Source organism: Saccopteryx bilineata, chromosome 6, assembly GCF_036850765.1.
Source record: "Saccopteryx bilineata isolate mSacBil1 chromosome 6, mSacBil1_pri_phased_curated, whole genome shotgun sequence".
NCBI classification, from domain to species: Eukaryota; Metazoa; Chordata; class Mammalia; order Chiroptera; family Emballonuridae; genus Saccopteryx; species Saccopteryx bilineata.
The window spans coordinates 83,398,087-83,470,175 of NC_089495.1; the positions used below are offsets into that span (position 1 = coordinate 83,398,087).

Below are 72,089 nucleotides of genomic sequence, written 5' to 3' on the forward strand. Positions count from 1 at the left end.
AACTCATTTTTTTACTGAATTGCTCTTTCCAGAAGGTGTGTGACCGCATGAACACTTTCTCCCATCAAGTCCCCAAGAAAAGTAATTGCTGTTTACTTTTCCTAAGCATTAAAATGCAGCCCCCTACAAACTTCTCCCTAATTCCACACTTAACTCTTGGTTATTTTTACTTTCTTAGAATGTTTTGGCAAGTGTTTTTTTTTAATCAAAACTTTTTCCATCATTTCCACTTCCAGTTTGCTCAATCAACTTTGGTTTGCTTTCTGCTAAGCAATTTTCTAGATCATCCAAAATTAGCACTTATGTAACAATCTGTGTTTGTATTCATCATGTAGAGGCAATAGTAGTCTTTGGCAAGAGTCTCTACATTTAGAGAATAACAACTGCTCTTTCTACTATCACTGACTTTTATGACCCAGACTAGTAGCTATTATTATCTATGGTTTGATACATTCACAGAATAACTAAATATAGGTTTGTTTTGCAATCATATGTAAATTAAACACATATGTTTTTAAAGCTTTGTTATTCTATGATGTTGACTATTTTAATAACTTTATAAGACTGATCTTATTTGTAATGTTCTTAATAAAGGAGAGTCACAAAGGGAGAATGGCGAAGTTTGTTATTTAGAGACTAAAGTCATGGCTACTAACTGATTTTCTATAAAAACTGTCTATGAATTTTTTTAAAAAAAGCCATTTGCAGAACTCTGTCCTTCAGAGTCTGGGCTTTACTTCCAGGAGAGCAAATAAGCATGCCAATTTCTGCTTACTGACCTTTCTCAGTAAATCATTTCTTGGTAAAACTAAAAATCATGGTGAGAAACAAACAAGATGAATCATAGTCTAATCATTATACTTTAACTTTGTCTAAAAGTCAAAAGCAGGCTTTGCTAAAAGGTTTTGTGATAAAGCTTAAAACATTAAGAGACGTAGTTGTATGTTCTTAGCCTAGATATACAAATTGTTCTAAAATCTAATTGCAAAGAATTAAAACTATATGATTGCCTTTATTATTTTTAACTTTTAAAAAATTTTATTAATGAATTTTAGAGAGGTAGGAAGGGGGAGAGAGAGGGAGAGAGAAACATCAACGCATCACTCCACCCATTCGTGCATTCACCGGTTGATTCTTGCACATGCCCCGACGGCTACCATGGCACATCCACATGAAGCTCCAAAGAGCCCAGTTAACTGGCCAGCGCTGACTACCTTTATTTTTATTGATCACTGTAACCTCATGTAATTAAGTCTTCATCTCCAGCCTCAAATTATTCATGGATTTTTTTTACAACTATATCAAACAGACATAGACTTACATGTCCAATCATTCCACAGAAATTCTTGTCAATCAGTATTTCTTTCGGAAATTTTCTCTTCTACCTCTGTGCAAAATGCTAATGCAGAGAATAATGCTACCATTCACATAAGATGATCTGTCACAGAAATCCAGATGTGATTATGAATTCTTCTTTCTCACAATGATACTGAACAACGTCTTAAAATCAATATTCCAAACAGATTTTTAATACATTTATTTTTTTTCATCAAGTTGGCCACCATATTTATTCAGTTCCTCATCATCTCTGCTTTGAATTTTTCCATATTTTCATAACTTGCCTTGCTCTCTCCATTCTTCCTACCAGATGAATCTTTCTTGCCTCTAAAGTGATTTTCTACATATTACGCTAGCCCTTTAATACACTACTGTAGAAACTTTCAGGAGTTTCTATGTTACAGCTGGTGTGCTGACATGTGTTGCAGAATTGGGCACCTGTAACCTGTATATTTATGTTATTCAGTATCCTCTTAATAAGTTGAATTTTAAGAAAAGAGAAGTCAAAATTGAGAACAATCATGTAAAGATCTGTATCTAATATCTTGTCTCATGCAATCATAGCATATATGAGCATTTTAAATGGGTCTCTAAAATTCATTAGTAAAACAATCTATAATATGAAACATGATTTCACAAACATTTTGACCAAGATTTTGTGGAATCAATAAATATACTTTGTGGAAATTGTATTCACAAATCATATTTTAAAAGTGTCATCATATAAAAATATGTTTAATATTGTAAAGAAATTCAATTCTGTATGTTTACCCTTAAATAAACATTAATAAAACCACCAGTTGAGTACCATGTTAAAATTTTTTATTACTAAATATATAACTTACATGTGAGAAAAGAGTAAGAGACTTGGGGATCTCAGTTGACTACTGTATATATAACCCAGAAATATGTATATATGAAAAATAAACTATTAGTAGGTCTATGTATGTATGCCAATGAAAGTATAAAAACAAAACAAAACAAAACAACAAAGTTATTCATTAATTTAGAAACCTTGATAGAATATCTGTGTGTGCCAGGCTCAGAAATACAAGAATGAATAAGTTAAATATGGTTCTTAGGGAACTACAGTATATTATGATACATATACTATACCTTATTTATATTATATGTTACATTATATCATATATATATACACACACACACTTAAAAATAAATTTTTACCATGAGATATGCAGATGTTGTTATTTTTACATGATTTGGTATGTAATCAGCCCATGCTTGCTCAGTATCAATTGGCCTTCTGATTCTAAATACTTAATATGTGACCAGAAGCTGACCTGTGTTTTGGTTATAAGGTATAGATGATTTACTTTAGATGAAATTTTGCAGTCAAAATTAATAAAGTATAACCCCTAATTTTAGTTTAACATTATAAGCTAAAATACTCCTTATGTGAGTCAAGGGAACAAAAAATACCCCACCTTTGTGAATGCTGAGAAGTTACATTCTCTCTAGCATCCTTACCTTATGGAGGAAGCTACACAGAAAAGCTCTGAAGGAAAAGTATCTGGCTCAATTTTGCCAGGTGGAGGTTTCACACCTTTGTTCTCCAAGACACTTATTCTTTTCTGCCAGAGGCAGGAATGTCCTTTGGGAATTCTGAAAATCAGTCTAAGAGCATCAGATTTTCTTTCTCAACTAAAATACTTATATGAGATATTACTATTTTTTAAATTGAATTTATTGTGGTGACATTGGTTAACATACAGGTTTCAGATGCTCAATTCTACTGCACATCTCGGTACACTATTTAGTGTGTTCATCTCTCCAAGTCAAGTCTTTGTCCATCACCATTTATCTCACCTACACCTTCCCCCCTCCCAGCAATCACCACACTGTTGTCCATGCCCATTAGTTTTTTCTTTTTTTAAAAAAATGTATTGCAAGATCAAATCAATACAAGCCTGTGATGATGTTTAAAGGTATTTCTCTAGTTTAAGAATCTTCTTATAAGAATTACTATAGCAACTCTCTATTAAAAATATTTTCCACATATAAACAAATCCCCAGTTAGCTAAGTATCCTTGATTCCTGTTGTTCAGATTTTGGTTCCTCAGATAATCCTGACATTTAATTTCGCATTTTGTTACTGTCAAGTCTACTTTTTGTACTCAAGTTAAAAAACTTACTATCTCGGATACAGTATCTGTCCTTGCTTGATTATGAGTTGGGAAATTTACTACTGGTGAACTCTTGAGATAGTGTCACTTACAAAGATGTCTGAGCCATGGTCACTTAAGACCATGGAGTGTTTAATAATGAAAGTTATAATACTAAAAGAGGAAGGAGATCTGGGATGTGCTAAAGGTAGCTCTGTGATAACTGCAACTTGTCATAGACACCAAATGTAGGACACTCACAGAAGGTCCAGCCCAGGAGAGCTTCTCACTCATCTACAGATAACAGTTATCACTACTAGGAAAAGCACACTACTTCTCCAAATAATGATCAATGCTTTCGGGATTAGTCTTCCTAAGAAGAAAATACCTTTTCCTCTATGTACTGGAATGGCAAAAGGTAGTATTCAGAAAACTAGCCAGGAAGACAAATGATAAAAAGAAGGATCACCTATTCTTGGAGGCTTATATCTCTTTCACAAATATGAAACAATTCATATGTAGATGTTGGTTAAACAACATTACAACAATACATGTAATGTTGGTTAATCCACATTACATGGCAATATGGAAAACATCTGTGAAAGTGTGGAAACAGCAGTAGCTAAAGCTGCCTAAGTTACAGAGCCTCATAGAGGAGTTTGCACTTGATTGTTAAGAATGCTTTAAAAAAATCAGGCAGAGATATCTAAGTATTATTTTAGGGAGTGGAAATATGTGTCCAAGTATTATATGAAAAAAACACTGTATGAACAGAGAACAATAGGAATATAGGATGGAATAGTTTAAGCTGAGATTTGAAGGAATGATGGGTTCTAGCTTATAAAATAATTGATCAACTGTGCTATGGAGTTTAAAAGTAATCTTGTGTTAGGAGCCAATGAAAGCCTTTTAGTAGAGGTGGTGATGGAAAGGTCATGAACTAGAGATGAAAAAGATGCAGTCAATAAGGCAAGTTAAGAAGCTATTACAATTGTCTCAAAGAAAAATTATAAAAACATCATACCAAGAGTTTAAAAGGGGAGGGCACCAATTGTAGAAAAGAACTGTAAGTATCTGCTATTATACTTTAAAGTATACATTTTGTGTAAATAAATCACAGAGAGCCAATACATATTTATCCTACTATAACCTGTTCTATTTCATCGGTTCATTTTATTTACTTATGTCTAGCAACCTACTTATTCTGAGCTTCAGTTTTCTTATAAGCACAATTATATATTTTAAACTTTGTGATTTTGACTTTTTTTATTAAATCAAATTTGTTTTCTCCCAATCTATTCAACAGATAAAACAGTGAAATATTTTGGCTGAGATGAGAGAATAAAACCCAGAAATTGGTCTAGTTTTCCCAAGGGAGTCTCATTGTAGCATTTCTGATAAAAACTAATTCTCACAGATGCAATTAGAAAACTGCTGGATTAGATGATTACTAAGATCCTTCCAACTCTACTGTGCTATTATTCTCTGCGGATATGATTATTCCAGTGGTTGATTGCTATTTTCACACAAGGTGAAATTCCCAAGAATAATGTCACTTACCATGAAGTATGATGACTTACATAAGTGGATGAAAATAGCAATACATAATGATTTTCTTTCTAAGTTTCTGATTACATTCTATTGCAATCGGTCAGTAAAAACACTCCAAGTTAAAACTGCAATCAAGTTATTTTACTGTTATAGAATAAGCCAGTTCAATCAAGGATTGGTGACCACTATGTATTCTAATAAGCAAAATTCTGTATAAAAGAGGAAACAAAAATATAGTTATAGAGCCATTCTTTCAGATAATTATTATGTATCAAGGCTTATTATTTATTAAAGTCTTTTCTAATTTAGTCCAAACAAAGCTGTATCATTATCAAAGACCAATTCTAACTCAGCCACCTCTCCTTGCATAGCCAGTTTACTTATTTTTTAAAGGCTATTTCTCCTACTTTTAAAAAAATGTTTATTTTATTGATTTTAGAGAGAGGGAGAGGAAGAGAGAGAAAGAAAGACAGGAACAGCAATCTGTTCCTGTTTGTTCTCTGAACAGGGATAGAACTGTCAACCTCCGTGCTTTGGGATGATGCTTTAACCAACTAAGCTACTTTGCCAGTGCACTAGCTCATTTATAAACCATTGACTTGCTTTAGATACATTAGTTCAAAGGAAGACTCTAGTTCCAACTTCCAGGGGACATAAAAATGCACCCCTTAGATCCCTATTAAAGAAAAGATATTGTCCCAGTTGCCCATATACAATTTCCAGCTGCTTCATAATTCAAGGTTTGCTTCAACTTCATAGGACCATTTTTACAACAGGAGTGCACATCCCTTGGTAAAACTGATATCTTGTATTAATCAAAGGTATAAAGATGCAAGCATTTTGAGCCACTACAGGACAACTCTGATAGGCCGTATTGTTAAAGTTTCTGGTGGAGTTGACTGAGGCTTTGCAGGAAGAACCTGAATCACAGGATAACTTTTACCTAGAACTGCTTCACTTCCTTTTCTTTACCACAGACGTTATACTTAATAAATGAATGTCCTGAACACTGAAACCATCACAACATCTTCAGCCAGAAAACAAACTTGAAACATTCTATGTGGTAGTGTTACATTCATTTTGGATTTTAGCGTTTGTCATCCTGAGCATATAGCAAAAACTGGTACTGAAATGTTTCATATTACCATTGTGTGTGCACATACACACACATACATACACACATATTACTCAAATGTTCAAAAGATCTGTGCACACATTCCTTAGAACATAAGTAAACATCCCTTTAAGCCCCAAATTTCTGTGACTGCTGAGTTTTTGTACCTTGTATTCAGTCTTATGTGACCCTAAATATTTTGTCTTTTAATTGACTATTTAATATTTTATTTTTTTCTAGTAGCCTGATGATGTTATTTGCTTATAGTATTTGCTCAATAAAATATTTTGAATAAATGACTAAATGTCAAATAAGCTATTATACAGGCAGTCCCTGGGTTACAAATGAAATAGGTCCTGTAGATTTGTTCATAAGCTGAATTTGTATATAAGTTGGAACAGATACATTTACCTATTAAATGCAACTTAAACAGATATTTGTTTTAACATAGTATTTATTTTTTACCTCTCTGTGACTACGAATGCTTAAACATTATTAAACATTCAGAACCTATCTCATTCTTAACCCAGGGAATGCCTGTATACCTCACTAATATTATTTTATCTAAAAGCTCAACAGCCTGACCAGTGGTGGCATAGTGGATAGAACGTCAATCTGGGACCCTAAGGTCCCAGTATCAAAACTCTGAGATCGTCGGCTTGAGTGAGGTTCACTGACTTGAGCAAGGGGTTACTGGCTCGACTTGAGCCTTACCCTATTTCCACCCCCATCAAAACACTTTTGAGAAACAATCAACAAACAACTAAAGTGCTGCAACTATGAGTTGATGCTTCTCATTTCTTTTCCTTTTATCTGTGTCTCTCTCACTAAAAATAAATAAATAAATACATAAATAAAAACTCAACAGATTATGACTATGAACATAAACAGAACTTGTATGATACAATAATAATATAACTATATGGATATGTAATTTCATTAATATAGATATATAGCAGTACATTTTCATTAACAAAATTTTTCATTTGAATATTTAAAATTACCTAGATTTATTTATGCCTATATCTTGATAGATATTATATATTTTTAAAATAATATAATAATTATTCCATTCATTAATATTCAATATTTTTTCCTAAAATTTTCTAACATTTAACTTAGTTGTGTTTTATGGTCAGGAGAGCATGTACAACAAATTATCACCATATTCATTAGGGTAGGCTAATAGAAAAAGCTCAAAAGTTTAATGGCTTAAACACAAAGTAGTGTATTTCTTGTTCATGTAACCATTCATGGTTTGTATTTGTTTGTTCGTTTGTTTGTTTGTTTGTGTTAAGACTTGCAGGTGACTCTTAGTCATTTGTTGAATCAAACACCAAATTTTCTTTTGGAGGCTCTAACAACCTCCTAAGGTTTTGCTACAGAGAGTGCATTATGGACACTGGCTAACAACACTTAGATTTTAGCAAGTAAAAATAAAAGAGAATATTTAGATGGGGGAACTTTTTCTCATTAAGATCCTGGAGCAGTGAACACAGGGAAGACCATTTTTCCTCATATTTTATTGTCAGGTATTAAACCATATGGTCATGCCTAAATTGTATGAGGAAAGTGCAGCCAATAGCTGAACTAGAAAAAGTGTAAGAACAGATATCTCTCCCATCAACATCCTTAGTGCTTTAAATAAAGTCTACTTTGGAATACATTAAGCATTTATAAAAGTAACGGGTATAGTATAACAAACTCCAATGTATATAGCTTGAGTACTTGGGTAAATCTTATTTAATTTAGTATCTGCCTACTTTTTATTTATTTATTTACTTATTTATTATTTAATTTATTGTGTTTACATAGATTCTAGTGTTACCCCAATTGCATCCACCCTCCCCGTATTCCCCTCAACATCTCCCTTGTTCCCCTTCCAACAGCTCCCTCCCCCCTTCTTTTCAGATTTAATTCCATTCCTCATTTCATATTATTCCTTGGATTCTTCAAATGAGTGAGGTCATATGATATTTTTCTTTCTCTGCCTAACTTATTTCACTTAACATATAGTTTCCAGGTCCATGCATGTTGTTGCAAAAGGTAACATTTTATTCTTTTTCATGGTCCCATAGTATTCCATTGTATATATGTACCAAAGCTTTTTAATTCACCCATACACGGATGGACACTTAGGCTGTTTCCAGATCTTCGCTGTTGTGAACAATGCTGCCATAAACATGGGGGTGCTTTTTTTTTTGAGTCAGTAATATGGTATTCTTGGAATATATTCTTAAAAGTGGGTTGCCTGGGTAAAAAGACAGTATCATTTTTAATTTTTTGAGGAATTTCCATATTGTTTCACACACTGGCTGCACCAGTCTGCATTCCCACCAGCAGTGCAGGAGGGTTCCCCTTTCTCCAAATCCTCGTCAGTATCTATCGTTTGTTGTTTTATTAATGAGCGTCATTCTGACTGGTGTGAGGTGGTATCTAATTTTGGTTTTAATTTGCATTTCTCTAATGATTAGTGATGTTGAACAGTTTTTCATCTGTCTATTGGCCATCTGTATGTCCTCTTTGAAGAAGTGTCTATTAATTTTTTTGCTCATTTTTTGATTGGATTGTTTGTCTTTCTGGAGTTGAAATTTACAAGTTCTTTATAAATTTTGGTTATTAACCCCTTATCAGTCATATTGTCAGATATGTTCTCCCATTGTGTGGTTTGTCTTTTTATTCTGTTCATATTGTCTTTAGCTGTACAGCAGCTTTTTACTTTGATATGGTTCCATTTGTTTATCCTGTCCTTTATTTCACTTACCTGTGGAGATAAATCAGCAAATATTATATATTGCTGCTAGAGATGTCGGAGAACTTACTGCCTATGTTTTCTTCTAAGATGCTTATGGTTTCACGACTTACATTTAAGTATTTTATCCATTTTGAGTTTATTTCTGTGACTGGTGTAAATTGGTGGTCTAGTTTCATTTTTTTTTGCATGTAGCTCTCTAATTTTCCCAACACCATTTGTTAAAGAGACTGTCTTTACTCCATTGTATGCTCTTACCTCCTTTGTCAAATATTAATTGTCTATAAAGGTGTGTGTTTAATTTTGGGTTCTCTGTTCTCTTCCATTGATCTGTATGCCTGTTCTTATGCCAGTACCAAGCTGTTTTGAGTACAATGGCCTTGTAGTATAACTTGATATCAGGAAGTGTAATAACTCTCACTTTATTCTTCTTTTTCAAGATTGCTGAGGCTATTTGTGGTTTGTTTTTTTGGTTCCATATAAATTTTTGAAATATGTGTTCTATATCTTTGAAGTATGTCATTGGTGTTTTAATTGGTATTGCATATGGTTAATTTAGTATCTACCTACTTTTTAAACATACATTTAACATCTGTTTTCCCCCATAATACTTCTAAATCTATCTCTTATTTCTTCAACACCTTTTTGAATACATCATCACATTAAATTATCTCTTAACAAAATTAATAGTAATTTATTACCAACTAATAACAAATGCTATTTAAATTTATCTGATTTGGAAGAGTAAATGTTGAAGGAAAAGTAACAGCCTCTATCACTCTCACAGTTTTGGCTATAGACTATAAACTGATTATTTCAGAAACCAACTTGTGATTGAGAAAGATATAAAAGGCCAATTTGTGGTCAGTTTTAGAAGCTTAGATTTATTTTTGTATCTTGTATTCTTGCAAAGACAGACTTGCAGTGTTCAGTAAAATGTTAAGATTCTCACAGGGAACCTGTAAAAAAAATAAGCAGGTCCCCAGATTCTAATTCTAGATATTTGTTTCTGTAAGTCTGAGCTGAGGTCTGTGAATCGCTACTTTTAGCAAGTGTTCAGGTTTTCCTTAATTGAATTTAGTTAAAAACAATATGGATAATAAGAGAGTAGTAGGCAGAACTCTAAGATAGCAACCCAACTTGTATACACACAATTTCTCCCTTATGCAGCTAAATACTAGAAAATTTGGGGAAGGGATTTTGAAGAACAATTAAGATTCCGTATTAGTCTACCTTAAGATATGGAGTTAATTCTGGTGGGCCTGACCTAATCACATGAACCCTTACATTCAAAGTTTTCTCTAACTGGATAGTTTGCTCCATGTGGTCTGAAAACAAAACAAAACAAAAAACTGAAACAAAACAAAACAAAAATTCCATAATGTGAACTGCTATAAGTGTCATAAGGAAAGGAAATATGAATAGTTTTCAGGAGCTGAGTGCTCTACCACCAAAGCCATCAGAATACTGGTGATGCCATATATACCACTGTAAGGATACAAATTCTGCCAACAATCTGTAATTGCTATAACAAATAACCAAGAACTAGGTGGCTTAAAACAATAGACATTCTCTCATAGTTCTGAAAGTCAGAAGACAAAATCAGTATCACTGCATTGCCCTCTACCTTTCCTTTGATCAATAGAGACCACCTGTATAATTTCAAAATAATCATTTTAACAAAACTTTGCTAGATAGGGTGACATTTTCAGGTTCCAATAAGAAGGGAGTAACTGTTCATGGCCATTTTCAATTTGGCATAATCAGTGAGCTTAGAAGGACATCCGAAGGCCCAATGGAAACTACAGTTTCAGGCAACATTGGTTTCAACCTAATGAGACCTGAGCCAAGAATCCAGTTGTACTACACCTGAATTTTTAACTTCCATAACTGTGAGCTAATAAGTAAATGTTTTAACTTTGTTAAGTTGAAGATTATTGTTAAACAGTAATAAAAACCAATACAGAGATTGTGGGATTTTTCCTGAAGTGTAGGCTATGATCCTCCTCTTCTGAAAATGTCTTTTATGTTACCCAGTTCAATAAAAAGCGGCTTTGTTCACTCAGAAGTAAATTGTATTTTCTTAATCTTCAAATCTCAACACTTCCCTTCATCACTGCTTCCTTACATAATTTAGAGGGTAGGAAAAATCTAAGCTTTTTATGATGAATGTGTACAATTTGCATGTGTTTTTAAAGTGAAATGGGGAAATTTTGTTTCTAGTTATGAAAACACCTTGTATTGAGCCTGTGAGCCATTAGCCCCTGCAGTGGAATGTGCTCTTATGGAAAAATGGAAGAGTCTTTTGTGAGCCTGTTCTAAAAGTACTCTTAGTCATTACTCTTCCTCAACCTGTCCATGGACTCACCGGGCTAACGGTCAGGACTTGCACGCTCAAGTCACAAATAACTTTCTATAGAATCTTTCTATTCTACCTACAGGCTGCAACAGTCACTTCTTCTTTGCCATTATAGTTACTCTATCTTCCTCAGTAAATATTTACTTACCTAAGGTTCATGTGATGGTTTCATTCCCTATCTGTACTTGTCTAACATAGAGCTTGGCATGGATTTGTTTCTCAGTGTAATGCTGGTGGCCGAGGCCAGGCAGGTCCTCACTGGATTCAGGAAAATGGTAGAAAAAACTGAGGAACTGGAAAGGGTTAGGACTGTTAGGCCATTTTGTCATGGTCCAGCCACAATGAGTCTATTACAGGATCTTTGAATGGAAAAAGATATGTAATTAAATAAATTATATACAGGGACTTAAAGATATATGTATTTAGAAAGAAAACACTATATATTAAACAAAGCAGCAGAAAATAAAGACTATTAACACCCACAGAGATCTTTGAGAGATGAATAAAAATCCAAATATTCAGGCAAGGTATAGTAAGTGGCCCTCGTGTCCACAAGAAATGAGTACAGTTTACCTGCTACTTGGAAGAAATATGCTAGGCTTGTCCACAGTGACATGAGATGGGGCTGATGGCCCTGGGCACCTTTAGCCTTCAGTGGCAAGTCTCAGCAGGCTGGGCAAGGTTAGGTTACAGGTGGGTGGAACAGGGCTGGAAGAGACTGACCTCCCTTAGAGGAGTATAGGGGCAGCTTACCTTCCAGTGTCCCTTTTTTCCCACAGCAAAGGTATGTCCCTGGTAGGGGAAGAGAAGCCTGGCAGGCTTTAGCTCAATGTCCTTCTTTTCCACTCTTGAAGCAGTGCCCTTATAAATCCTATTAGCCCCTCTGGGGCATTTGAACCTTAAGATGTATGCCAAGACCTAGTATTTTTCCTGATTTCTTTTGGGCTTTGTCTGCTTTTTCTTTTTCTCTTGGTCATTACAGACCTTAAAAGCCATGCTCAGAAGACATCACTGAGAGTTTTGAGGGTCCACATTTGCCTATATAAACTTTTTGTTTATATCTGGAACTATTTAGAAAAAGACAAACAGTGTTACTAGCTGGATCAAATAAAAGAGAGTAGAAGTTTGCAGAAGGAAGAGGTTTGGTGTCTCCTGTACATCAGCATTCAGAAGAAATTCTTCAATGTAAATATATCTGCAGGAGTTCCAGGACATGACTCCCCCCCCTTTTATTTACAATTGACCCTTAAGCATTTGCTGAGACAACTCCACAACATCTTGACATCAAAAACTGCAAGAAACCTCCCTCTCAATGCCAACCTCTAACAAAATACAGCAAATTTACTTTCAAGCAACATTCCCACTCCTGTCAAAATACTTCTACCCAATCAATCAACAGGCAATTCAAAGAATAAAAAAAAAAAAACTTACACCTTTGTTAAGCAAATCCACCCTACTTTAAGCTTTGCAGCTGCAGTAACTTTATCTTGGAGCAGTTTGGCTAAATTAGAAAGTCTTTAGGATCTACATTTCATTTTATCTAAATTTCAATGAGCATGCTTTACTTGTTCCAATAAAAATTTTTAAATTTGTAGGGATGATATTTTATTTTTACAATATTAGAGCCAGCATTTCCAATTTTTGCATGCATAAACTTAATTTGGAGGCCTTGAAGACAGACACATTTAGACATTAAACAAAGACTTCACATACAATTATACAAATCAAGAGTGAAACCTGGTATTTTAGAGATTAGATTGTGGCCTGCTTCATCTTATTTTAATAGGAACATGATAACAATAAATACTAAACAGATATCTTTCTTGAAAAATCTCAAGTTGGCCATATGAGATTTTTGTTGAGGCATATCCAAACAGGCTCCCCCTTTGCCCTCTTTCCAGGCATAGAATAAGAAAAAAATAAAATGATAGTTTAGGGAAAGTTAGAGAATAATGGGGGAAAGCTGTAATTTTCCCTAACTTTTACATCTTTTTATTTACTAAAGTTCAAATTCTAATAGCTGCTGCAACTGTCAGCCTAGACTAATTATGCAAGTCGTGGGCCGCTGAAAGCCTTCATCTCAATCCCAGCCTAGTGAAAGACTTAGTTTACCAGGGTGGGGAAGGCTTCCCTGTTCACCTCCCTGCTTTACCTTCCCTTTGGCTGCAGCCTCTGCCAGTCTGAGCCCAACCCAGCCGCCACATTGGAAACAAGATTCACAGGCAGAAGTATTGCCTGACCTTTCTTTTGTTTGTCCTGCCTTTTATCAAAAATTATTGGAATCTTCACCTTAAGGTCTGTGGCAAAAGGAAGACCTTGCATATATGAAGTCTCAACATCAGCATATATTCTGATATAAACTTCTTTTTCTATTACTATTCTTTTAGCTGCCCAACTAGCTCAGTCGGTAGAGCATGAGACCCTTAATCTCAGGGTTGTGGGTTCGAGCCCCACGTTGGGTGCCAATTGTCACGGTCCAGCTACGATGAGTCTATTATAGGGTCTTTGAATGGGAAAAGGCATGGAATTAAATAAATGATAGACAAGGACTTGTCTATCAAGTATATATGTCTATCATATATATATATATATATATATATATATATATATATATATATATATTCTTGAAACCGGTAACCCCATGAGCAAGCCTAACACAGATGCCCCCACACTCAGTAAGTATTACAAAGTAAAGTGCATAAATAACCCATGAATATATGTTTTGTATGTTTGTCATTGTTTAGCTGGTTTTTAAAGAATATTTATTTTATGAAGTCTCAATCCTTTTGCTCTCATATATTTTTTTCATATTTTTTTGTTTTTCCAAAGTTACAGACAGACTCCGGTATGCACTTAACTGGGATCCACTCGGCATGCCCACCACGGGGCAATGCTCTGCCCATCTAGGGTGTTGCTCTACTGCAGCTGGCGCCATTCTAGTCCCTGAGACAAAGGCCATTGAGCCATCCTCAGTGCTCGGGCCAACTTTGTTCCAGTGGAGTCCTGGATGCGAGAGGGTTAGAGAGAAAGAGAGAGGAAGGAGAGGGGGATAGATGAAGAAGCAGATAGGAACTTCTTCTGTGTTCCTTGACCAGGGATAAAACCTGGGATTTCCACACACTAGGCAAATGCTCTACACTGAGTCAACTGGCCAGGGCCTCATTATTTTTATGTCTGCCTTTTTGTTGGATTTATCACACTGTAGTTAATGGTACATTATTGGTCAGACTGCTATAACTGATATACTAACAGGATAGTATTTCCTTTGGTCACACAGCCCCACCATCTAGAAGAATGTCCTGTGCATATTAAGTATTTAACTCAAATTTCTTCTTCAGAAATGTGTATTAAAAGGGAGTAATTTAGAAAATGTCCAAAGTAAGGAATAAAATAAGGATAGGGGACAAATGAGTGATTTGGAGGAAATTTGAGCTTAAAGGAAAAATGCATATGATGAGGTTGGAAGTTAAAAAAGTGAACTATTTTATGTTGTTTTTTACTTGTTCATTTCCATTTTCTATTAAAATATATGTTTATAGGAGAAAAAGGACTCATTGGCGGGTAAGAAATTGAAAATAAAATAAAGAAACTTACAACTGAGAAATCAAGTTTGCCAAAAAGATGCAAGGAGGTAAAATCAACTGTACAAAAAGGGACACACTTTCTTTCAGACAAGCTTAAAGGTAGAAAAGAAATTTTAAAAAAGAAGAATGTTTCAATGGATGGCCTCTGTTTTTTCTGAAAAAAGAAGCAATATTATCAGCTAAGAGGAGAAAATAGTGGTGGGATTCCTTGCTTAAGAAAATTTTTAGGAAAGAAATAAAGTAGTTTCTTTGGACAAAATAAAAGCAAAATGTGGTGATTAAAAACACAATAATAGAGCCTGAGTTTCAGACACTATATCAAAAATTATACAGAGCAAATTTCTACATTAGCCCTAAATCTCTGCAGTTAGTCTCTGACAAATCCTTTCTGCTCATGTTTGCCAGATTAAGCACAATAAAATATATTTTTCCTCATATTGTTTCTTAAGATATAGACTGTGCATTGCTGATATTGCTATAAAATTTACAAGATAGTTACTTAATAAATATTCTAAAATAAATAATAAAAACACAGAAAACATTTAATTTAGCTTACTAGTTTGGTTTATGTACAACCAAAAGATTATTGTGTTACACATACACACCCACACAGACACACATTTCCATTTTTATGTTATGAAATATCAATAAATATTGCTAATTAAGATATATTTAATGTAAAGCTAAATACAATAGAGACTATTAGAAAAGTGAACATGAAAACAGTTCTTATCAGTTAAGAACTGTACATATTTTCAAAGCTGGAGCCCAAATGTATCATATTATAAGCTTTATTGTATTCTCACAACCCAACTTTGTAAAAAGGCTTTTGGAGAGTACAGGATGCCATTGATCAAGGTACTGAAGGAAGAGAAAAATATTGGAGAATGAGATTTGGCAAACTGAGAGACTGATATTTAAAGTCATGGAATAGCTACACCAATGGGCGTCAATGCTGTTTCACCATACACCATACACATCTAGATATAAAAAGCCTTTGAGCACAATATGCTGATTAAATAGCAAATTATATTAGAATATAAGAGTTATTGGGATTATATAAACTCATTTTATGTATATGCAATCATATTTCAACATTTTATTCAAATTTGCATTTTATTTCTGTGCATTTGAGTGTTGTGGAGTATTTTAATGCCTACTCTACAGTGATAATTATTCCCATCACAAAGAGCAACACTTTATCAAGAACTTTGCAACAGACTTAGTGCTACAATTTCTTCATTAAAACTGCTAAGTGAAATTGTCAATACTTCCTTTATTAACAAGTGCTGTAAAGTCATTATTTTTCACTTAGGAAAAGTTTCTTGTTGTGAAAAATCAACACTTTCTTAGAAGTTAATAATATGTATATATTAATAAATTAAAATGATGATGTTATAATTATAATCCAAAATACTGTCCCATAGAGATTCTAGAAAGGTAGGATTTAGCAAACCTGTCTTAAAGGACTGACTTTTTCATTTAGGTAATTTAAATCATATTATTAAGCTGAAGTGCTCCAAAACTGTAGAACTAAATAACACTCAAATCAGCAAATAAATGGCTCATACTTAAGAGAAAGCACATAGGAAGTAAAGATTTGATGGAAAGATTTTATGTAAAAGAAGTGTTTAAAAGGCTATATATTATTTTTCAAAGTATTTATATAGTCAGTACCATAAATGACAAGATGTTTATTATTTATTTTCAACAAATATTAGACCACTATGCTACTAGTTGTTGGAAAAACAGCAATGAAAAAAAAAAGACTCTGCCTTTGATGCCAACAATTGCACTTCTATGGTGAGATTGTGATATTTCAGAAATCACCAACAATTCAACATTGCTATAACATAAAGACATAAGATTGTGGCAGAAGTTGGGACTGGGTAGATGAGCAAGAACTTTACAATGAAAGGCCCCATATAACATGGAAAGATCTTTATAAAGAGCTTATTACATCTATGGTTAAGGTACAATTGATCATAAGAAGAAATATGTCAAAATTAAGAGATATTTATTAAAAGAATTAAAGACATATGAAGTTTGAATGCATCCTCAGCATAGCAGAAATTAATACGATTAATGCAATAATGATGTATACATTATTATAAGTAAAATATATTTATACATATATATTATATAATATACATAATTATAAGAAAATCAGGATGATAAAACCAAAAGTTGAATAGAAATGGCAGGCTTATTTAAATATGAATGATGGTATGTAGAAATATATACTACCAAAGTTGTCAAAATGAGAACTGGATTAGAGAGAATGTTTACTGAATAATTTTTAATGAAATAAAATCCAGTAATAACATCAACTTAATATAAAGGACAAACAGTAAAATTAAAATATGGAAGTAAAGAGAGACTTAGAAAATAACTAGAAAAAGCTGCCTCTGAAGTCAACTTTTTTGTTTACAACTTATGTGTTATTTTACCAAAAAATATATTTTTATAAATCTAAGGAACTGAAGAAACAATTAGAAATAAGGTTCTGTTTCAGTTACTATAAAAAGGAGTAAAAAATGAATAATATTGCATCAATTCACAATATAAACAAGATATCAAGAAGAAATTCATCAATAAAGAGAGATAGAAAGAATTCCAGAGTTTAACTGTAAAACTAAAGGACTGATTAAATCAAATGTTTATATTATTGCAAAACAAAACTGAGCAGAGGAGTTACAACAAAGAATATTCAGTAGAGAGGAGTTATTTTTTAAAAGATTGTCTAGATTTGCAAGATTTAAAGGATTAAAAATAATAGAATCAACATAATAATAGTAAAAATTCTAGAAAATACTGGGGCACATGAAATGTCATATATAAGGTCTACTGGAAAGTTCTGTCTGTTTTTGAAATAAACAAAATAATAAATTTTTCTTACTGTCAATAAACTTTATTAAATAATATAATTGCCATTGTTATTAATGATTTCTTGCCAGCGTTAGGGCAATTTGTATATCCCATTTTTGAAAAATGTTTTATCTTTTGATGCGAGAAATTGAACCAGTGCTTGTTTGATATTTTCTTCATTTTTGAATTTTTTGCCCTTCAAAAAAAAATTTTTTTTTTTTTTTCTAAAGCTGGAAACAGGGAGAGACAGTCAGACAGATTCCCGCATGCGCCCGACCGGGATCCACCCAGCATGCCCACCAGGGGCGACGCTCTGCCCACCAGGGGGCGATGCTCTGCCCCTCTGGGGCGTCGCTCTGCCGCGACCAGAGCCACTCTAGCGCCTGGGGCAGAGGCCAAGGAGCCATCCCCAGCGCCCAGGCCATCTTTGCTCCAATGGAGCTTTGGCTGTGGGAGGGGAAGAGAGAGACAGAGAGGAAGGAGAGGGGTGTGGAGAAGCAAATGGGCTCTTCTCCTATGTGCCCTGGCCGGGAATCGAACCCGGGTCCCCCATACGCCAGGCCGACGCTCTACCGCTGAGCTAACCGGCCAGGGCCCAAAAAATTTTGTAAGGACAAAAACAAGTGATAGTCGGAGGCTGCTAAGTCCAGGGAATATGGTAGATGCGACAGACATGCTTCTGTAGCATTTCTTCCTTGTTGAAATTCATAAAAATTACAGTGGTGTAAATGAACTTTATCAGTAGCCATTGGTACACTATCGCTTCACACATAAGACTAACATGAATCAACTTTGTTTTAGTTAATTTGCTACATCAGTATGTATATATTAAGTGATAAAAACAGAGAGGCACACATGCGCCAAATAAACATGTGCTTATGTGTCGAAACTTGTGATAGAAACGAACAGAACTTTCCGGTAAACCATAAACATTGCCTTCTATAGCAACCACTGTTAGCTCAAACACAGCATTCTGTTGCAGAAGAAATAGCAGATGCCCCAGAGAATTCTGGGAATGACAGTGTGGGAATAACAGTATGGAAATAGAGCACAGTGAAAGAATGCAGGAGAGAGATAGAGATGAACAGTTGTCCTGTTTACAGAATCAGAATCAATTGACTTAGTTGACATAATTCTTTTCTATCATTCCCCAGTTTTAGGTATGTTAACTTTAAAATAATAAAGTCACTCTTCCTTCATGATAAGCACTTCTCTCTTGTTAAAACATCATAATGAAAACCACTAAGCAAGTTCAATAATAAGATATTCATATAAGATTATAAATATCCCTTGATGTTCTAATTTTCTACTTCCAAATATGTTTTAGCTTTTTCCAAAGGGAGGGTATCTACAAAGGCATAATTCAAATTTACTAGAGAAGGAAAGGGCTATATATTTTTAGTGCAGATTATCATGCCTTGAAACAGTTTAATGTCCTTAACTTTTACTTATTGACCTCTGATCAGTATCCTGTTGTGCTCAATATAGATACTTCTTGTGTAGGTTTTCAGCTTTATAGTTTTTAGAAAAACACATCTTAATTAACTTAATTACTATTCAGTTCACATATATAAGTAGAAGAATTTTTAAATTGGCATTTGTTGAGGCAAACAGAAATGAAGAAGCATGAAATTGGTGTTAAGAAACAAATTTAGTTTAAACACTATCTGTAACCAAGTGTTTAATCTTAGTTGAGGTACTTGTCTTCTCCAGGGTTAGTTGAGAGGCATGATACTATAAGGGTTAAGAGCAAAGAGTCTCAAGCTAGACTTTGCAAGTTCGTGTATTTTTCCATAATTAAATAATCATGTAAATTTAGAAAAATTACTCTGTTTGAGCTTCAGTTTCTTTATATATAATACTGAACTAACAGTACTAATAGCTGTTTTAACAGAGTTAGATAGCTAGAATACCTCCATATTTGTTATGAAAGGCAGATCAATTTTTTCATATAAATTGTTCTTAAAGGTGTATTCCCACAAGCATCTGTTCAATGTTAACTGTTTCTATAAGTGTGATAAAAAAAGAGAGTCTTATAACTATTCATAGTTATAAACAATATTTTATGTGTAATGCAACATAAGGAAAACATCCACACATTCTAACACATTTTCAGAAGGCTATGTGTTTTAGTTATTGCTGGATAAGAAACGTCCCTAAAGCAGTGGTATAAAAAAATTTTGTAATGTTCATGGATTCTTTGGAGTAGAAATTCTGACAGGGCACAGCAAGTTTAACCTGTGTTTGTACCATGATGCCCAGGCCTCATCTGGGAAGATCTGACAGATAGGAGTCATTAACAGAGGCTGCTCTGGTTGCCATTACTATGTAACACAGGGTTCCTAATCTTGTTGTGTAAGGCAGCACACTTTTTTATTCAACCCGCAGGTTTTGTGTACCAGGAATTCAAACAGGAAATTGAAACTAGAAAGACTCAAATGGCTGAGGGGTAGAAAAATTAGGCTAGAGGGTTTATTTCTAAGATGTCTTTGTCACTCAGCCCGAGCTATAATAGCTGTAGGGTGAGCTCAGCTGACACTGGGAACCAGAGAGCCAACATAAGTTTTCTTCATTGGCTTATGCTTCTCACATTGTGGTGACTGTATTTTAGAGGGACATAAGAGGCAGATTATGGAGAGCAAGCATTCTGAAAGAACCAGGTGGCCTTGGCAGTCACACAGTGTCACTTCTGCTGTACTCTGTTGGTCAAAGCAGTTGCGAAACAGCTGAGATGCAAAGAGATAGTCATATACTCCACTTCTCAATGAGTGGATGCAAAAAATTTCAAGGACAATTATGCGAAAAATTTCAAGGACAATTGTTTTAAAATTGCCATACAAATTTATATACATTATAAAGAACCACTTTTTTTCTTCCTATTTCTAAGAGTTTATGCATAATTTCTTTTTAAGTATGTAGTAGTAAGTTTTGAACATTCAAATTTATAAATTAGTTTGATCACCATCTAGAATTCTTTTCAGCCTCTACTCCTGCATAAATTGAAAAGTAAACTCATCAATATTTAAAAAAAAACAACTTATCTTTTTGACCACCTTTAAAGAAAGCATCATAATTTTTATCCTATTTATGTAATTAGCTACCTCCATATTTATAGCACCATTAAATATTTTCAAATCTTCTTTCCTAAGTTCTCTTACAAATGCCTTTTTTCATTCCATTCCCATTGACAATGGTTCCAATCTGTATTATATTTTCTAGAGATTATTAAATAATTTCCTTCCTGGTCATCCAGTTTTTGATCATTCCCCTCAATAAACTGACCCTCTACTTAAGCAAAATTATTTCTCTTAAGACAATGTGATGTAAATATTAAGCATTGATTAAACAGGTTTAATTTATTCCAAAGCTTACAGAATGGATTTGGAATCCCTTTTTCTCAGAACACTATTGTTGGAAACTTTCTGTCTAACTTTGCAAGTTCTGTTATTAATATATGATGTGAATGATTATTTGAATGGGCATTTGGGAACAGATACAGACACAGAACCAGAGAAAATACAAGCAATAGCCCTAGGCTCCTGCAGAATCAAATTCACTTCTGTTGATGTTTTAAGACTATATTGATGCTGACCTTGAGTTAAAAGAGAAGCTCATCTCAGAACTGAAAAATCATAGCCTGCTGGAACCAAGTTGACAACAATTTTAAAATCCATGTTTTTAAACTTGTTCAGATTAAACTTCTACCTGTTCCAGTCAAGCCAAGATTTTTTGCACATTGTTATTTTACAACAAAACCTATTCAGAATCTTTATTATTTTTCTCACATTTTCAACATACATGAAGTCTCTCCTTTCTCTTTTTCTTTTGGCAAGACAAGTGGCCACATTTGTATAAACAGCAGGTATTTCTTAATATTTAAAAGTTTTTTAAAATGTATATTTTTTTTAATACCAGACCTTTTAATTCAGATATGAGACCAGGGCTAAAACTCTGTATTTTATCAGCTGAAAATCTGAGTTTTTTATCTACCTCAGAAATTTCTAATGGGGCTGATCGATGACAGAAAGCTATTATGAGAAAATGTTCTTAAGGTAACTTAGTAGGTTTTTATTCAAAATGAAGTGTAAATATCAATTTTGTAAGAATCTATTTTCATCTTATGAAAGATGAAATTGAATACTCCATTATCCAACCTTTAAAATTCTTTCTAAGATAGACATTATATTAAAGAGCCAGTGGTCTAGGGAGAAATCAGAAAACTTTACTTTTACTTGCAACTTGGTATAAACATGGGGAGATAAATTCCTTTCTGAGCATTCATTTTTTAAAAATCTGAAATATAAGAATGATGATATGTACCTATTTATTCCCTAAATAACATAAGTCAATAGACTTATACATTTGAAAAATACCAGAAAGAAATGAAAACTTTTCAATCTAAACATATATTTACACATATTTAGAAAACGCTACTTATGCTTTTACTATTTAAATTTTGTTCTTATGTATTTGTTTGCTTATTTTGATTTTGTTTTTGGTTAATTTGTTGCCGTTCATCTTCTCACAATAGATTATAAATTCCTTAAGGGTAGAGATAGAGATTCTTTGTCTTTAAGAAATTTTCCTTTTTCAGCATGTTCTATCTGTATGAGTTTTTAAGATGACTACAATGCCAAGATTTGACAAAACTAGGCCAGTGTCCATGGAATTCTTTAGATCATAGAAGAATGTATGGTCACACTTCTTATTTCATTGAGAATGTGATGTTTTTCTTTCTTTTTAGTTTTTGGTCTTTAATAGTATCTTTGTTATGAGATTTTCTTATGAATTCAGAAGTAATATACATAATTTAACAATGCAAATAATACAGAGAAATACAAATAAAAATGTAATAACCTTCCAACAATTCTATTCTAATTATATCCCTTTGGGGTGTTAAGTCTGTTGTATTTCATCTTCAATCCTTCTCTAGGTTTAATATATATATTATCCATGTATAATCTGCACACACGTAAAATTAAGGTGGAATTCAAAGTGGTATAATACTGCACATTGGGAAGCACAGAATCAAATATCTACCTAACCAAGGAGGTAACATATAAAATGTGAAGTGGCTCTGAAATAAGCTATCGAAGTGTTCTCACAGCCAAATTTTTCTCTGTCTGAAGGAGGGAGTCTCCATGTGGGAATGCAGACCTTGGATAGCCAGAGCTTTCAGCTTTATAAAAGACAAAAATATGTTGAACCAAACAATTCAGCTGGGTCTTTCCTTCAGGATTTACTGAATCTACTATATCAATAGATTCTGGATCACCTTACTTCTCTACTAAATGAAAAGATTTAGGTATCTGAATGCAGAATGATTTGAGGCTCTGTTCATTGAAACAGACTCATGCCATTAAAATAAAAATTATTCCCCGACAGAAATTTCAAAACTGATACAGACTTTCTTATTGAAAACTTGGGTTATTGGAAATGGAATTAAGTTGCATTACAGGTACAATATTGACATAATATTTTCCTTTTGTGCAAAGTGCAGCTACATATGCTTTTGGGTTTATTATTACTTTACCACAATTTTTGAATTAAAATTATTTTGATCAATTCCTTATACAGCTAATACTGATTGAAATTTAGCATATTTAAAAAATTAGTACATTTTAAATTTGAAATAAATTAGCAATTAACCTTCCCTAAAAAAATGACCTCATAAGAGTTAATATTTTAGTGACCTAATAATAAAGCGCATTACTATTTATATACTCTGATATAAAATTTGTTAATATAAAATAGTGCATTTTTATGACTTATTTAGTGATATCAGATAGGTAAAATTCCTTTTTGCAATAAGCACCTATTTCATTCGCTTCCTTTCCTTTAGACTTTAAAAGAATAATTGCAGAATAAATTTAGAGAACTTTCTTCAAGATCGCTTTGAAAAGAAAAAAGAAAAAAAAAAACAATTCAAAACTTCTGAAAATGGTTTTCTCCCAATTGCCTCTGTAATTCTATTCTTCTTTATTCTTTGCTGATTTTCTCTTTTCAAAGATCTCCTTTAGGCTACCTTGCAGCATGCTTTATGGATCAGTGATTCAGCTGATTGTTTTTTCTCACCTAGGTTGTTAGTGGTTCCCTTCTATCTCGGTCTTCAATTTTCACACAGACTTTCATCTGTCTTACAATCCTTAAACTAATAACTGTGTATTTCCCGGGATCTTCAACTGGAGAGCCTGGATAGTTGGGGTTCGTTGACTTTTTATACTTAATTTACTGTCCTGTTGCTTATGTTAGCTCTCCATCAGAGTGAAACATAGCTAATATTGCTGAACATCTATTATGTTCCAGGAACTATAAAAAATATTTTATAATTCTTATTTCATTTAATTACTCCAATAACCCAAAGTGGAGGGATTACAATGATCTGATCTTTATAAATAGAAAAATTAAATATGATTCTTTTCAAAGTCACAAATCAATAATCATCAGAAATGAGATTTGAGCAAGAGTTTGATTTCGTTTTTTAAAATTTTACATTGATTTGAGAGAGAAAAGAAGGGAGAGAAAGAAATAGAGAGAAGCATCAACTTTGTTGGTTCACTTAGTTGTTCCATTTAGTTGTGTACTCATTGATTGCTTCTTCTGCGTGCCCTGACTAGGGGTCAAAACTGTAACCTCTGGCACCTGAAGTTGATGCTTTATCCACTAAACCAGGGCCAGTAGTCTGATTTTTTTTTACCTTAATACCCTAGCCATGCTTCTTTACTGCATTACTTTGTTATGTTAGATCTTATACATAAAAAAAAACATACAATTAAGTGTTTAAAAACAATTTAATCTATTGATGTGTTTATCAATAGTTTTTAAAAGGTAAACAAACTACATGATTCTTGAGTAAGAATTCCTAAATTCAAATTTGTGAAAAGATTTGATAAAACAGGTAATGAAAAAAAAAAAAGAAAATTAAAACAATTGGACTCAACAAATACTCTATATCCATAAAATAAGAATAAATTATGTTTAATTTATTTGATTAAATCATAGTTGATTTCTAGCACATTATAAAGAATTATTTAAAAATATTCTCCAAAATTCTCATCACTCCCTTATAATTTACCTTTCTTTTCCTCTTTATGGCAAAGGAGGAAATAAAAGGTATAATTCATTTGTATATTGAACAGTCATTTATTTTATATACTCTATGTGTGATTGCAAAGTTACAAGGAGAGGTATTATCCTTTTGTAGGGACAAATTGCATGAAGTGGATTCTAAACATAGAAAGAAAAATATTCACATTAGTAGGTAAAGAGATGCTTCTCTTTTCACCTTGTTTCAGGTTTGTGGATGGAACAAAGTCTATGGCATGCAGTATTTAGTCTGATAGAGAAGATGTGGAACTATTGAGCTCACCATGGAAGCCATAAAAGGCTTCCCAGGAAATATTGACACTAATGATTAATCAGGAGGATGATGGATAAGTATGACAATCAAGAAAACAGAATGATTTGCTTTTGAGAGCACACTTTGTGCAAAGTCATAGGATGAAAGAGCATGCAGTTTGATTTGCTTGGTTGTTGATTCTAAGAACTTTGGTTGGTCAGAGTCAGCTCATGGAACACTGTATTCTTTCAACACCTTTTATTGTTTATTTATTTAATTTAAATTTTTAATTATAATTTACATTCAATATTATTTTGTACTAGCTTCAGATGTATAGATTAGTGGTTAGAAAATCATATACTTTACAAAGTATTTCTTCTGATATTTCCAGTAATCACCTGGCACCACACATAGTTATTTCAATATTCCTGACTATATTTTTATGTTGTACTTTATGTACATATGACTATTTTATAACTACCAATCTCTACTTCTCAATCCCTTTACTTTTCTCACCCAGTCCCCCAACCTCCCCTTTATTTGACAACTATCATTCTGTTTTCTGTACCTATCAGTCAACACCTTTTAGAGTTTACCCTATTGTAACAAGAAACAACATTATGATCAGCTTGGCATCTGCTACCTTGTATCCAGAAGAAGAGTTTTTAAATAGTGCTATAAGAGCTACCATTGTGGCCAGACCAGGTGGTGGGGCAGTGGATAGAGTTTTGGACCCAGAGGATCCAGGTTTGAAACCCTGAGATTGCCAGCGTGAGCACCCAAGGTTGCTGACCCCCTGGTAAAGACACATATGAGAAAGCATTCAGTGAACAACTAAGGTACTTCAACAAAGAAAATAGTTGATACTTCTTATTGATACTTCTCATCTCTCTCACTTCCTGTCTGTCTGTCCCTGTCTCCTTCTGTCTGTCACACACACACACACGTTAGCATTGCTTTGCCACATGTTGCTTTCTGGTTTAATATACTTAGTGATATCTTTTTGGTTTCAGACACTATTGTATTGGTCAGCTTTGTCAATGTAATTCAAAATATTTTAGACCCTTAAAATATCATATAAAAACTATTTTGCGTATGCATGTAATATTAGACTTCCTACTAAGGTTCTAATTCTTCTGAGCATCATTGCCCTCGCAGGTTCAAAAATTTTTGAATGGTTGGCTGGATTCTTCTCTAAATTTTCTTTTTGAAAATTTGATGAGCCAGGGATTTTTAAAAGTAATATATTTAAGTAATTTATTTTCTCAAATATATTGCTGCACTTTGAATTAAATCTATAAACTTAATAATATATTAATGCTATTTTAATGCAACTCTAATATTGCTTAAATTTCATAAAAAATAAGAATAAAGTCAAAAGACAAAAGGCCTGGTGCCAAAAATTAAAAATAAAAGTGTGCTTGTGTGTGCATATACATATTATAGGAGTGGATGTGTTTTTGCATGTTTGTTTATTGTAAAAGTATTGCATCAGTAAACAAAGAAATTAGGGAAAATAACGTACTGTTGTAAGAGTGCAGTAAAACTCAAGCATAAAAGCCACCTACATATATCCAGATCAAAAGTTTACACGGAGAGTAACAAGTTTCCATGTAATTTGGCCTAGTAATTATATCTCCCGGTTGTAATCTACTCTGGAGGTCCATTTTTCTTGTTCCCAATCAGCGTCTATTTGAATTTAAGTTTAGAGTCAAAGATAAGCAGAGTATTGCCTGACCTCTTCTCCAAAGCCAACCCATATTGATCTCGTAGCCAATATTTTGGACTTGTACCTTTCATTCTTAAGTGGTTAGTGCTGGTAATATTTTATTGTTTCTGAAGAGTCCTTAACCATGCATAAAGCTATAGACCGCTCAATATATTAACTTTTTTTATTTTTGCCTGAAGCGAATACATCTGTAGTAAGAAACATTGCACTTATCAATGTACTTATCAAGGTACCTACTGGCAAGCACTGTTCTAGGCACTGGTAGTAAAATGATAAATAACGCATGATCCCTGCTTTCCAGCCTCTTACACTCAAAGTAAGGTTCTGAAAAGATCTATAGAACTGAAGTCTGAGAATCATTTGAAAAAGGATGTAAATTGTAGCAATTTGAACAAAAGGATTTACAGTTATTACCACATTGCTAATTTTTTTTTTCATGGTGTTCACAGATTCTTTTAAAGTACAAGGCCAAAGTAAACCACTATAGGTGATTATATTTCCATATGATGGACATATAGACGATACAAATGGGGGTTCTGAAGTGCAATAAACTAAAATCCGGTAAGTCATCCAAAACGTGTGCCTAGTTTAGAAGGTTTTATGTAATAGAGTATAAAAGTCCTGAAGCTCACATTTCATTTATGTGATAACAAATCTACCACTACTCATGCTGGAGAACTCATTCTGAATTCTCACAAAAATAATGATTCCAAGACCCTGATGTATAAAGTTAAAGTTGACTTTTGAATTCTGATTTTGTGGCATAGTTTTGAAAGTTGTATGGTGAAACATAATCCCAGGACCAGCATATTCCTGCTCTCTAAATTTAGATAAATTACTTTTTAAACTTTAATTTCTCTATCTAAGAAATTAGAATAAAACTGTGGTAAAAAAAATAAAAAAAATAATTTAAATGCTTTATATTGGTACACAAGATAGGAAATCAGTATATTACTTTTCTATTTGAGCCATTTATTTCAGGTTTATGGCGCATCTTTTACACACAAGCACACACACACATGCACACACAGTTAACTTGCCATAGTACTACTCTTCAGTGTAGACTATGTGAATTGAAGAATTTTTATTTTTACAGTTTCGTAGTAGCTTTAATATGCAAAATAGCAATATGATCTGTAGACATTTTCTCTTAAAATCTTATTTATCTTTTAAGAAATTGCCCTGGCCGGTTGGCTCAGCGGTAGAGCATTTGCTTCTCCACCCTCAACCCCTCCTTCTTCCTCTCTGTCTCTCTCTTCCCCTCCCGCAGCCAAGGCTCCATTGGAGCAAAGATGGCCCGGGCGCTGGGGATGGCTCCTTGGCCTCTGCCCCAGGCCCTAGAGTGGCTCTGGTCGCGGCAGAGCGACCCCCCGGAGGGGCAGAGCATCGCCCCCTGGTGGGCAGAGCGTCGCCCCTGGTGGGCGTGCCGGGTGGATCCCGGTTGGGCACATGCGGGAGTCTGTCTGACTGTCTCTCCCCGTTTCCAGCTTCAGAGAAAATACCAAAAATAAGCACATAAATATAAAAGCACCAAGAAGGAAATACTACTGTAGTTTGTTTTTATACCACTATCTGTTTACATATCACGGGCTATGCAAACTGTATACTGCTGAAATAAACATTGTTTTTTACAATCTTTAATGAAACTTCACCCAATTCATTGATTTTGTTCAATAAGTACGTAGAAAAGAATGTTTAATAAATTTTAAATTTACATTTATATTTACTCTATAGCTTCTTTGTGAACTAAAGTAACTAAATAAAAAGGCAAGCAATATGGGAGATTATTTTGTATTTAAAAAATAGTATTTTAAGATACTATTTTTTAATGTTTATTTTAGAAAAAATAAAAGTCTTTAAAATAATAAATGGACATTTTAGTTTGTTTTTATTCTTATGGAATGAAAAGTTAATAAAGGTAATGACCGAGATACTATATTTGCTGAATTTATATGCAAAGTTTAATTAATGCATCATTTTGAGCATTTAATATAAATGTAATCTTTCATTAATGCAATGTGAAGGTTTCTTATTGGAGCACACACATGCACACATCAGTGAACATAAAGAGCAGATGATATTTTTTCAAACAACTTTACATTTTATATAATTGCCCAAATGAAATTAGCAGCATGTATGAACCTATTGTGGGCAATAATAAAGATATAAACAAGCTAATTTCCTTGTCCTTGAATATTGTATAACTTATTTGTAGAAAAGAATGCATGTATAGAGAAAAGACTTATCAAGCAAAGCATAATTCAATATGCCAAGGAAAGGACTTTTCATAAAGCTCCAGCTATACCTAGAATACCTTTAGAAAGAAAATAATAGATGGAAGTTTACTTCAAGATTTCTGTCTCACCATATTTTTTTTTCCTTCTCATAGGGAATTCAGACATATACAGAAATAAACTGATTTGAGCCATAACACATTCTTCTTTATTCCCTCATATCCTTTATTCTGAAAATAACAAGAATAATAAGATAGAACATGTAGGGTCATATCCTGGCTCTGACACTTATTTATAATTATCTTGAGGAAATCAAGTAACTTGAAGGTCCTTACATTAACATTACTTAATGGGTAAATAAAAATTATCAAAACAAAGAGATAAAAAACCAATAACTAGATAGATAGAATCATGTAGATGATAGATGATAGATAGATAAGATAGATAGATAGATAGATGATAGATAGATAGATAATTGTTATATTATAAGTTAATGACTCATGTAGTTATTGATAAGTCTCACAATCTGTCATCGGCTTGGAAACTCAGGACATCTAGAGGTGTAGTTTTAAAGTCCTGAGAGTCAAGAGAGCTGATGGTGTTGGCTTCATTCTGAGGCTGAAGTTCTGAGAAATAGAAGCACTGAAGTTGAGCAAATATATGTTACAGCTCAGGCACTCAGGCTGAGAAAGAGTAAAATTTTCTTTCTCCACCTTTTGGTTCTATATAGGCCTTCAATGAGTTGAATGATGCCCACTCATATTAAGGAGGGCGATGGTATTTACTGGTCTATGAATTTAAATGCTTATCTCTTCTAGTTACACTCCTGCAGACACATCAAAATTAATGTTCGGTCAGATATCTGGGCCTGACCTGTGGTGGCACAGTGGATAAAGTATTGACCTAGAATGCTGAGATCATAGGTTCAAAACCCTAGGCTTGCCTGGTCAAAGCACATATGAGAGAGTTGATACTTCACACTCGTCACTCCTGCCCTCATCTCCACCCCCTTCTCTCTCTCTCTCTCTCTCAAAATATCAATAATAAAATATTTTTAAAAAGACATCTGAGTATCCTCAGATCCAACCATACTTATACACACAAACACACACACACACAAAATAAGGAGGAATACGCATGACAATCATAGTCCTCATAGACCTGTAGCTGGTTATGTTGTAACTAATAATTGTTAACTACTTTCTTTCATTATTCATCCTGTATTTCCTTTGTCTTAAGCAAGCACATTAGCTCGTTCTGGTTCTTTACCTGGTGGGATGGCCCACACTTTATTCTTTAAGGATCTCACTAGTAGTCCTGCGCAGATTGGGTTGTAATTTTTAACTAACCATAATATCATCAGGTCATGGTAACACTGAGAGACACACTAAGGTATCTCCTGTATTCCAGACATAATCTTTCTTAACTCTGCTGTGAAGTTGCCGTCCAGATTCTCCACTGATAGACAAGACCAATCACCCCAACCAGCACAGTAACTCTACTGTGATGCAAATTACTTTTCAGAAGCAATGCTATATATTATAAAAATATTCAATAAATATCCAGATTATAATAGTGGAAAGAAATTCGATTTTAAGAAAGCAAATAAAAATTACAAAATAATTGCAATTATGTGAAAAATTACTGACTACTCTAATATATGAGGAACGTGATATTAGAGATTGCTTCAAGAAAATTGTGCAATAGTTGTTCAAGCAGAGGCAAAGATGCCTATAATGAGAATAGCCCATATTGTTGAGCCCATTTGTATTGGAATTCTTGTCACAATTCTCATTTTGTTGAGGAGCTCATTAATCTTAATATGATTAACTTCTCTAAAAGATTTTTAAGAACCTGTTTTGAAATTTGAATTTTTTGATGAACATATAAACTCCATAACTAGCCATAAGTTCTGAATAATTTTCATTTATTTATTTAGAAATTAAATTTAATGAACTGACATTGATCAATAAGAATACACAGGTTTCAGGTAAACAACTCTATAGCATTTGATTTATTGATTGTATGGTGTGTCCATTTTCCAAAGTTAAATCATTTTCTGTTACCATATATTTGTTCCTTTTACTCCTCCCTTAACTTTTCTCCCTCTGGTAACCACTTAATTTTTGTCTATTTTGACTATTTAAACAGGACTATTTATTTTTTCTTCTTAAAACAACTTTGATATAAGCCATTTATTTTTGCTATAGATAAGTTCCCTAACATCTGGCTGGATAATTAGCCACTGCTCCGGAATTAGTTTATATATTACCTTATTTTAGCTCTCATTCCAGATAGTAGGAATAATAAATCTTTTTTTTTTTTTTTTGTATTTTTCTGAAGCTAGAAACCGGGAGAGACAGTCAGACAGACTCCCGCATGTGCCCAACCGGGATCCACCCGGCATGCCCACCAGGGGCGACGCTCTGCCCACCAGGGGGCGATGCTCTGCCCCTCCGGGGGGTCGCTCTGCCGCGACCAGAGCCACTCTAGGGCCTGGGGCAGAGGCCAAGGAGCCATCCCCAGCGCCCGGGCCATCTTTGCTCCAATGGAGCCTTGGCTGCGGGAGGGGAAGAGAGAGACAGAAAGGAAGGAGGGGGGGTGGGGGTGGAGAAGCAAATGGGCGCTTCTCCTATGTGCCCTGGCCAGGAATCGAACCCGGATCCCCCGCACGCCAGGCCGACGCTCTACCGCTGAGCCAACCGGCCAGGGCCAATAAATCATTTTTTAAGACATACATTTCCAAAAATAAGATGCACTAGAATAATTTGATGAAACCTCCCACTGAAAATAATAAAAATATAAATAAAGAATTTGGAAGTCTTATTAAAAACATAAGAATTTTATAAAAGGTAAATGAATCATGAGGTTAAAATTAAGAGGAAGCTAGATTACAGAGACTCAATGGAAAGACAGAAAACCACCTTTTTGTGAGAACATTTGCTAGTATTAAAGAATTCTGTGACAGTTTTCATGGCCTGCTAGAATAAGGAGTTTAGAAATCATAATTTGGAGACTATTAAATTGAGTAGCATAAAGGAGATCTTTCCCATATTAAGTTTGTACTCCTTAAAAGATGCATTCTCTTGGAACAATTAGACTAGTTGTAATAACCTTCCCATCGCACTTAGACTCTTTGTTGCTGTGTTAAGACAGGATTAAGAAAAACTTTTTAATTTATTCTTTCAATGATTTTATTTGATTTTAGAGAGAGTAATGGGCGCTGAGGAAGAATGGGAAGCATCAACTCATAGTAGTTGTTTCTCATATGTCCCTTGCTTGACCAGGGAAGCCCAGAGTTTTGAACCTGTGATCTTAGCATTCCAGGTTGATGCTTTATCCATTGTCCCACAACATGTCAGATAAGAAAACTTTTTGAGAAGAACCAAATACCTTTGGCATTTACATTGATTTAAAGTGCAAACTTGCTTTGCTAAGGTCTCATAAACTTTAAGATATTAACTATACAGTAAATTTATATTAATTTGAATCTGCCAGATGCATATCCAAAAATTCTCTTGAAGACAGTATGCAGTCCTCAATGGTATCACGTTAAGTAATACTTCAAAAATAATATGTAAATATAATAAATAATATCTTAACAGAGATATGTATAAAACATAATTGGACAGAAGTATTAAAAGGAAGAGACAGCAACAAAAGAAACATACTGCATTGCACTAAAACATTAGTACATAATGTACTTGAATATTGTAACTATTAGACACAAGTATAAAAAAACTACATTTACTAATTTTGAAAAAAAATACTATAAAATTAAGGATATGGATAGAATCCAGTGACATTTTGGAAGTAAAACAATAAAAAAAATAACAACACAGGACAGATTTAATAACCCACTTCACACTGTTAAGGAATGAAAAAACAGATTAGAATAATTATCCAGATACAGGAACAATAATGGTAAATGTAAAAAAGATTAAAAGACATGGTGTAATATATGAGATCATAATGGAAATCAGTAGTTTCATGAAACATGTAATAATACTGAAAAGAAACTATAAGTGACCTATAAGTTTGTAGTTAGCAAAAATATCACTCACGACTAAATAATTAATTCATATAAATAAAAAGTTTGAAAATAGCAAACACTCACTAAAATTAATTAAGACAGAGAACTAGATAGAGGGTGACGGAGGACAATCTGACTTTGGGCGAGGGGTATGCAGCATAATTTAATGACAAAATAACCTAGACATGCTTTCTTTGAATATATGTACCCTGATTTATTAATGTCATCCCATTACCATTAATAAAAATTTATTAAAAAAAAAGACAAAAATACATTATCAAACTAATACCAAATAGAATAAGTAAGAAAGAATTAATGCAATATGATATATACATAGGTAATTATAAATTATTGTCAATTATATGAAGCAGAAATTATAATGTTTAATGGTGCTAAAAAGAGTAAGTTTATAGATGAAGCAATATTATTATGTAAGAATAGATATAGTTAGCCTGTTCTATTTGAAAGAAAAATAGAAGTATTAACTTTGTACTTTAATAAGCTAACAATGCAGGGTGTAAGTTCTTGAAGTATTATGAAAGAAATAAAAAAATTAATTGCTTTTTTTACATAGGTCATGGTAAGAAATGGAATGATTAAAATTTCTTTAAAAATATAGAAATGAGTGGTTAAGGAAAGAAAAATAAAGCAGATCAAATAGAAAAGTTAAAAACATAGATGTTACAATAGTTTTAACCTATAGAAGAGTCAGCATATTAACTAACTTGATGAGGTTAAAAAAAATTATCTAACCAGATAAAAAATAAAATGCATTTTTTTCCAAGGAAACATGACAGATACAGAAGGATATCTAAGTTTGGCAAAAATGGAAAGTACAGTATGTATAATAAAAAACAGATGTAATAAAAATTATGTGTTTTAAATATATTTATATGTGGAGAGAGAAAGAAAAGGAGGGAGACAGGAATTGGAGAAAGACAACAGTAGAATAAGACACATCCCCAATTATATTGGGAGATTTAATTCATCATCAATAGTAATTGATAGAGACAAAAATAAATAGGTATAAAAATTACAAAAGAAAAATTATGTTAACTTAATATACATACATAAAAACTGCATCTAGTAATGATATAGTAGCATGGTTTTTATGAACACATAAACTATTTACAAAATTGATCAAATATAGAACAATATAGAAAGACCAAACTTCAAGTAATTCAGCATCCTACTCACTACTTAAAAAGCCTTTCTAAAGAATAATAATACTGCCCTGCCCGATTGGCTCAGCAGTAGAGCATCTATCCATGTGTGGAAGTCCTGAGTTCGATTCCTGGTCAGGGCAACACAAGAGAAGTGACCAACTGCTTCTCCACCCCTCTCACTTCTCTCTCTCTCCCTTTTTTCCACTCTTGCAGCCATGGCTTGAATGGTTAGAGCTGAGGATGTCTCCCTGACCTAGGCCTCAGGTGCTAAAATAACCCAGTTGCCAAGCAACAGAGTAACGGCCTTAGATGGGCAGAGTATCACTTGGTAGGGGGCTTGTGGGGTGGATCCCCATCAAGGCGCATGTAGGAATCTGTTTCTCAGCCTCCCCGCCTCTCACTTAACTAAAAAAAAAAATGAATAATATTAAAAAGTGTACAAGCATGAAAACAAGAGTGAATGTACGAATAAGCAATAATAGCAATGAGAAAGAACTATCACAACAAATGTTCAAGATACAAAATATCAGTGATGAGATATGCAACCAAATTAGTTAAAAATTAAGTGAACAAATACCTAGAAAAATAAATTTACACAACTGACTCATAAATAAATGAAAATGAATACTTCTATAATCTTTAGATAATTATAATCACTAATCAATCTTTTTACAAATAACATATAAAGTTAGATAGCTTAAATCTGAGGTTTCTACAAGGCATTTATGAAAACAATAATTCTAAAATTAACAAATTTTTCTGATAAAACATAAATATTTAAGATAGACTTTATTGCAATAACACATAGACCTGAAAACTGTATTATAAAAATAACAATATTTAAACCTTTCTAATCTTATATACCTGTTCTACTGATAAGTAAAGTAACTACCATAAATTTATTGGCAACTTAAAATAATGCCCAAGAAGAAAATGTTGGAAGACTAACATAACCTAACTTTATGTTACCTATAAGACTAAAGTAATTAAGATATTGTGGTATTAAAATGTAAAGCATAGCCAATTGATCTTTGGTAACAAAGTAAAACAATTAATTCAATGGAAAAAATATTCTTTTTAACAAATAGTTTTGGAAAAAAATGGACATCCACATGCAAGAAAAAGAATCTAGACATAGCAGTCTATGCCTTACAAGATTCATAAACATTTACTCAAAATGGAACATAGTTCTAAATGTAAAATACAAAACTATAAAACTTCTGGAAAATAACTGTAGAGAAAATGTAAGTGACCACCTATTTGATAAACTTTTAGATAAAACCTTAAGGCACAATCCATTGGAAGTAAAAATTGGTGCTTTGAGTATCATTAAAATTAAACAGTTCTGATGTGTGAAAATTACTGTTAAGAGAATAAAAACACATGCGATAGCCTGGGAGGAAAAAATTTAAAAACATAAAAGCAATTGTAGCCAAATAAAAAAAGTATTCTTTAAACTCAACAAAAAAACGACCAAATGCTGGGAAAACTGGAAAGCCACATGCAAAAGAATGAAACTGGACTACAGTCTCTCCCCCTGTACAAAAATTAACTCAAAATGGATCAAAGATCTAAACATAAGACCTGAAACAATTAAGTACATAGAAGAAGACATAGGTACTCAACTCATGGACCTGGGTTTTAAAGAGCATTTTATGAATTTGACTCCAATGGCAAGAGAAGTGAAGGCAAAAATTAATGAATGGGACTACATCAGACTAAGAAGTTTTTGCTCAGCAAGGGAAACTGATAACAAAATAAACAGAAAGCCAACTAAATGGGAAATGATATTTTCAAACAACAGCTCAGATAAGGGCCTAATATCCAAAATATACAAAGAACTCATAAAACTCAACAACAAACAAACAAACAATCCAATAAAAAAATGGGAAGAGGATATGAATAGACACTTCTCCCAGGAAGAAATACAAATGGCCAACAGATATATGAAAAGATGCTCATCTTCTTTAGCTATTAGAGAAATGCAAATCAAAACGGCAATGAGATACCACCTCACACCTGTTCGATTAGCTGTTATTAGCAAGTCAGGTAATAGCAAATGTTGGAGAGGCTGTGGAGAAAAAGGAACCCTCATACACTGTTGGTGGGAATGTAAAGTAGTACAACCATTATGGAAGAAAGTATGGTGGTTCCTCAAAAAACTGAAAATAGAACTACCTTATGACCCAGCAATCCCTCTACTGGGTATATATCCCCAAAACTCAGAAACATTGATACGTAAAGACACATGCAGCCCCATGTTTATTGCAGCATTGTTCACAGTGGCCAGGACATGGAAACAACCAAAAAGCCCATCAATAGATGACTGGATAAAGAAGATGTGGCACATATACACTATGGAATACTACTCAGCCATAAGAAATGATGACATCGGAACATTTACAGCAAAATGGTGGGATCTTGATAACATGATACGAAGCGAAATAAGTAAATCAGAAAAAAACAGGAACTGTATTATTCCATACGTAGGTGGGACATAATAGTGAAACTAAGAGACATTGATAAGAGTGTGGTGGTTACGGGGGGGAGGGGGGAATGGGAGAGGGATAGGGGGTGGGGAGGGGCACAAAGAAAACAAGATAGAAGGTGACAGAGGACAATCTGACTTTGGGTGGTGGGTATGCAACACAATTGAACGACAAGATAACCTGGACTTGTTATCTTTGAATATATGTATCCTGATTTATTGATGTCACCCCATTAAAAAAATAAAATTATAAAAAAAAAAAAAAAAAAAAAAAAAAAAAAACGACCAAAAGAATAAAAAGGGGGGGGGATAAAAATCCATACAAACATCAAAGAAGATATACAGATTTCAAATAAACATATGTAATGATAGCCAATATAATAGGTAATTAGATAATTGCATGTGCAACAACAAGCTCTTCTACATATTTATTCAACTGATGAATAGCTAAAACACAAATAGCACCCAATGCTGGCCAAGATGTGGGGCAATATGAACACTCATTTAATGATGGCGAAAATGTGAAATGGTACAGCTACTTCCTAAGATGAATTGACAGTTTTTTACAATGCTAAACATCATTTACAATCAGATCAAATAATCATATTCCTAGCTATTTGCCCAAATAAGTTGAAAATTTATGTTCACACCAAAAACCCATATATAAATGTTTACAGAAATTATATTTATAATAGTCCAAAATTAGAAGCAACCAAGATGTCATTCAATAGGTGAACAGATAAACAAACTCTAATGAATCTGGAGAATAGAATATCATTCAATGCTAAAAAGATATTAGTTGTCAGGCTGCCAAAAGATATAGATAAAACTTAAAAAAATTTATTGTTAATTGAAAGAAGTCAGTTTGAAAAGGCTATATATTATGATTTTAAATAATGACATTTTGGAAAAGGCAAACTATGGAGACATTAAAGAGATCAATGGTTGCTAGGTATTTAGGGGAGAGAGGGAGAGATGATTAGGTAGAATAGGGGATTTTTAAAGTAGTGAGGCTTTAAAATGTATGATACTATAATGGAGGATACATGACATTATGCATTTGTCAAAGTCTATAGAACACAAAGAGTAAACCCTAATGTAAACTATGAACTTTGGTTAATAATAGAATACCAATATTGGTTCATTAGTTATAAAAACAGTACCACACCAATACAACACATTAGTAGGAGAACATGTGTTCAGGATGAACTTTCAATGTATTCTGTCTAATGTTTCTGTCTACCTAAAACTGCTCTACAATATGAAGTTCATATTTTTTTTTTCTTATTTTCCAAGTGAGAGGAAGGGTGATAGAAAGACAGACTCCCACATGTGCCCAATTGGGATCCATTGCTCAAACCCTCTCTGGGGCCGATGCTCTACCCATCTGGAGCCATTCTTACAACTGAGCTATTTTTAGTGCCTGAGGTAGAGGCTCTATGTAGTAGTGGAGCCAATGCACTCGCATCAATCAAGCCATGGCTGTGGGAAGGGAAGAAAGAGAAGGGGAAGGGCAAGGGAAGAAGAAGCAGATGGTCGCTTCTTTTGTGAGTCCTGATAAGTAATCAAACCCAGGACTTCCACCTGCCATGCTGATGCTCTACCACTGAGCCAAACAGCCAGGGCTCAGTTTTTTAAAAAGTATACTTAGTTACCTGTACAAAAAGGCAAAAAATACTAAATTAAAAACCAACACAAACTGTGTTAAGTTAGAACTGAGGTTCTATATGGCTGGGTTCTCTGCTTAGGGTCTCACCAGACAGTCTGTGTTCTCATCTGGAGCTTGGGGTACTTTTCTAAGGTTATTCAGGTGGTAGGCCAAATCTAATTCTTTGTGACTGTAGAACTAGGATCCCCATTGCCTGGTTGGTTCACCTAAAATAATATCACTATCTGAAAGCCTACTGTGTTTGGAAACAAATTATATTTATAAAATATCATTTGTCACAGAATGCTATAAAAACCTGAAAATTATATCTCATATTTGTAAATTCTTTCTACATTCAACATTAGAAAGTTATATAAGTGAGATGGTCATTGGTGGTGGTGGGGTGTCATATTAGATTTCTACACACATTACACATCACACATATAAGAATCAAGATCAAGGATTTATGTCCGCAGTGGTTCTGTCCAACCCCCAGAGGCCTTTAGAAACACAGAGTCACAGAGTCTCTGCCATCTTCAACATACGGTCCCCCAGGTTGCCCTGGGCATCACTATCCTAGCCAAACTGAGCAGAGAAAGAATATGAGGAATAACACATTGGGGAGAATTACAGCTTAGGCATTGAAGTGGTACACACATTTCTATGTTCATTTTATTGGAGAGATGTCAGTGATACTGCCATTCCTAAAAGTTAAAAAACTTGTTTATGCCATCAAGCTCTGTGCCCAGAATGAAATGGAAATATATTCAGATGGTTACTGGTTTGTCCATTTGGGCTACTATTTAAAAACACCAGAAGCTGGGTAGCTTATAAACATCAGAAATTTATTTCTCACTGTTCTGGAGGCTGGAAGGCAGAGTGTGTTTAGTATGCCAGCATGGTGAAAGAGGGCCCTTTCTAGGTCACAGACTTCACACTGTATCCTCACATGGCTGAAGGGGCTAAGGAGCTCTGTAGAGCCTCTTTTATAAAAGCACTAACCCCATTCATGAAGCTTCCAACCTCATGAGTTAAGTCCCTCCTAAAGACCCTATGTCCCAATACAAGAACCTTTGGGGGATAGAATTTCAACATATGAAATTGGAGAGGGACACTAACATTCAGAACAGAGCAGTTACCTTTTAGTCTCTCATAAAAGAAACTTCTTTTGAAGTCCTGTTTTCCAGAGATGGCCACAACCCTAAGTCTATTTCTGTATACTATTCTGATATGTGACATTGTCCTTTCATCAAGAAATTCCACTTATTTCTCAGTCACGTGAATATGAGCAAACCCTGGGGCTGCTGCAACAGATTAGAAAAAAAATGGCATCTTGTCAACTCTGGGGATAGATTTCAATCAAGCTTGCAGCTTCACATATTTTTGGAATGCTACTTTTGAGTTGCTCCCAATTGGAACAAAGGTGCCATCCTATTTGAAGCCCAGCACACTAAGAGGCCATGTGTGAGGTCTCTAGTTGAAAGCTCCAGCTGAGCTGCTGACTGACAGACACATCAAATGCCATGGTCAGTGAGCCTTCTTGGTGACTCTTATCCCACTTGCCAACTGACTGATATGGATGAGAGATCTAAGCAAGGCTACTCCACTAGGCTGGGACAAGTCACAAAAATACAAAGGATAATAATAAATAATTGTTGCAACCTCCTAAATTTTGAGATGCATGGTAAAAATAAAAAAAGAAGACAAAAATCATGACTATAGAAAAAATATACAACTTTAACATAGACAATGAAGGTATAGAAATTGTTAAAGATATTGCTTACCTTGGTTCTGTCATCAATTCAGATGGAGACTTCAGCCATGAAATCAAGAGAAGGCTGACACTTGGAAGGAGTGCAATAGAAGACTTAAGATAGAACACAAAGTGCAAATATGTGTCATTAAAGACTAAAGCTATGATTATCCACACCTTCACATTCCCAATTACTGTGTACATATGCAAAAGCTAGATAGCAAAGAAGGTTTATAGGCAAAAAATATTCATTTGAAATATGGTGTTGGAGAAAAACTCTACAGATACATTGGACCATAAGAAAAACAAATAAATGGGTCCTAGATCAAATTAAGGCTGAAAAATGGCTGAAGATAAAAATGCAAAACTGCAGCTGTCCTACTTTGGACACATGGCATGAAAGCAGGATTCTCTGGAAAGAAGAATAATTCTGGGGAAAAGGGCAGTGGCAAAAGAGGGATACAAAATATGAGCTGCATTGAATCCATAGGAAGCCATATATAGGCATGAATCTATAATAGCTGAGCAGAACTGTTGGGACAGGATATTATAGACATCTCATTTATAGTATCACCAGCAGTTAGAGATGACTCAGCAGCATGTAACACAAACAATGTGAGTATGTTTCCAGGTAAGACTAACATTCGTATCACTGGACTCAGGAAATTGTCCTCTCAGATGTGGGTGGGCATTGTCAAATCTATTGGGAGTCTGAATAGAACAAGAAAGGAAAAGGAAGGAAGAATTTGCCCTTTTGCTCCCTGCCTGCCTGTGTAAACCGGGACATCCAACTTCTTCTCCTCTTGAATGTGGATTTACAGCATAGGCTACCCTGGTTCTCAGGCCTTTGGTCTGGGACAGTAATTGCATTATTGGTTTTCTTGGAACTCCCATTTGCAGAATATGTTTCTTCTCATCCTTGTAATCACATGAGCCAATACCTCAGAATAAATCTATCTATCATCTATCTATCTATGGTTATCTCCCTTTACCTGAATTTTCAGTTACTCATTGTCAACCATGATTCAAAATTATTAAATGAAAAATACAAGGAATAAACAGTTCATAAGTTTTAAATTGCTCATGTTCTGAGTAGCATACCGTAATCTCACATCATCCTGCTCCATCCTGTCTGAATGTGAATCAACCCTTTGTCCAGCATAGCTACACTATTATGTACCCTACCTGCTCATTACTTATTCATTGCCATTTCTGTCATCATATCGACCATCACAGTTTTTCAGTGATTGTGTTTATTAAATATATTTTACTTAAAATAAGAATTATTTTAGTTGACTCCAAAGTAAAAGAATAGTGATGTTTGAAACTCAAATATGTCAAAGAAAAGATGTAAGGTGCTTTCTTTAAGGGAAAAGGTATATATATATTAGAAAAATCATAGTATGTATGGGAATTGGTACTATTCACACTTTCAAGCATGTACGGGTAGTCTTGATACATATCCCCATAGATAAGAGGTGACTACTGTATTTAGCTACCAATCCTATTGGTTCTGCTTCTCTATAAAACCTTTATTAATTCTCCCATATTATGTAGTAATGGAATATTAACAAAATGATTGCTGGTAATAACATGGAAATTAGAAAATATGATTCACAAACTGGAGTCTCTAAAAAGATGTCAAAACAGTCGCTACCATCTCACATGCTGTTCTGAAACGTGAATTTGCCAGTACCTTATCAAAATATGGGTTTCATTTCTCAAGCCTCTTGAATCTATACAAGTTTGCTTTACAAGTGCTATAGTGACAATGGTAGAAGTAGTGTGTAGTGGCTCTGGAAGGAGCCGGTGATTTGTCAGTAGCTTTAGATTTCCGCTTTTTGAAGCTGTTGTTCTTAGACTATTTCCTCTCAGAACACATAATCTGTATTTTGAGAACCCAGACACATGAGAGGCCATGTCCTGAGTTCCAGCAAACAGTCACATCTGATGGTAAATCAATTACCAATCCTTTCAGCAAATCACCTGGATTGTCCAGACTAACAGAGAATTAAGGGAACATCAGACCTAGATGCATATTGTTTATAAGATTATAAGAAATCCAAACAATTACCATCAGCTGTGCCAAGTTAACTCCAGAATCTTAAGTAATAATAATTAATTGTCACTTAAAACATTAAGTTTTGATATAGTTTGTTCTGCAAAAAGCGGGGTTATCACTGCTCCTAGGGGTGCAGGGGACAGAACATAAAGATACAGAAAATTATTCTGAGGGATAAAGCCTAATGGAAATGCCCTGTTTGGTTGTGAACTGACTTTAGAGTGATGTTCTTTTTATTCCTTTAATTTTTTTTTGTTTTGAATGGCAATGCCTACTCTATGCTTGTTCCACCATTGTATTTTGAATGTGAATAACTTGTTTTCTAGTTTAATAGACCTACAGATAGAATTTTTTTTCCAGGATAGATTATACCCAGAGTCTCACCCATAAATGAATTAGATTTTGAAATTTGGAATAGACTTGATGATATTTAAATAAAATTTTGGATTCAAAGTTTGCCATGATGGGTTAAAACATTGGGGGAGGTTGAGATAAAGTGAATGTATTTTGCATGTAAATTATAGGGACCAAGAGGGCAGATTATAGTGGATTGAATAGTGTTCTACAAAAATTCATGCCTATCTATAACCTTAGAATCTGACCTTATTTGAAAATAAGATATTTTCAAATGTAATAGGTTAAGATGAGATCATGCTGGATTAGAGTGGGCCTTAAATCTAATGATTGAAATCTTTACACAAAGAGGAGAAAATTATGTAAAGCTAGAGTCAGAGAGTGGAAAGTAGCCACAAGAATGCCATGCTTGCCAGGAGCCACCAGAAGCTAGGAGAAGAAAACCCTTCAGAGGGAGCATGACCATGTCAACTCCTTAATTGCAGACCTTTATTCCCCAGAATTATGCAAGAATAAATTACTGTTGTATTAAGCTATGTAGTTTATAGTCTTTTGTTATAGCAACCCTGTGAATATAATACAAAACTTTATAAAATTAGAGAAAAGTTATTGATCATGTTATTTGCACCAATTTCAAGACCAAAAAATGAGGGTGATGCTAAAAATAAAAGACTAGATTTTTGCCTGCTGAATATTGAGAAAGGCGACAGGGCTGAGTTGTCAGGTACCAGAAACTGTGTCCTTTCTCATGCAGTCAGGAGGGAAGAACACTTACAACAGAGGCTTTTCGCAGGTGCTATCTCTTTGCCGTCAACAGACTGTATGCTCTGTTCTTTCACTGCGTCCCGGAAATATGGCCATTTGATTATTTATACTTATGGGGTTCAAAGGCAGTAGTTTTGAATTTGAATTTTGGGGACTGACTCAGCAAACAAGTGATCAATTTTTATAATAATCCATAGCTAAATTCCAATCTCATTTTAAACAATTTAAATGGAATTTTTGTGTCTACATTCAAAATGACATAATCAAATTTATCAAATATGTATTTAAGCTATACATTTTACAGTTAATTTAAGAAATGTTTTCTGTACCAACAAATAAAGCTTCCCTATAAAGTCACTGTGTTAACTACTTTTATTAGTAAGTTAACTTTTAGTTAGTAAGTTAACTTTGAAGTAAGTTCACTGTTGCCACAATAATGGTTATTAACAATCCCCCTGAAGCTTCACTGATATGCAACATTAAGCATTGAGCATTATCTTTATCTTCCCTTACTTTTTTTTTTCCATAGCTCTTCAATTCAGCTAATGTGCTTTACCTTCAAGTCACAAATCTGTAGGTTAGCTGAAATTTTCACAAACTCAGCTGACTTTGGATCTAGTCTTCAGGAATAGTGGTTGTCTGGAGTATTTCTTTCAAGTTGCAATAGCAAATATGCAGTAGAAGCACAGAAATACTCAATCCAAACAACTAATTTATTTCACACATATGCTTTAATCTTATTGGATAACACAAATTATATGGCCTAGATGAAATAATGTTTTGGGAAAATGGAAGTATACTCCACTCACAATGAAACCACTGCAAGTATATTACTTATTGTACTACCAGTGGAAAGAGAAGATTTGGGAATATAACCCAATCCATCAGTGTTATTTGTAAGAGGGGCCCAGGCCACCAAAAGGATTTTTTTTTAAGTATTTTAATTTTTATTTTATTCATTTTAGAGAGGAGAGAGAGAGGGAAAGAGAGAGAGAGAGACAGGGGGGAGGAGCAGGAAGTATCAACTCCCATATGTGCCTTGACCAGGCAAGCCCAGGGTTTCGAACCAGCGACCTCAGCATTTCCAGGTCGACGCTTTATCCACTGCGCCACCACAGGTCAGGCCACCAAAAGGATTTATTCTCAGACACCCCCTCCCAGTTAAAAATCTAAATGCCACACATTTTTAATATACTATCAGTGCAGTGCTGTTGGCACTGTAGATGTTTAAGCACATTCTACAAAATTGTAGAGAGTTGACATATCTCTGATACAAAGTGAAAAAGAGCTATAGCTACCTCAGAGAAGTTAAAATATATTGTGCCTGGTTGTGTTGTGGTTTTGTGCTTTCTTAACTTAGCTAAGATAGACCTACTGCTCACAAAAATTAGAGGATCAGGGAACGTGCAGATACTCCAGTACTTTCAGCCTTTTGGATAGTGTATTTTCACCAATAAAATCAAAGTTGGTTTTACATCCTATTTGGATAATCAAACAACTTTCTTTGACTTGTCACTTGCTTTTCTGATGTTCTTGTTTAATAAAAAATAATCAAATGCTTCTCTTTTTTATTGCTTTGTATTCATTTTGAAATATTCCCTGATTTTTGTGAGCAATATATATTTCCTAGAATTCTTTTATGTGAATACTTCCTGAATTGGGCTTACAATATGGACGAATACTTCTGAATTGGATTTACAATATAAACAAATTAAGCAAGATTTGTGGGAAAAAGTAAAGCAGTAGTTATTTTTCTGCTCTGAAGATCAGAGAAATGTATTCATCTTTGTGTCAGGTCACCCGTTGCTTGCTTACCTCCTCAAAGATGGCACCACCCAGCTTACACCTCCAGCTCCTAGGGCTTTTCTTCTTCAGATTTTCTGAGTCCTAGGTGAGGCAGCAGTGCTGCTCTGTAGTGCAGAGTACAACATGAGTCAGTTATATCCTGGAGTTTGGAAGTGGTCAGAGGTAGATGCAGTATTGTACTGATAAATATTTAGAAATTGGCTTTCCAGAAAATCAAATCTCTAATTAGAAAAATTTGCCAGTTTATATAGTAAAAAAATTCTATCATGGCCTATTTCAATCTACTGCTGTGATGTCAACTCTCTCTACAAATAATTTAAAATTTAACAGTTGGCACTCATGAGCTAATATGAGACAGCCTCATAATTCTACCAGACAAATATAAGTTAAACATTTTTATGTGATGTCCTGTTTTGTCTTTGAACTTTCCATACTATTCTGGGCTCTAGTTTTTCCTGTAGGTTTTGGTTTTCCATGCTCTGAATAGACAGTGGTGACTTAAACTCCAATATGGTATGCAGAGCCAACAACCTCTTAGAGACTTCACAAGCTCCCACAATTGAATAGGGCTTAATTTCTAAAAGAAACCCCTTATTTCAATATAACTGACTTAACATCTTCTTAATTCCTCCTCCTACTATTATATATATATATATATATATATATATATAATTAAGTAGTTAGAAGTGCTCCTTGGTATCCCCTGAATAATTTTTATAATACTTATAAATTGACAGTTGGTGATCTTTTTTCACCATCTCTTCTTCTCCAGATATTGATCATATGTTTTGCTAGACAAAGGGAAAATTTTTTCTAGATCTTTCTCTACTCCTTCCATCCAGCATCTATATTTTGTTAGTTTTAAGACAACCTTTGTCTGATTGCTCACTAATGAACCAATATGTCCATATATTACATTTTGATACAAGGATCATCTCTGGCCTCCTAAACATTTTTCTATTATCATACACAGTGTCAAACTACAGTCATGTTTCCAGACAAAGTTGTCAGCAAAACCCCAGTTTGGATTTTATCAAAACAACATACTCATATGACACGTTGAAGGTGGAAAAGACAAAATCATTATTCTCTGGCTTGAGGAGTAGACGTGAGGACTGATGACAGCACAGAGGTCGGTAAATATTCCCAGTGGAGTGCGTACATGTCAGCAGGTCTGCTGCTTAATGCAGAAGGCAGTTCGATCATTGATGACAATTTAGTGCGCTTCTGCTATTTTCTGATTTATCAAAAGCAAGATTCCTCAAACTAGAAGGTTGTGCTCATGAAAATGTTTTTCTGATGATAAATTTGAAGGTCTTTATATAATCAACCATGAAAGTGAAGATGAGAGAGTTCTGGTTTGTTTGTATCAGAGACTGTCCTGAGGGTCAGAAAATCTTGACTCTTTTGGAAATATAAATAAATAGCAGAAGACTCCTCAGTTTTTTTTCTCTTTTGCCAACACCAAATACTTGCTAATAGCTTTTTTAGTTATTTCTTGATGGTCTTCTGATTTTGCTTTCAAAATATAATGCATCTCTACTTCTTAGGATTTGAGGTGAGGTTTAGATCAAAACCTACTTTTCCTTCAAGAAACAGTTAATATTCATGACTTCATTACATAACCTATGTTGGGGGGTGGTAGTAGGGGGGGGAGACAGTAGCCATTTTACCTTGTAAACTTCTCTTTGGTTCTTTCTGAGCGTATGTACTTGAACTTGGCTGGTCTTTTTTCTCTTTTCTCCTCCTCTTTCTTCACTTTCTTTAGAAGGAACTATTTTAACACACATTTTTCTTTGTATATTAGTGCTACTCAGTATGGGCTTAATAATATTACACGTTTTTGTTCCCTAGGTCTCTCACATAAAATTCACAGAGGGAAATACAGAATGGGTCCTTCGTGAATTATTAAAATGACTGATATTTTCACTAAATAGAGACTTCAAGCATCTATTAAGATTTTAATGCATTTTTATGGTCTCATAATTCTTGGTTGTTTAGTGAATAAAATTATTGTTATGTATGTTCAATAAAGTAAGCTGTATTTCTTTTTTTAACAAGAAATGAATGACTAAATCTTATTTTAGTTTTGTTGTTCAAGCATTTGGATGTTTTATAAAATCATCTATGTGAGAATTTGGCAAATTTTACAACAAATTCACTTCTTAATAATCAAGACCATAACTCAAGTTTAAACTGTTTAATCTCAATGAATAAGCAGTTTCCATAAGTTTATCAAACAACTACATATAAGTAGTTTGTTTAGGACTGTCAGAGGTACCAGCAGATCTGTATCATCAGAATTGATCAAGGATCTGGGGGCATAATTTCTATTCCTTCAATGTGGCCCTAGTGGCACATCTGCCTGTAGACTCACATAAGGACTGGAAGGCTAGTCACTGCTAAAGCTCTGGCAGTGCAGGCTTCCTTAGCACGAAGTCAAGGAACTCCAGGTGAAGTTAATATTTCAAATATCAAAGTAATATTAGTATTCAGTTATGATTACCAGATTATATAATTATGTGTTTTTTGTTTGTGTGGACACAGAAAAGAGATTGAGAATGAGAGAGAGGATTGGAGATCAAATCAATTGTTTTGAATGAGATGAGAAGTTAAAAGAGTTTGATCATCACAATTGGACAGAAATTTAGGTTTTAAAATATTTTAAACATAAAACCTTGTTTATATTTAAGTAACATCATTACTAACAATAATACAAAACAATTATTTAGAGTTGAACTTTGTTTTTATTTGAGATAATTTGCCATTTGATGGTGCTCATGGAGTATATAACATATTAAGCAATATCAATCATTCATATCACAGAATAAATTGCTCTAATTGGAATCATATATGTATATATATAATCATTGTTTAACTTTGTACATATATTTTATTCTCTTCATTCAGTCTGTGTCATAAGACTGCTTTTTTAAAATATGTTTTTATTTTATTGTTATTTTAATTTTAACTGTTAATTCATTATGTTAATATATTTATTGCTTATGGTTTTTATACATTTTAAAGAACTCCTAGTGGAGTTGGTCTCCATCATATTGCAAAAATACGTGTCAGTACCTGTATATATCTATCTGCCTGGTTCCTGTAATTTAGCTGGCAGGTTACCTCAACTTTAATATACAGTTTATATTCACTATGGAAGAATATTTACAGAAATAATTGGTGCTGAAATATTCTTCCCATTTGTCTTAATTACCTTTTATATTATTTTAAAAGTTTTCCTCTTCTATTGACTTAAATGTTTTAAATACTGGTAAAAAATAATCATAAAATACTATTAATGTTTTCTATATTTCCTGGATTTGTTTTGTTTTAAGATATTTAATTTCCCAAGGAAAGTAGTTTTTCTTTGTCCTATAGAGACTTCTATTAAGTAGTAATCATGTCTATTTGAAGTAGACCTTGAAATGGTCATTCACATTTTTATTTCGGGAATAGATTACTGCAATCCTCTACTGGTTTCTGGCCAAAGAGAAATGTGCATAAACTCCAACTGGTGCAGGATATTCCTGCTGCATTCTTGCAAAGGACATCAGTCCGAATATATTTTCATACTCTTTTTTTTATTTTTATTCAAATTACAGGTTAAACAATATATTGATTATAAAATGACCTCTTTTCCTTGAAAACTTTTAGTGACATTAGATCACTATTAGCAAGTCTTTTTTTTTTTTTTTAAAGCACTGTTAAGCAACCTTTCTGCTAATTTCAAGGGTGGCTAGTAATCATCACATAATGAAGTCTTGTAAAATTGTTCTGCCTCTTGTATTTATAGAAAACCTTCAATAAATGTGAGTTTTGGAGTCTCAAATATGTGTGTGTTACATATATATATATACATATTTCTGATCAAAGTTCTATCTTAAACTTTTTTAAATATGAAAAATAACTTTAAATTATGTCTCAAGGTTAATGTTTTTGCATTTCCATCACTTTCTAAGTAGTCAGAAGATATGTTACATAAAAATATGACTACAATACTATTACACAGTGCTATATATTTTCTATTTTAAAACGTTAGATTTTGGGGAGAAGACAAGATGGCAGTGGAGTAGGCGGACGTACCAACTTCCAACTCCCAGAACCAAAGTGGATTACAAACTAATTTGAAGAACCATCATCTGGAAAAACTAACTTTGTACTAAACTAAGAGGACTCTTCAACCAAGGAACACTGAAGAAGCCACACTGAGACTGGTATGAAAAGCAGAAACGCAGAGAGGGCTTCCCAGCTCCCTGGAGTGAACGGCGACCAGGAGAGACTCACGTGGTGGGAACTGGGTTTAGCCAAGAGGGGAGGGTCCTGAGTCCCAGGAACAAAGCCCCAGCCTAGAGCCCCAGAGCCGAGAAGGGGCATATGAACAGTATTTAGCTGGAAACAAGACAGGATACTGTTTGTGAGAAAAATACTGATTTATCAGACCCAGGATTCTTCTTAAAGGGACTGCACAGAAAACCTCTTTCATAACCACTCACCTGGGGCTCTGGGTGATGGGGAGAGAGGATAGACAAAACTAGCAGGAAGAGAGTTATCTAGGAGGCACAGGACAAAACACTTTGAGGGACAGCCAATCTAACCCCTGGGCTGAGTCACTCCCCAAATCTGAATTGAAAATTTCCCCTGGAAACAGCAATACCAGCAAAGGGAAGCAGGACATCAGCCAAACAAGCTCTCCTGCAGCACTCAGAGCAGAGTCGCTTAGAAGGAGGGAGCTTTTGGGATTACAGTAGTGAGTATTAGGGTCTGAGCTGTGTCGCCCCCAACCACACAGCTGAGGGAGCGCCCAAGGGCGGGGGGGGTGGGACACAGAAAAGCAGTTCTGTCGGCAAGGGCAGAAGACGGTTGGCCACCACTGAGGCCCAGGTGTGAGCTCAGTCTTGCACGGTTGGGGAGGAGGGAACATACAAAAGTGGTCAAGCCCAGTTGCAGGCCGTCTGCAATCCAGCCTTCGGGGGAAGGGCAGGAGCCCCAGAAGGGGCAGAGACCCGCCCTTGAGCAATGGCTCAGGAACACAGCCTTGCCCCACCTGCAGAACCCAGGCTTGTGCCCTGACTTGGGAGCTGGCTCCTCCCATGTGGGTGAAGCCAAAAGTCCAAAACAGGCAGAGTCCTGTTACTGAGCATGGGCACACAGTCCCGCCCAGCCTGTGGAGCCAAGGATTGCAGCCATCCAATGAGCAGGCTTCTATGGCAGAGGCGGGGTGAAAGCCCGGAATCAGGCGAAGACCTGCAGCTGAGCAAAGGTGCTCACCCCTGCCCTCTGGGGCGAGCATAATGCCACCCACAGGGGTGATGCAATGGCCAAGGCCACCAAGTCCTGTGCAACCAAGCATGTGATCACAGCCACTCCCGTGAAGGAGAGGCAGAAACCACAGCAATAGCCCCAGGAGGTAGGCACTGGAAATGCTCATACCTGAATGCCCTAGGCAGCAACAGCAGAGAAGGTGATGGGCCTGCAGACAGACCACACCTAAGGAACACAGAGGCCAAATCCAGTGGACTCCAGTGGCCAAAACCTTCTATTACACAGACAAAATGAGAAGGCAGGAAAATGAAACAAAAATGAATCAAGAGAAATCCCCAGAAAAGGACCTGAATGAGTCAGATATATCCAAATTACCAGATGCAGAGTTTAAAATAACGATTGTTAGGATGCTCAAAGATATTAGAACAACAATAGATGGTTATGAACATCTAAATAAAGAGATAGCAAATATAAAAAAGGACATTGAAATAATAAAAAAGAATCAGTCAGAAATGACAAATACAATATCAGAAATGAGGAACACAATAGAAGAAATTAACAGCAGGATGGATGAAGCTGAGAATCAAATCAGTGAGTTAGAGGACAAGATAAATGAAAGCACAGAAGTAGAGTAGAAAAAAGAAAAGAGACTCAAAAAGTCTGAGTAAACTCTAAGAGAGTTCTTTGACAACATGAAGAGAAATAACATCCACATCATAGGGGTTCCTGAAGAAGAAGAGAAAAAACAAGGGGTAAAGACTTTGTTCAAACATATCATAGCTGAAAACTTCCCTTAATTAAGGCAGGAAAACATCTCACAAGTTCAAGAAACACAGAGAACTCCATTGAAGAGAAACCCAAAGAAATCTACACCAAGACACATCATAATTAAAATACCAAATCTAAGTGATAAGAGAAAATATTAAAAGCTGCTAGAGAAAATAGGTTATCACCTACAAAGGAGCCCCCATAAGGATGACTTCCAACTTCTAAACAGAAACACTTGAGGTCAGAAGGGAATGGCAAGAAATATTCAAATTAATGCAGAACAAGAACCTACAATGAAGACTACTTTATCCAGCAAGTTTATCATTTAAAATTGAAGAAGAAATAAAAAGCTTTTCAGACCAACAACAACAAAAAAAAAACTCAAGGAATTCACTACAACCAAACCAAGGTTGCAAGAAATGCTAAAGGGCCTGCTGTAAACAGATCAAAGGAGAAAAAAATACAGCAAAAGAAGGAATACAGTTTAAAGAATAAAATGGCAATAAACAATTACTTATCAATAATAACCTTTACTGTAAATGGATTAAATAATCTGATCAAAAGACATAGGGTAGCTGTGTGGATAAGAAAACAGGACTCATACATATGCTGCCTACAAGAGACACACCTTAAAACAGAAGATGCACCTAGACTGAAGGAAAAAGGTTGGAAAAAATATTTCATGCAAATGGAAATGAAAAAAAAGCTGGGGTAGCAATACCTATATCAGACAAAATGGACTTTAAAACAAAGGCTATAGTAAGAGATAAAGAAGGTCACTACATAATGATAAAGGGAGCAATCCAACAGGAAGAGATCAAGGAAGATATAACTGTTATAAATATCTACGCACCTAATACAGAAGCACCTAAATATATAAAGCAGACTTTGATGGATTTAAAAGGAGAGATCAACAGCAATGCTATAATACTAGGAGATTTAAATACCCCACTAACATCATTAGATAGATCCTCAAGAAAGAAAATTAACAAAGAAACAACAGACTTAAAGGATACTAGATCAACTCAATTTAACAGATATCTTCAGAACATTTTACCATAAAGCAGCAGAATATACATTCTTTTCAAGTGCTCATGGTACATTCTCTAGGATAGACCACATGTTAGGGAACAAAAGTGATCTCAACAAGTTTAAGACAATTGAAATCATATCGAGCACTTTCTCTGATTACAACGACATTAAACTAAAAATCAACCACAACAGAAAAACTGAAAAATACTCAAATACCTAGAAACTAAATAGCATGTTATTAAATAACAAATGCATTAACAATGAGATCAAAGAAGAAATAAAAAAAAATTCCTAGAAAAAAACGATAATGAGCATACATCAACTCAAAATTTATGGGACACAGCAAAAGCAGTCCTGAAAGGGAAGTTCATAGCATTACACGCATACCTTAAGAAGCTAGAAAAATCTCAAATAAACAATTTGACCCTGCATCTAAAAGAACTATAAAAAGAACAGCAAGTAAAGTCCAAAGGTAGTAGAAGGAAGGAAATAATAAAGATCAGAGTGGAAATAAATGAAATAGAGGCTAAATAAACAATAGAGAAGATCAATGAAACCAAGAGCTGATTCTTTGAAAAGGTAAATAAGATTGATAAACCTTTAACCAGACTCACCAAGAAAAAAAGAGAGAGGACTCAAATAAATAAAATTAGAAATGAGAGTGGAGAAATAACAACTGACACAACAGAAATACAAAATATTGGAAGAAAATACTATGAAGAAGTATAAGCCAAAAAACTTGACAACCTAGATGAAATGGACAAATTCCTTGAAACATATAATCTTTCAAAAATCAATCTGCAAGAATCAGAAAACCTAAACAGATCAATTACAATAAATGAGATTGAAACAATTATCAAAAAACTCCCCAAAAAGAAAAGTCCTGGGCCTGATGGCTTCACAAGTGAATTCTACCAAATATTCAAAGAAGAACTAACTCCTATCCTTCTCAAGCTATTTCAAAAAATTCAAGAGGAAGGAAGACTTCCAAGCTCCTTTTATGAGGCAAGTATAATTCTGATTCCAAAACCAGGCAAAGACAATACAAAGAAAGAAATCATATGCCAATATCCCTGATGAATTTAGATGCTAAAATCTTCAACAAAATATTAGCAAACTGGATCCAGCAATATATATATAAAAAAAATCATACACTATGATGAAGTGGGATTTATTCTTGGGAGGCAAGGCTGTTACAATATTCACAAATCAATCAATGTGATTCATCACATAAACAAAAAGAGAAAAACCACATGATAATTAAAGTAGATGCAGAAAAAGCATTTGATAAAATCTAGCACCCATTCATAATCAAAACTCTCAACAAAGTGGGAATATAGGGAACATACCTCAACATGATAAAGGCCATCTATGACAAACCCACAGCCAACATCATACTCAATGGGCAAAAATTAAAAGCAATACCCTTAAGATCAGGAACAAGGCAGGGGTGCCCCCTTTCACCACTCTTATTTAACATAGTCCTGGAAGTCCTAGCCACAGCAATCAGACAAGAAGAAGAAATAAAAGGCATTCAAATTGGAAAAGAAGAAGTAAAACTATCATTATTTGCAGATGATATTGTATATAGAAAACCCTAAAGTCTCAGTCAAAAAAACTACTGGACCTGATAAATGAATTCAGCAAGGTGGCAGGATATATAATTAATACTCAGAAATCAGAGGCATTTTTATATACTAACAATGAACTGTCAGAAAGAGAAATTAAGGAAGCTATCCCCTTCACCATTGCAACAAAAAAAAATAAAGTACCTAATAATAAATTTAACCAGGAAGATTAAAGACTTGTACTCAGAAAATGATAAAACATTGATAAAGGAAATCAGGGAAGATACGAAAAGTGGAAACATATACCGTGCTCATGGTTAGGAAGAACTAACATCATTAAAATGTCTATATTACCCAAAGCAATTTATAAATTCAATATAATACCAATTAAAATTCCAATGAGTTACTTCAAAGATATAGAAGATATAAAACACATATTCCAAAAATTTGTATGGAACCAAAAGAGAACACGAATAGCCTCAGCAATCTTAAAAAGGAAGAATAAAGTGGGAGTATCACACTTTCGGAGTTCAAGTTATACTACAAGGTCATTGTACTCAAAACAGCCTGGTATTGGCATAAGAACAGGCATATAGATCAATGGAATAGAACTGAGAACTCAGAAATAAACCCACACTTTTATGGACAACTGATATTTGACAAAGGAGGTAAGAGCATACATTGGTGTAAAGACAGTCTCTTCAATAAATAATGTTGGGAAAATTGGACAGCTACCTGCAAAAAAAAAAGGAAATTAGACCACCAACTTATGCCATTCACAAAAATAAACTCAAAATGGATAAAAGACTTAAATGTAAGCTGTAAAACCATAAGCATCTTAGAAGAAAACATAGGGAGCAAGCTATCTGACATCTCTCGCAAAAATATATTTGCCCATTTATCTCCATGGGCAAGTGAAATAAAAGACAGGATAAGCAAATGGGACTATATCAAACTAAAAAGCTTTTGCACAGCTAAAGACAATAAGAACAGAATAAAAAGACAAACCACACAATGGGAGAACGTATTTGACAGTATGTCTGATAAGGGGTTAATAATAAAAATTTATAAAGAACTTGTAAAACTGAATATCAGGAAGACAAACAATCCAATCAAAAAATGGGCAAAAGAAATGAATAGACACTTCTCCAAAGAGGACATACAGATGGCCAATAGGCATATGAAAAAATGCTCAACATCACTAATCATTAGAGAAATGCAAATTAAAATCACAATGAGATATCACTGCATACCAGTCAGAATGTCGCTCATCAACAAACAACACAGAATAAGTGCTGGTGAGGATGTGGAGAAAAGGGAACTCTCCTGCACTGCTGGTGGGAATGTAGACTGGTGCAGCCACTGTGGAAAACAGTATGGAGATTCCTCAAAAAATTAAAAATCGAATTGGCTTTTGACCTAGCTATACTACTTTTAGGAATATACCCAAGAACACCAAAACACTATTTGAAAAGAAGAAATGCATCCCCATGTTTATGGCAGCATTGTTCACAATAGCGAAGATCTGGAAACAGCCCAAGTGTCCATCAGTGGATGAGTGCATTAAAAAGCTTTGGTACATATATATTATGGAATTTTACTCAGCCATAAGAAATGATGACATAGAATCATTTACAACTACATGGATGGACCTTGATAACATTATACTGAATGAAATAAATAAATCAGGAAAAACTAAGAACTCTATGATTCCATACATAGGTGGGACATAAAAATGAGACTCAGAGACATGGAGAAGAGTGTGGGGGTTATAGGGTGGGGGAGGAGGAGAGGGAGGGGGTGGAGGTGGGGAGGGCCACAAAGAAAACCAGTTAGAAGGTGACAGGAGACAATTCAACTTTGGGTGATGGGAATGAAGCATAATCAAATGTCAAAATATCCTAGAGATGTTTTCTCTGAACATATGTACCCTGATTTATCAATGTCACCCCATTAAAATTAATTAAAAAATACAAAAGAAAAAAAACGTTAGGTTTAATAGACACAATTAATTAATTAAGTGCAGATTAAATTATTGTATTTTATTTGGGAACTGATTTATTTCTGTAAGCAGAATATGCTTCAGGTAAGGTCAATATCACAGTATTAACATTCAAAATGTATTTTTTAATATTAGAGGTTATGGTTAGAAAAATATATAACAGTATTGACCTTCACATTTTATTTTAAGAAAATATATGAAAAGTTTACACAATTTCAACGTAAAGGAATTTGTTCTGTGCACTGTGTAAGTATTATGCACATAATGCAGCACAAGGGATGGGAAAGATGAGGTTCAGTAAAAGTTATATGAAGGATTTGTGTGATATTTAGAAGATGAGGCAATTTTTATAGGACTGAACTGCTTGCTGTAGGGACAAAGTAATTCAGAATGAAGAAACAATGAGGTGGGAAAAAGCATAGAGGAAGAAATACCTAAGGAATACGAAGTCACGTATTTGGACAGGAATGCATATTTGGGGAAGGAAAATAGAGGAAGAGAAAAAAGATATATTTTGAATAAAAATAGTGAAAGATCTGAAACACTTGATCAAATAAAGAAAAAGTAATAAATAAGGTGGAAATATGAGGCTCTACAATATTAAATTAATGATGCCATATCAGATGCTACTGTGGCTTTACAAATCAGTAATGATGAAGGTATAATTTAGGGTTAAGAATAAAAATAAACAGCAGAAGCCCTGGCCTGTTGGTTCAGCGGTAGATTGTCAGACTGGCATGTGGAAGTCCTGGGTTTGACTCCCGGTCAGGGCACACACGAGAAGTGACCATGTGCTTCTCCATTCTTTCCCCTTTTCTCTCTTTCTCTCTCCTTTCTCTCTCTTCCCCTCCCACAGCCATGGCTTTTAGGATGACTCCATGGCCTTACCTCAGGCACTAAAATAGTTAGGTTGCCAAGCAACAACGCAGTAGTTACAGATGGACAGAGCATCACCCAGTAGGCGATTTGCCAGGTAGATCCCAGTTGAAGTGCATGTGGGAGTCTGTCTCTCTGCCTCCACAACTCTCACTTAATTAATTAAATAAATAAATAAATAAATAAATAAATAAACAAACAGTAAAGCCTCTGTATTCAGAGGTGCATATTCTTTGAAGGATCCTAATAAACATGTTAAGGGCTTTGCACACATTTTTGGTTTAAAATTATTATTAGAAATTATTGTTACACTCATTTTATCACTTGAGCAAATGAAGCATCACAAAACTTTAATAATGTAGTTGCTTTCTCTCCCCTTATTAAATATCAGAACCAACAGTCAAATTATATCTTACAAACTTCTAAGTCCAAATGATATCTATAAAATCATTCTCTGTCTAAATTGTAAAAGGTATTTAATAAATTCCTATACTTACTCTAGAAAACTATTATTCTATCTCTTTAAAATATCATTGTTACTTTAATAGAATGTGTTTTTTGCTGGTGTTTTTAAGTCCTCTGGAGTGTGGGGGAAGACAGAGGCCTTGGTACAATCCAAGATATTGAAAAATACTTACCAGATCTTTTTTATAAAATAGTGCTCATCTCATGTATATTCTTGCCATTTGTTTACTATCTACCATATTTCCCCATGTATAAGATGCTCCCATGTATAAGATGCCCCTTAATTTTGGGGTCCAAAATTTGAACAAAAAATGTACTTCCTAAAGTTATTGAACTCAAGTTTTATTCATCACAGAATTCATACAACTGCTCATCACTGTCAAAACTTCCATCCATTAGCTTGTTCTCATCTGTGTGTGATGATGAATCACTGTCTTCATATAGTGCCTGATCCTCAGTTCCATCTATGACTTATAAAATGCTAAACTTTTAAGTGACTTGACAAAGATCTCAATCTTGATATTATCTTCTCATTCAGGTACAAACTTCTCCTATAGTTGGTTTCTTCACTCTTCCTGCTGGTGTCAAATTGTCCCCAGAAGACTTCATTCCTTGATTCTGTTCATCTCTAATGGCAGCTTTGAAGGGTTTGTTAATACTGACATCAAATGTTTGGAGCTGAGATGTCAAGCCTCTAGGTATGATGGCAAGTTTTGCTTTTTCCTCTGCAGCAATCTTCTTTGTTTTTTGTTATGTGTACCCTGAACTGATCAAGCCCCAATAGGGTAGGTTTGCATAAAAGCCCACATGGTCTCCTTCTCCAAACTTTTTCAAGCCAGATCTTCACCCCATCCTGATCCACCCAACCTTTGTCATGAATGTGGACAATTACTCTTCAAGGAATATCTTCTCTTGGGATTGTTTTGTATTTGAAAATTAGCATAGGAGGCAGCTTGGTTCCATCAGCAGAACAAGCTAGAATAACTGTAGAATCTCTCTTTTCATGTCCACTTGTTTTCACAGTTACAGTTTTCACCCCCTTCTTAACAACAGTTCTGTTACTTGGAACATGAAATTGAAGGGGGACTTTGTCCATATTTGCAATCTATCCCAACTCAAACTGTTGTGTCTTCCGACTTTGAATGACAAAAAGGTGAAATTCAAGAACTTCTGCTCATAGCTTTCAGGCATTTTGGGGGCAAGTCTGGTGCATTTACGCTTACTTAGTCCATTAAATTTCATGAACCTGAAACACCAATGTGTCCCCCTTTGAAATCAGTAACTTCTTATTATTCATTAGCAATTCTTCTTGCCTCGCACTGAACCATCTTTGGGGACACAGGAATTCCAATTACCCTTTGCTCTTTCATCTATATCTTCAATTCCCTGTCTATATCAGGCCATTTTGTTGACTTGCCTCTCATGGCTTTCTTTGCCATGGTGTTTTTAGGAGGGTTTCTTCTTCCTGTAGCCAGTCTTGGTTTGATTTCTCAGTTGGAGGAGGACCAAACCTACATTCAGCAGAATGATTTCCATTCACTTTTGCAAACTGGATCACTTTTAACTTGAATTTAGCACTGTACAAAAATATTTTCTGAGCCATTTCTGGGCAGAATGTGGTAAAATGATGTAACCTATGATAATATACCGGTAACAAGTGCAAAACAATGAGCACAAAGACAACAAGTGCAAAAAAGCTGGCAATGCAAGTAAAAAAAATCTATAATCACTGTATAAGATGCACCCAGTTTTAGAACCCACATTTTTCAAAAAAGGGTGCATCTTATATATAGAAAAATACAGTATTTTAAAAAGACAAACTTTATATATCTACCATTATAAAATACAATTTTATCAAAATTCATCTATCCCTATACATTTGAAATGTTTATGTTAAAATTAATATATATAAAACCCTGATTTCTAGTTGAATTTATTACATGAAAGGATTTTTTTGTCTACTCTTTGAATAGCAAGCTGCAATATATCCCAGGTTGGTGGTAAGGGCTTTACATAATTTATGGACTGAAGCTGGAGGATGTATTGCAGTGTAAATCTTGTTCAGAGGACTAATGAGATATTGACCATTCTTCCTCCTTGCTACACAGTGCCTTTATTTGGTAGTCTAGCCTGGTGATAATATATAACAATTGTGGATTTTTATCCTTGACAAGGAGGGAATAGGCAAATCCTTACATAAAGAAAACTTTGTGTTTAGTGGCCATAACAACATGATATTTACATAACAAAGAACACTATTGTTGCATAATAGTTTGAAAATAGATTATATTTAAGTAAACACAATTTATTCTAATAAGTGGTTAAAGCATTCAGTTACTTGAAAATTCAACTAAAATGAACAAATTACTAAAATGAAAAAATCATTCTCAGTAATTTAATAATTTATTAGCTAAAATTAACCCATTTTATAGCTTTTCATTATTTAGTAAAAAGTAAATTTCATCTCATGTGAATTTATTCCTATATATTTATATTATAATGTAAATAAAGGTATTTTTTTAAATAAGAAAATTTGTAATATCAGAATGTTTTTAATGTTCACATATTGTAGCAATTATAAAGAGAACAATTTACTCAAGTCTGAAATAGGTTTCATTACTTTTTCTTAATGATCTACCATATTATTTTTATTAATTTATTTTTTTAAAGTGGGTACTTTTATAACTAAAGACTTCTCATAAGTTGAACCCTAACCAAAACTTTGCTTAAATTTAAAATTTTTACTTTATTGAATATAAGTGTGTATATATATATATATTATAATAACTTAGAAAATATGACTTTAAAAGCAGATACATATTATTGTTTTTCCCCTAAAATTATTGCTATTAAATTGAGCACTAATTCTATAACACTGTCATATAAACTGAGTGTGTACAGTTACTTCTTGTGAAATTGTGCCATTCTTATCTAAGTTATTTATAAAGCATTCAGCTTGATGAAATCCAGGTAGTATAGAATCCCGTTTTCTGAAAATTCACAAGATAGTGAGCATGCTTGTGAGGGAGGGGACGTAATAATGAAACTAACTACACTGGGATTTTATGACTAGAGTTCACTTTCTCCTTTTATTTTGTATAACATTAAACACTTTTAATAATAAAGAAATAAGATTGCATGAGAAATAGTTAACATACCTGAGAGAATATTCAAGTGCCTTATATTTATTAATGTGCAAATTAAGTGTTAATAATGTTTACCTATTCATTAAAGGAGTACCTAGAGGATCTCCACTTGGTAGCACTTTGTTATTGCTTAGAATGGGTAATATTGCTATAACAGCAATGGTACTGTTTTCTCAAACATTTTGTAACTCAATTTATATTTTTAATTCAGACAGACTTACCCAAATACAAATTTGGAATTTTTAGCTTACTATAAGAATATGATTAAAGAGACACTTCTATTACAAATATAGATGTCAGTCATTGAAAATGTTATTAAAGCAATAATATATGGCAGTGTGGAATTGCTTGCTAATATTTTGGCATAAATAATTGTATTAAATGTAAAGAGACTATAGATGAAACAATAATCACACAATAACAGTGGTTAAAGAAAAATAATGATTTACATGTGTCCTTTTGCAAGGCAACACAGTGGATGAAAAACAGGTTGAAACATAATTTTTGCTGTAAGAAATATACATGGGGCCCTGGCCGGTTGGCTCAGTGGTAGAGCGTCGGCCTGGTGTGCAGAAGTCTCGGGTTCAATTCCCGGCCAGGGCACACAGGAGAAGTGCCCATCTGCTTCTCCACCCCTCCCCCTCTCCTTCTTCTCTATCTCTCTCTCCCCCTCCTGCAGCCTAGGCTTCATTGGAGCAAAGATGGCCCGGGCGCTGGAGATGGCTCCTGGGCCACTGCCCCAGATGCTAGAGTGGCTCTGGTCGCAACAGAGCGACTGCCCCAGAGGGGCAGAGCATCACCCCCTGGTGGGCAGAGCGTCGCCCCTTGGTGGGTGTGCCGGGTGGATCCCGGTCGGGCGCATGTGGGAGTCTGTCTGACTGTCTTTCCCCGTGTCCAGCTTCGGAAAAATACAAAAAAAAAAAAAAGAAAGAAAGAAATATACATGGGATATAAAAATGAGGTTCATGGGCATAGATAAAAGTGGAATGGTCCCCAGAGGAGGGTTGAGTGGAATAAAGGACAAATATATGGTGACAGAAAATGATTTGACTTTGGGTGATGGGCACATAGTGCAATCAATAATTCAAGTGCAATAGAGATGTTCACCTGAAATCTATGTGCTCTTATTGATCAAGTCATGTCATTAAATTTAATTTTAAAAAAGATATGTATGTAAATCTTTGGCTTTTCCTCTCTGTAATGCCAGTAGTCATGGCCACCATCAGAGCCGCCTGGCCCATGCAGGTTCCCATTTAATGCGGGCAGATCGTAATGAAACAATGGAGCCAAGAACTGGTGGGCAAACCTTTATTCCTGCTCGCAACTGGTGAGTGAGAAAATACACACGGGGCACCGAAACCCACTCACATGATCTCCTGTTCTACAACCAGGAGAATCTTTCTGGCTTTTCCTAGAATCAAAGGCTCCCACCTCCATTTGCCTCAATTTTGGCTGCCTGCCTCCTCTGCAACCACGTGGCCTCTCTCCTAACTGGCCTCCTAGCTCCTCCTTTTAAAACTTTTCCTCGGAGACGACCCCTCCTTCAGCACACATTAGCATAACCAAGCCCCTTCCTAAGCAGGAAGGTAATTAATATTATCACTTGAATCATGGCCATTCACATGGGCAGTGCCATCTTTAACAAAGTGAACATAAAAATTACAGTTTACAAACTTCTTTGCTCAACACTCTCCAATAGCCTTTTGTTTCTATACATTTCATTATGGAACCATCTTAGGGGAGATATAGAGCTGAAGCCTAGAACCCAAGCACTTATGACCACGGCTGTCCTCTAGTCCCAGAAAATAAAAGAGAAGACTAGAGAAACTACTTAAGTTTTCCCCATTTTGGGACAACACTGGGAATGGAAGTGAAAAGGGAAACATTTGAATAAAAATGTTTTTTATTTTCTCCCTGTCTAGAAACTTGGGCCCCCAGAAATACTCACTTATTTGCCACTGCCGAAATATCGCTTCAAATACCAACTTAATTCTAAATCTTTTAAAAAAGTGAGCTCATTTTGATGCCCGCTAAAATGATGTAACACTACAATAATAATGGATGAGATGAATTTCCAGTTTCCTCTATAATATAAATGCTTTTCTAACTCATCCATATTGGATGCTATTTCCACCTTATTCTACATGACATGCTCATACTTCAGAGTTGAGGAGACTCATTGAACTCTCTGCAGAGTCAAGCTTCTTCCTTAACTGGCATATTAATTTTAACCCACAAACAAAATATTGTTGGTGGTCTTTGTATCCTCATTCATGTAAGGACCAAGAAAAGATCAGAATGTTTAAAGTAACAGGATGTAGTCTAGGCACTAATAGGACAGGGAAATTGAGTATTACAGGCAGGTCCTGTCCCTGACCGTTAGGAATGCCATGCCCAAGGTTGTTCAAGATGCTGACTCACTGACCACAAAATAACAATATATGTGTTTAGACTTTCAGAATTTTGAAAAATTCCACTCCATATTTGGATTGTTATGCTACATAAGTATAAATTAGCCAATAGCAAACTGCCACATTTGCTTCTGTGAATTGCTTGCTTGCTCAGCTTATAAAAGGTCTTAGCTGTAAGCGATAGGCGCGATTCCCGTTTGTAGCTCCTTGTGGGTACGGTGTCTCTGGACACCTGGGAATTTACCCCTGCGCAGGTTAAACTGGCCAATAAAGTTACATCTATACTCCTGAAAGTATCCGACGTTTGTTCTCGCACCCGGTGGACGTTACAATTCACAGTGAAGTGTTTAGATGTTTTATGGGCTCAGTGAAATAAAACTTTCAGGTTGGCTTATAAAACTAAGAAGACAATAAATAAAAATAAATTTTTCCTCATAAAAAGTATCAATTTTTAAGAAGTTCTTGAGATGTAACCAATTGAAAGAAATATGATGTTTCTATGCTTATAATCCTCAGCAAGTACTTTATATAAATATTAATCTTTTTTATCATTACCATTTCAAAATACAAATTTAAATTATGAAAACATTTTAATAGTGGATTGAGAATCAACCAGTATATGTTTTTCTTATGAAAAAATGTCTTATGGGAAGGACAGAATTTTAAATTCAAGCAGATATATAAAACTGCAATGTAAAATTTGTTAAATTGTGACATTTCCTAGAACATATTCAAAGTAGAAAGTGATTTTATCTTTAATATTTACAAAGAGTCAAATGTATTTTAAAGAAAATACTGACATTTGGTTTCATGAATAATTTTACCACTTATTAAGAACAGTTCAATAATTTCAAAAATTGCTGGATTAAGTAAACTGTGTTCAAGAAAAATATGTAAAACAAGAATGATCACAATATCATGATGACTTGTTTAAAATAATTTCTCATTATTGATTTCTTTATATCAGTTTTGTTGATAGTTTTGCCATTGATTATTTTATTTATTTTTTTAATTTTATTTATTTTTCTGTTTACAATTTTTTACATCAAGAGTTTCTGTTATTATTGTTTTTTATTTATTTATTTTTAATTTTGATTTATTCTGTGAACATGGATTCAACTGTCCCATGCAATATAACACCGTCAGCCCCAACCATGTTCTCCCATTACAACCTGTTTTTGTCCCGCCCTCTGCCTAACTCCCTCCCCCTCTTCTCTCTGGCATTTGCCATTCTGTTATCTATATCTATGCATTATGTATATAGGCTTTCACTAATCCCTTCACCTTCTCTGATCCCATCCCTTCATCCCTCTTCCCTTTGACAGCTTTCCCTCTGCTCCTTGTGACCCTGTGTCTGCTTCTATTTTATTCCTCAGTTCACTTTGTTCATTAGATTCCATATGTAAGTTAAATCATATGATATTTGTCTTTCTCTGCCTGGCTTATTTTACTTAGCATAATAATTTCCAGGTCCATCCATGCTGTTGCAAAAGGTAAGATTTCCTTTTTTTTCACAGCCATGTAATATTTCCTTGTGCATATATACCACCGCTTTTTAATCCAGTCTTCTACTGATTGACACTTGGGCTGTTTCCAGATCTTGGCTATTGTAAACAATACTGCAATAAACATGGGGGTGCATTTCTTCTTTTGAATCAGTGATATGATGTCCTTGGAATATATACCTAAAAGTGGGATGGCTGGGTCAAAAGGCAGTTCCATTTAAATTTTTTGGGAAAATTCCATATTGTTTTCTACAATGGCTATACCAGTCTGCATGCATTCCCACCAACAGTGCAGAAGGATTCCATTTTCTCCACACCCTCACCAGTATTTATTGTGCGTTGATTTGTTAATGAACACCATTCTGACAGGTGAGTGGTGGTATCTCATTGTGGTTATAATTTGCATTTCTCTGATGATTAGTGATGTTGAACATTTATTTTCTTATATGCCTATTGGCCATCTGTATGTCTTCTTTGGAGAAGTGTCTATTCAATTCTTTTGCCCACTTTTTAATTGGATTGTTTACCTTCCCGGTGTTGAGATTTAGCAGTTCCTTATACATTTTGGATATTAATCCCTTATTAGACCTATTGGCAAATATGTTCTCTCATTGTGTTGGTTGTCTTTTTATTTTGTTCATGGTGTCTTTTGCTGTGCAAAAGTTAGTTTGATATAGTCTCATTTGTTTATTTTGTCCTTTATTTCACTTAGACGTGGAGATATATCTGTAAAAATATTGCCAAGAGAGATATTGGAGAGTTTATTGCCTATGTTTTCTAACAAGATGTTTATGGTTTTTCGAGTTACATTCAAGTCTTTTATCAATTTTGAGTTTATTTTTGTGAGTGGTGTAAGTTGGTGGTTTAGTTTCATTTTTTTGCAGGTAGCTGTCCAATTTTTCAACATTATTTATTAAAGAGACTGTCTTTACTGCATTGTGTGCTCTTATCACTTTTGTCAAATCTTAAGTGACCATAAAGATGTGAGTGTATTTCTGGGTTCTTTGTCCTGTTCCATTGATCTGTATGCCTGTTCTTATGCCATTACCAAGCTCTTTTGAGTACAATGGCCTTGTAGTATAACTTGATATCAGTAAGTGCAGTATCTCCCACTTTAGTCTTTAATTTCAAGATTGCTGAGGCTATTTGTGTTCTTTTTTGGTTCCATATAAATTTTTGAAATATTTGTTATATTTGTTTTATATCTTTGAAGTATGCCATTGGTATTTTAATAGAAATTGCATTAAATTTATAGATTGCTCTGGGTAATGTAGATATTTTAATGATGTTTATTCTTCCTATCCATGAACACGTGTATGCTTCCAATATTTGTATCTTCCTTGATTTCTTTTTTTTAAATATAACTTTCCAAGTACAAGTCTTTTGCTTCCTTGGTCAAATTTATTCCTAGGTACTTTATTTTTTGATGTTGTTGCAATAGTGAAGGGAACTGTTTCCTTAATTTCTCTTTCTGACAATTTATTGTTGATGTATAAAAATAACACTAATTTCTGAACATTAATTTTACATCCTGAAAATTTGCCAAATTCTTTTATCAGGTTTGGTAGTTTTTTTCTGAGACTTTAGGGCTTTTTTGTACAGTATCATGTCATCAGCAAATAATAATAGTTTTAATTCTTCTTTTCCAGTTTGGATGGCTTTTATTTTTTCTTCTTATCTAATTGCTGTGGCTATAACTTCCAGAACTATGTTTAATAAGAGTGGTGAAAGGGGGCATTCCTGCCTTCCTCCTGATCTTAAGGGGAGTGCTTTTAATTTCTGCCCTTTGAGTATAATGTTGGCTGTTGGTTTATCATAGATGGTCTTTATTATATTGAAGCATGTTCCCTGTACTCCCACTTTGCTGAGAGTTTTGATCATAAATGGGTGCTGGTTGTCATCAAATGTTTCTGTGCCTGGGTAGTGTGGGAGGGGACAACCTGTGTAGAAGAATCTGCTTTCTCCTGGTTAGAGGTGACAGTAGCTTCATAAAAGCCCCAGACTTCGTAAGAATTGCCTCCACTCTTCAGCCGCTCTGCCTCCTTTTGATGCTGCCTTGTCTTCCCACAGAGTCTTCTGTAAAAGACTGTTATCTGGGTTCAGTCTAGCCTCACCCAACCAACCCATCTGTGGGTTGAAAACTGGGTGGGCTAATGCAGCTAAAGTTGGGAATACAATGTTAGTGGGACTTCCTACTCCAGGGGTCTCTTGGTCAGGAGCTTAGTACAAGGAAAGTAGTCCCTACCCCAGAGCCTAATCCTTCAGCCACTGCTGAATACTCAAATTTTATTTCTCCCCAGCAAGATGAGCAGCAGTTTCCAATCAAGTAGGGCTGACAGTCCCCTCTGCAGTAGTTCCTACAGCTTGTAAGACCCTGGTCTCAGGGAAGAAGGCTGAGAGAGTCCTCTCCTGGGGCTGATTGTGCCTACCCAGAAAGTGGCTTAGTCCCTTGATCAGCTCCAACAATGCTTTCAGGGACCCATACTTTAAATGTCCATGCTCCAAACCTCTCTTTCTTCCCCCTGTGAAATCTAGCCCAGTGGGACAGGAGATACAACACCCAGGTCAGCTGGCTGTGAAGTTCCACCCTGTCCAATGCACATGAGCCTCTTTGCTGGTGCTGACCATAGGGACCAGAACTTGCCTCAGCTGGACCAGATGTGAGGAACCCCTTCTTAGGATACCTCTCTTGCAAGGGTTGTTAAATCGTGAACCAATGCTCTCCACAGCTGGCTACTAGATGTGCCAGACCTGGGCCTTCCTGGAGGGAAGCCAGCATAGACCACTGGGAGACAAAATCCATGTCTGGCCCTCAGAAACTATTTTGGAGCTTAAGCAATTCAGAGTTTGTGGCTGCACCTGCTGGGCCCACATGCACACGAAAATACCAAGCTTTCACCCACACTGGCCTGAGGGAAGGTCCACTTAAAAGAACAAAGTTCCCTGAGTCCCATCTCCTGCAGCCTCTGTCTACTGGCCACTGAAAAAAATCTCTGTTGAGCTCAGCCACTGAAAAAATCTCTATTAGAGTCTAGTGCCTGCAGCAATTCAAGGATTAGAAAGGGTGGTGGGTGTATCTCTGCACCGGGTGTCAGTCTGTGCAGACTTTTTTTCACATACCTTAGTAAGGTGTAGCCCCAGAAGTCCATTGGGTGTGTCCTCTCAGACCCCGAGGTGTGGTCTGCCCACAGTCTGAACAGTTTCTACTGAGTTTCCTGTGAGATGGGAACACCAGTCATAGACTCAGGAGCATGGGGTGGAAAGTTCCACCCTCAATGCCAGAAAACTGAGTCACTGACATGCCCTCTACTTCCTGGCTTCTAAGAATGACCCAGTCTCCATAGGGTAGGGTAGGAGAGATTCCTGAGGGTTAGACAGTTGCTTTTCCCCAGGCTAATGCCATTCAGAGGGTACTGCTCCATCAAAAAAAGATGGTGACTGCAGTATTGGTGAATGATTCAGCACAGGGATTCCGGTGGCTGTCTTCCACAGTGTCTCTCCCTGGGCCTCCAACTTTACACTCTCCTCATGCAACACCAGTTCTCTCAGCTTTCCCTCCACTGGAGCCCCAGGTAAGTGGCTGTGAATGAGATTTTCTGCACAGGCCTTTATGATGGGGCTTGCATATGTGAGAGTTCTGTCTCTTTTTTGCAGACAGAAACTTGGTTCTTTTTATCTCCAAATGCTGTGTAGGCACCTCTTCTTGGCTCTGGGATTTATGCTGCAGCTCTGGGCCTGGGACTAAGGACCCACACTTCTCTGGGCAACCCTCCCCATAGTGAAAGTCCCTCTGGACCCTCAGCTGCCGATCACTCCTGGGAGCGGGGCAGCCATTTTCCATGTCTCCACACTTTCTACCAGTCTCAGCGTGGCTTCTTCTGTGATCCTTGGTTATACACTCCTGCTTATTTAGTCCAAAGTTGATTCTTTAAGATAATTGTTCTTAAATTAATTTGTAATACAATTTGGTCCTGGGAGGTGGCAGTTGGAACATCTGCCTACTCTGTCACCATGTTGGAGTATCTCTGATTATTTTTATTAAAAATGATTTTGTATCTCATTCTGGTGTTTCTAGAATAAACAGCAATTGACAATGTACAATAAACACCAGAATATCTGGCCTATGACTCTCTGCAACCTTATTTTCTTTGGATTTCACCTTTTGTTCACTGAACTGCAGCTATACTGGCCTCTTTCTAATCCTTAAATACTGTACATTAAATAGGCTCTCATCTTTTCAGTTCATTAGTCTCTACCTTGAAAGCTACTCATTCTAGTCATTCCTCTTTATCTTGTCTTATCTCAAATATCATCTCTTCTAAATGACCTTTAGTGATTTTATTTTCTTCTTCTTTATTTTAACCAAAAATAGAACAACACAACAATCTAGATTTCTACTATTTATTTTATAGCTCTTAGTACTGTTTACCTCATTGGAATGCTGATGGCCAAGGCCAGACAGGTCCACATTGGATTTGGGCTGACAGTAGAAAAACAGTAAGCCAGAAAGAGTTCAGCCATTCTATTTAATAAAGTCTCACAACGGCAGGCAAGCACATAGGCAGGGAAAACTGGCTCTCACTTAAACAAACAGCAAAGTGGTGCCTCACAGTGGTAAGCAGGCAATCTGCGCATCCATAATCCCCAATCTCTCTTGAGTACAAGCACCCATAGCCTTATATAAGCCATACATATGTGGTGCAGCTATGCACTCACACACCAGTCAGGCAAAATGCTTGCAGCCAGTAACATTGTGGAACAGCTGTGTTAGGCTTGCTCCCTGGTTTACCAGCTGCAAGCATTTTGCTTGATTATTGCATGATCACGTGGCAGAGGCACATGTGCAAAGCTTATGTAATTACATATCAGAGTCATGGTGAGTATATAAGTACTAGGTTAAACTATAAAAATTAATAGAATGTTCTAGGAATCTGAGTGTGAGAGAAAAGGTTAATTAGCAAGAAAATAACAACCTTTATATATATATATATATATATATATATATATATATATATATATATATATGAGTAAATATATATACATTCAACTTTTGAACTGGGTAAGTCTCATTTTCCATCCTGCCTTAAATAGGTATTAGTGTGTTACTCAGAAACATGAGAGTTATGCTAATTTGCTCTGTTTTTATTCACACTTAGTCAGCCATTAAATACTTTTTATTTTATTTTCTAAATACTTTCATATTCCTCTCAAGCCTCTTCCCTCTACTTTATCTAAATAGCCTTCTAACTTATCTTTGAATTGGTGTCTAGTTTCCTTCTTCCAGATTTATTTTCTACACTAAATGCTATAAATTTTTCTACATTGAGTATTTAGCATAAATAGATCTAAATTATATATTTTTAATTTAGTTAATTGTGTTTACATAGATTCTAGGGTCACCCCAAATGCATTCCCCCTCCCCTTTATTCCGCTCAACATCTCCTTTGCCCCCCTCCCTACAGCACCCTCCCCCCCTTCCCTTCAGGTTTATCCCATCCTATCATCCTCTTTCCCTCTGTCATCTTTTCCTCTGGTCTCTTTGATTCCTCCTACGTCTCAATTCTGTTCCTCAGTTCTCATTATTCCTTGAATTTCTCAAATAAGTGAGGTCATATGATAGTTCATATGATAGTTTTCTTTCTCTGCCTGGCTTATTTCACTCAACATAATAGTTTCCAGGTCCCTTCATATTGTTGCAAAAGGTAATATTTACTTCTTTTTCATAGCCTCATAGTATTCCATTGTATATATGTACCAAAGCTTTATAATCCACTCGTCCACTGATGGACACTTGGGCTGTTTCCAGATCTATGCTATTATAAACAATGCTGCCATAAACATGGGGGTGCATTTCTGTTTTTCAGTCGGTGATATGGTGTCCTTGGGATATATTCCTATAAGTGGGATGGCTGGATCAAAGGGCAGTTCCATTTCTAATTTTTTAAGGAATCTCCATACTGTTTCCACAGTGGCTGCACCAGTCTGCATTCCCAACAGCAGTGAAGTAGGATTCCACTTTCTCCACATCCTTGCCAGCACCTATGATGTGTTGTTTTGTTAGTGAGCGCCATTCTGACTGGTGTGAGGTGGTATCTCATTGTGGTTTTAATTTGCATTTCTCTAATGACTAGTGATGTTGAACATTTTTTCATTTGTCTATTGGCAATCTGTATGTCCTCTTTGGGGAAGGGTCTATTCATTTCTTGTGCCCATTTTTTGATTGGATTGTTTGTCTTCCTGGTGATAAGTTTTACAAGTTTTTTATAAATTGTGGATATTAATCCCTTATCAGATGTATTGTCAAATATGTTCTCCATTGTGCGGTTTGTCTTTTTATTCTGTTCTTATTGTCTTTGGCTGTGCAAAAGCTTTTTAGTTTGATATAGTCCCATTTGTTTATCCTGTCTTTTATTTCATTTGCCTGTAGAGATAAATCAGCAAATATATTGCTGTGATAGATGTTGGTGAGCTTAGTGCTTATGTTTTCTTCTAGGATGCTTATGGTTTCATGATTTACATTTAAGTCCTTTATCCATTTTGAGTTTATTTTTGTGCATGGTGTAAGTTGGCAGACTAGTTTCAATTTTTGCAGGTAGCTATCTAATTTTCCCAACATCATTTGTTAAAGAGACTATCTTTACTTCACTGTATGCTCTTACATCCTTTGTCAAATATCAATTGTCCATAAAGATGGGTGTTTATTTCTGGGTTCTCAGTTCTGTTCCATTGATCTGTATGCCTGTTGTTATGCCAGTACCCAGCTGTTTTGAATCCAATGGCCTTGTAGTATAACTTGATATCAGGAAGTGTAATAACTCTCACTTTATTCTTCTTTTTCAAGATTGCTGAGGCTATTCGTGGTTTGTTTGTTTGTTTTGGTTTGGTTCCATATAAATTTTTGGAATATGTGTTCTATATCTTTGAAGTATGTCATTGGTATTTTAATTAGTATTGCATTGAATTTTAAATTGCTTTGGGTAATATAAACATTTTAATGATGTTTATTCTTCCTAACCATGAGCAGCACGGTATATGCTTCCACTTGTTTGTGTCTTCCTTGATTTCTTTTATCAATGTTTTATAATTTTCAGAGTACAAGTCTTTAGTCTCCTTGGTTAAATTTACTCCTAGGTACTTTATTTTTTTGTTGCAATAGTTAAGGAAATTGGTTTTTTTTAATTTCTCTTTCTGACAATTCATTGTTTGTGTATAAAAATACCTCTGATTTCTGAGTATTAATTTTATATCCTGCCACCTTGCTGAATTCATTTATCAGGTCCAGTAGTTTTTTGACTGAGACTTTAGGGTTTTCTATATACAATATCATATCATCTGCAAATAATGATAGTTTAACTTCCTCTTTTCCCATTTGGATGACTTTTATTTTTTCTTCTTGTGTGATTGCTTTGGCTAGGACTTCCAGTACTATGTTGAAGAAGAGTGGTGAAAGGGGGCACCCGTACCTTGTTCCTGATTTTAGGGGAATTGCTTTTAATTTTTGTTCATTAATTATAATGTTGGCTGTGGATTTGTCATAGATGGTTTTTATCATGTTGAGGTATGTTCCCTTTATCCCCACTTTGCTAAGAGTTTTAATCACAAATGGGTTCTAGATTTTATCAAATGCTTTTTCTGCATCTATCGAAATTATCATGTGTTTTTTCTTCTTTCTTTTTTTATGTGGTGAATCACATTAATTGATTTACGAATGTTGTACCATCTTTACCTCCCCAAAATAAATCCCACTTGATCCTGATGTATGACTTTTTTCATATACTGCTGGATCCAGTTTGCTAATATTTTGTTGAGAATTTTAGCATCTAAATTCATCAGGGATATTGGCCTATAATTTTCGTTCTTTGTATTGTTTTTGCCTGGTTTTGGAATCAGAATTATGCTCGCCTCATAAAAAGAACTTGGAAGTGTTCCTTCCTTTTGAATTTTTTGAAATAGCTTGAGAAAGGTAGGAGTTAGTTCTTCTTTGA

General features: G+C 34.8%; 1 non-coding gene across 1 annotated transcript; it reads left to right on the forward strand.

The window, feature by feature from the left end:
* The first annotated feature begins 13,626 nt into the window (after positions 1 to 13,626).
* On the forward strand, positions 13,627 to 13,699 carry TRNAK-CUU (transfer RNA lysine (anticodon CUU)). The gene has a single exon. It is a non-coding gene; the product is annotated as a tRNA-Lys (tRNA).
* Positions 13,700 to 72,089: the final 58,390 nt, after the last annotated feature.